The 72,089-nt window shown below is 39.6% G+C and overlaps 1 protein-coding gene across 1 annotated transcript; it reads right to left on the reverse strand.

Moving 5' to 3' along the window:
* Nucleotides 1-4,467: 4,467 nt before the first annotated feature.
* On the reverse strand, nucleotides 4,468-25,465 carry LOC138868526 (uncharacterized). The gene is made up of 9 exons (XM_070146081.1): nucleotides 25,190-25,465; nucleotides 23,887-24,128; nucleotides 14,869-15,114; nucleotides 12,471-12,783; nucleotides 11,196-11,594; nucleotides 10,746-11,060; nucleotides 9,906-10,049; nucleotides 7,482-7,678; nucleotides 4,468-4,534 (listed from the first exon to the last, which is right to left on the reverse strand). The coding sequence occupies exons 1-9, from the start codon at nucleotides 25,463-25,465 to the stop codon at nucleotides 4,468-4,470; spliced, it is 2,199 nt and encodes a 732-aa protein (XP_070002182.1).
* Nucleotides 25,466-72,089: the final 46,624 nt, after the last annotated feature.

The raw sequence follows: 72,089 nt of genomic DNA on the forward strand, positions 1-72,089 counted from the left end.
CAAGATCCACTAGTGTGGTTCCCGGCCAGACAGTTTTGTGAATTTGTACAATTAGCAAATAGACAAGTATAGGCTCAAGTAGTAAGGGATTTAGGTTTAAACACATAAGGGTTTGAAAACAATCAAAAGGTGAATTTTGAAAGGGAGCTACATTTTTTAAAAATACTTGAAAATATAAAAGGAGAGATGAGTCCTAGGTTTATTCATAATATGGATAACATCAATGCGATACCCGGTATGACACTCCTCAGGAGAGCGGATACACGTGGTATTAGCACATCGTTCATCATATCTATATCTACCCTTCCCACCCTATTAAGGTATTAAAGCGCGGTTTGGTCTCGACCTCTATTGCATGCTATTACCCGTCCAATTCCTATCAGTCCCGGAGGAATTTAAGACTACTATTCCTATAAGGGGGAGGATTTTAGGCTGACTGTTAGGTTTTCAAAGGGTAAAAAGACTAAGGCGACATTCAAAACATGTAGGACTGTATATTAGAGGAAACATGTAAGCAACTAAGAGGCTCATATATACCTCCTCAAGTAAAGCACATAAATAGCACGACTAAAACACATTTAGGATCTGAATTTAAAATACCAAGGCAAGGGGAATTTTAATTGTTGAAGTTGGCCAGTTTATTACATAACTCAGATAAGAAGTCCAAATCAGGCCTGCCTGCTGGTTGTAGCAGTTACTAATTAACAAAGGCGGATTCAGTTTTTATTGTTATCACCTAAGGCTTGCCTAAGTGTGTTGGTGATATCCTATAAGCATGACGTCTATTACTGATTTAGAATGTAGCAAAGTAGTGACCGTTTTAAAATGAGCGATTTGAGATCCTATAGGCATGCTTTCTAAATAGTATTAATAAAAGGAGAGTGGGTTGTTTAAAACTAGTTAAGAACAGTACGAGTCAAATTGATTTTAAACTAGACTGGTTTCAGATCCTATAGGCATGATCTCTATTATTGCTAATTTTTTAATTCCTATAGACATAATATCTAGTTGAACATGAAACGAAGCAGGCAGGATTTACTTGAAATTCCTATAGGCATGATTTCTATGAGAAATACTGATTTTAACCTTATGAACATGATGTCTGATTATAGTCGTTTAGATCCTATAGGCATGATGTCTAAGTGTAGTAATAAAACATGTAGAATTTAAAACAGGTCCTATAGGCCTGTTATCTAAATGTAGAATTAAAATATGCAGAATTTAAAGAAATGGATCCTATAGGCATGTTCTCTACCCTTCTAATAGCTAAACATGCATAATTACCCATCCCCTTTCCACTAGCCAACCCCTAATATTTGTTACAAATTATTACAGACCAAATACTGAATTACATCAGAAAAAGTGTAAAACAAGAAGTTACAACCATAGGAAGCCTGATTCTTGACTTCCTCTCTGAGTTATGGAATAAACCACCTCAAGCACCACTTTGTTTCAAAGCCTTTCTCAGACCTGGGTGTGTCAAAGTTCCCTAAGGGTCTCAAAAGACCCCGGGCAGTGCTTACACCCAGGTTTGCATAACCAGATAGAGGTGAGTGTAGTGTGAAAGGGCCAGCCCTTATGTGTCCAGGTTCAGAGGGAGCTCATGGTTCCCAAGACAAGGCTCACACAAGAGGGGTAGAACCTAAGTTCTAAGAGTATAGTGGAAGTGCAGAAACAAAAGATTTATTTAAAACTAGGTTGAGAATAGTAAGGGGTAGAGGTAATTTGAAAATAGTAGCAGTAAAACTTAAACTACACAGGATCATCAGTTGCACAAAGGGGCCATAGATTTGGGAATACATTGCATGAAGCATATGTCCCTAGGAGGGGGTCAGGTTTGGACATGCACATCAATAGATGATGCTGATATGCCTACAAACTAGCCAGAGAATACAAACACATAAAGGGATATGGAGTTTGGGATTCATAAGTCAGCAAATCACATAATCAAGTGACTAAGGCAGTAACACAAGGCAGTAACACAAGTAGTAATAGAGAAAAGAGAGAGAGTTTTGAGTGAAGTGTGTGTTCTGAACTTAGATGGTTCGTTCGTGTTTTTAAAAAAAGAGGGGTGCAGGGTATTTATAGTTTTTTGAAAATGAGTGAAGGAGAAGTAATAAGATACAAACATGGAAACAATCACAAGTCAGAATCAATTACACAAGTGATTCCCTTTAATTAAGGAATCACCGTTTAACGGGTAGTAACAGATCCAAATAAAGAAAGAAAATCAATTTGGAAGCAAACTAATTATTGCCATATAAGTGGTAGTAAAAGCATGCCATGAACAATCGAGTCTGAGTACAAAAAATATATGCTTATTTTTGAAAAGAAATCAGCAAGGTAAAACATTATATTAAAGGGAAAAGAAACAATCAATTTTAAACAGGCGAGTGAAATTAGGGCTCATACAAGAAAAGCTCTTGAAATCAGTCCCAAAATCAAGATCAATCAAGGAAGAAACTTCAGCATATAAATAAAGTAAACAGAAACATCAGACATGCTAGGCCAAGCACATTGGCAAAAGAAACAACATACAATAGTAGCAGAAATAAGCATAGGATTTAGTAGTGAACAAAGTTAGATAGTCAGGGCTCACACGTATAGCCAAAGTGAAGAAGAGAGTCAAACAAGCAGAGGTCTCACAGTAACAGGTGAGGAATTCATAGTCGAGTTGAAAGATAGTAAAAGTCAGATAAGTCACATAAAGAAAAGAGAGTCTGAAACAAGAAACTTTCAATCGAATCAAGTGCATACTCAAACAAACAGTTTCAGACCAAAAAGACCTAGGGTTTTTCAATAATAAACGAGTTTAAAAGATGATAAAACAAATAATTCAAATAAGAACAAGAAACTTAATCAAACACGGACACACCTAACAAACAGTTTTAGAACTCGAATAAAACCACAAAAAGAACTAGGGTTTTAACATGCTGAAATAGATAGAAGAACGACATGAGCAAAACTTAGCAAAACCATAAACACATTAAAATCAGAGATCTTTGAAAAGCAAAACTTAAAGGAAAACCCTAATCGATCGGAGAAGATGAAGGGTCGTTTTGAAAGAAAGTTGAAAGACTTTCAATAAAACACTTAAAAAACTCATACCAAGTACAGATCTAAAGTATATCTGAAAGAAAAATCAAAAGATCTTAAAGATTAGGGTTTCGGAAAACCCATAAAAGGTGAGAAAGACCTTAAAAGTTTCCGATCTAACCAGGAAAGTCAAGGATCTGCCTTTAAAGGCCATGAATTGCCGGAGAAAGGTCATGGGTGACCGGAGAAAAGCTATGAACAAAAGTTGAGAAACGATTAGACCAGATTCCTTCGAGGACTGGCCATGAAACCACAGAGACCAACACCAAAGAGCCATGGGAGGCTGCTACATATGTCAAATGACCACGAGGGGCCATGAATTAGGAAGGTATCAGGGTGGGGTAAGAGGGCGGCGGCTAAGGTTCATGAGAGTTTCAGAGAGAGTTGAGAGACAAAGGGGATTCAAGGGCGGTGGTTGGTGAGAAATGAGATAGGTTTAGGGGTCGTTTAGGGTTAAAAAAAAGGTAAGGGGTAATGGGGGGCGTTGATCTAAATGATCAACGACTGGGATTAAAGAGGTTAGGTGGGGGTCTGGGTTTGGGTGGTTTAGTTGAGTTAGGGGTCGGGTTTAAGTGGGAATCGGGCCGGGGAAAATTGGGTCTAATTTGGGGTTCAAATTAGGTTACATTTGAAATGAAATTGGGCTATCATTTAAATAGCCATTTTTCACTTTTAATTTATAAAAAATAGTAAATAAATTTTTGAAAACCAATTGAAAGCACTAAGATGATTTATAATACATAATTAACAATTTAAAAATATAGCATCCCATTTTATAAATATGAGATAAATTTAAACCTAAAAATGACTAATATTGCAATTATATGCAATTAAGATTAAACAATACTAAATAAATTTGTAAAAATATGCAAAAAAATAAATTAGCTATATTTTAGAATAAATATAAATTTTAAACAAATGAATTACCAAAATAATGATTTTGGAAATAATTATTGGGGTTTTTATGGATAAAGGGGGAAATAAATTGATTTAAAAACCTTTAAAAATTATGAAAAAAAATAAAACATTTGGACCTGCTTATATATACATATATATGCTATTTTGAAAGTATTTTGCATAATGAAAAAAGTATATAGGGAAAAATTGGGTATCAACAGCTGTCCCTCTTTACCTGGGAAGGATGAAAGAGTTGTCGGGTAAAGATATGATGACCAATTTTGATCGAACGAAACGGTTCGAAGAAGTTAGGCTGCGCCATGGCTTCTGAGTTTCCTACATATACTTGGTTTTATAGGAATCAGGCCATATGTAGTTCAGAATCTGTCGACGGAGTATGCCGATGGAGACTTTCCAAGAATGGATGCAATATCTAGGACAGGGTGAGTGGGCAGCTTATGAGAATGTTTAAGGTTAGATATGGCTGCGGGAACTGGAGCGGGCTTGCTCCTGCTGGAATGGTCGTCGCTCTCCAGTGTACCTGCAATTAGAAACAATACAAGCGTATACCGTGCATAAATTTAAACATGATATAGATTCCCGCCGGACCATGAATGTTGTCTTCGGATGGTTAGGATGACGTCCTTAGACCATGACGTGCTGGGCCATGAAGTGTACAATAAAGGATTTACAGGCCATGAAATGATGCTCTCGCGCTATGAGGATGGTACCTCAGAACCATGATGCCTTTGAATAATGCCATGCAAAAGATTAAAAGGGATCCTCAGGCCATGACATGGTGTTCTCGGGATATGAAGATGGTGCCTCCGTAAGATGAAGCCTTTGGATAATATAGCGATCTTTTAGCCCATGAGATGCAGTGTGTGGTGATCTTTCAGCCTATGAGATGCAGTATGTGGCGATCTTTCAGCCCATGAGATGCAGTATGTGGCGATCTTTCAGCCATGCAGATGCAATATGTGGCAATCTTTTAGCCATGCAGATGTAGTATGAGGCGATCTTTCAGCCATGCAGATATAGTATGAGGCGATCTTTCAGCCATGCAGACGTATTATGAGGCGATCTTTCATCCATGCAAATGTAGTATGAGGTGATCTTTCAGCCATAAGATGCAGTATGAGGCGATCTTTTAGCCATGCAGATGTAGTATAAGGCGATCTTTCAGCTGTAAGATGCAGTAAGGTAGTGTTTAGCCTTATGCAGGGATGAAGGCAGTGTTTAGCCTTATGCAATGAAAATGCAGGTGAAGGTAGAGCTTAATCTCGAAAGGCAGAATGGTAGCCTTATGCAATGCAAAATGCAGATGGAGATAGCGTTTAGTCTCGGAAGGCAGAATGGTAGCCTTATGCAATGCAAAAATGCAGATGGAGGTAGAGCTTAACCTCGGAAGGCAGAATGGTAGCCTTATGCAATTCAGATGTAGATGGAGACAGAGTTTAGTCTCGGAAGGCAGAATGGTAGCCTTATGCAATGAAAAAATGGAGATGGAGACATCGTTTAGTCTCGGAAGGCAGAATGGTAGCCTTATGCAAGAAATAAAATGGCAAATGGTAGTAAAGCTTTCTTAGCTGATAGTAGATCTCGACATTGTGATTGCTGGGGACATTGTGATATGCGGAATATCACTGGTGTGTGCGGATAACGAATATTGGTAGGTGCAACGATTTTGAGAGTTGTATTACTGAATAATGTTTGTTCCATGGGAGTATAGTATGTTTGATGATTTCACAATCCAAGTGCATGCATCCAAATAAAAATCGTGAGTTTTGTAAAAAGGAGGTTAGTTCGTATCCTCACTGGCTTTGCTTGACCTGCTCGACTCTGATCTGGTGATACTGTATGTATCATTGGGGTAGTGTTTATAAACAAAGCAATTTCAGTAATATGCATGATTTTGTAAAAATATGACATAATAATATTTTAGATGAACCGACGAATGTGACATGGTTCGGGACATTGCAACCTCTCTTGCTACAAAATTTTGAGGGTCCTCCTCAAAATTTTGCACCAATTTAATGGGTTGATGCTCCTGACTGTTGCTTGCGACGATCGGCTGAAATTACTTCGGAATTTTAAGGGTCCTCCTCAAAATTCTGCCCCAGTTTCCAATTGCGGGGGGAAATGAAATTTTATTGAATTGTGACAGAACCCATAGGGCTGCCTATGTATCCCCTCTTAAATGGGAATCAGGCCAGGCGTAGTTCAAATTACATCATATAAGGGAAGCATGAAAATTACACATAGTAGCACTTGACTGCATCCGAATTGATCGATTTTGGCCAGACTTCCCCGTCCATTTCTGCGAGTATGAGGGCTCCTCCAGTCAGAATACGGTGAACCATGTATGGACCCTGCCAGTTAGGATAGAATTTCCCTTTGGCTTCGTCTTGATGCGGAAAAAGTTTCTTTAACACCAGCTGCCCTAGTGTGAACTGTCTCAGCTTGACTCGTTTGTTGAATTTGTTCTGATAGAGTTGACCATGGCAGACTGCATTCATTCTCTTTCTATCTATAAGGGCTAGTTGCACATAATGACTTTTTACCCATTCGGTGTCATCGAGCTCAGCTTCTTGTATGATCCTTAGGGAAGAAATTTCTACCTCAGCGGGAATGACAGCTTCTGTACCATAAACCAACATATAGGGGGTTGCCCCAGTTGATGTGCGGACTGTGGTGCGGTACCCTAATAGAGCAAATGATGACTTTTCATTCCACTGTTTATGCTTCTCTATCATTTTCCTCAATATCTTCTTGATATTCTTGTTGGCAGCTTCTACAGCTCCATTCATTTGAGGCTTGTAGGCTGTGGAATTCTTGTGTTTGATCTTGAAGGTTTCACACATAGCTTTCATGAAGTCACTATTGAGGTTGGAGCCATTACCAGTAATGATCGATTCTGGAATCCCGAATCAATAAACAATATGGTCGCGGACAAAGTCTGCCACGACTTTCTTAGTTACCGCTCTGTAAGATGTTGCTTCGACCCATTTGGTGAAATAGCTGATTTCTACTAGGATAAACCTATGTCTATTGGACATGGTAGGCTCGATTGGTCCAATAATGTCCATTCCCAGGCAGCGAACGACCATGGTGAGCTTGTTGCATTAAGCTCATATGGACGTACCTTTATCATGTCTGCATGTATCTAATAGCGATGGCATTTTTGGACATACTAGATGTAGTCTATTTCCATAGTCATCCAAAAGTAACTGGCCCGAAGTACTTTCTTTGCTAAGACAAAATCGTTCATATGTGAACTGCACGTCCCAGCATGAATTTCTCTTAGTAGCCTGGATGCTTCCTTTGCATTGACACACCTTAATAGTCCCAAATCAGAAGTTCTCCTATACAGTATTCCTCCGTTGTGAAAGAAATTGTTGGACAACCTCCGAAGGGTGCATTTTTTAGTATGATTTGCAAGATCTAGGTATTCTCCTTATGCCAAATATTTCTTGATATCATGAAACCAGGGCTTTCCATCTGCTTCCTCTTCGACATGAGCACAATAAGCTGGCTGATCATGGATCTTTACTTGAATGGGATCAAAGAAATTCTTTTCCGGATATTGTATCATAGATGATAGGGTAGCCAATGCATCGACAAACTCATTCTGAATTCTGGGAATATGTTGGAATTCCGTCTTTGTGAACCTTTTCCTCAGTTCCTGTACTTGATGCAAATATGGGAGTATCTTGGAGTTCTTGGTTGCCCATTCTCTCATACCTGATATATAAGTAGGCTTGAATCTCCAATTACTAACAACTCTTGAAAATTCATGTCAATGGCCATTTTGAGCCCTAGGATGTAGGCTTCATACTTTGCCATGTTGTTGGTGCACGGGAACTTGAGTTTGGCAGACACCGGATAATACTGACCGATTTCTAATACTAGGACTGCTCATATGCCAACTCCTTTAAAGTTTGCCGCTCCATCGAAAAACATTCTACAATCGTCATAGGATTTTGCAATATCTTCTACTATGAATTATAGCTCTTCGTCAGGAAAATACATTTTTCAGGGGTTCGTATTCTCCATCCACGGGATTTTCAGCAAGGTGATCTACTAGTGCTTGTCCCTTGATTGCTTTCTGAGTCACGTAGATAATGTCAAACTCACTCAATAGGCTTTGCCACTTGGCTAGCTTACCAGTGGGCATGGGCTTCTAAAAGATGTACTTCAAAGGATCCATCCTTGATATGAGATATGTAGTATAGGCACAAAAGTAATGCCTCAGCTTCTAAGCTACCCAAGTCAAAGCACAACAGGTGCGCTCCAACAAAGAATATCAGGCCTCGTACGGGGTGAACTTCTTACTGAGATAATAAATGTCTTGCTCCTATCTCCTAGTTTCATCATGCTTCCCTAGAACACAACCAAAAGCTCCATCTAATACTGCAAGGTAGAGTAATAGGGGTCTATCTGGCTCGGGCGAGACCAAGACTAGTGGCGTTGATAGGTACTCCTTGATTCTGTCGAAGGCCTTTTGGCAGTCATCAGCCCATATGGTAGCGGCGTCCTTCTTCAACATCTTAAAGATTGGCTCATAGATAACTGTAGATTGTGCTATGAACCGGCTGATGTAGTTGAGTCTCCCCAAGAAACTGATCACATCCTTCTTATTCCTTGGCGATGGCAATTCTTGAATAGCTTTGACTTTTGATGGATCCAGTTCTATTCTTTAGAGACTCACAATATACCCAAGCAATTTCCCAGCAGGAACTCCAAATGCTTCAGTTTCAGGTTGTACCTTCGCAATCTATTGAAGAACTTCCTCAAATCTTCTATGAGATCCGTGGCCTTCTTGGACTTGATGATGGAATCATCTACATATACCTCAATCTCCTTGTGTATCATATCATGGAAAATGGTGGTCATGGCCCTCATGTAGGTGGCCCCTGGATTCTTTAGACCGAACGACATCATCTTGTAACAATACATTCCCCACGGCGTAATGAAAGCCATTTTCTCAGCATCTTCTTTATCCATCCAAATCTAATGATAACCCGCGAAACAATCTACAAATGACTACAGCTCGTGCTTGGCGCAATTGACAATCAAGATATGTATATTTGGTAAAGGGAAGTCATCTTTCGGACTGGCCCGGTTCAGATCTCGGTAATAGACACAAACTCTGACCTTCCCATCCTTCTTTGGCACTGGCACGATGTTGGCTAGCCATGTCGGGTATTCTACTACCTTGAGAACCTTAGCTTTCACTTGCTTGGTGACTTCTTCCTTGATTTTCAAACTCATGTCAGGCTTGGACATTTTGAGCTTTTGCTCTATTGGAGGACATGTCGGATCGGTTGGCAGTTTGTGAGCCACAATAGATGTACTCAGACCAGTCATGACATCATACGACCATGCAAATATGTCCTCATATCCCTTTAGAAATTATGTATATCTCTTCTTTCCAGACAACGCTAGGTAGATGCTGATTCATGTTTCCTTGACGTTTTCTGCATCTCCCAAGTTAACAATTTATGTCTCATCCAGGTTGGACTTGGGTCTATTCTCAAAGTTCTCAATTTCTTTGACAATATCATATGGTATGTCATCTTCCTCTGAATCAATGTCAGTTTGTTGCATTGTCTCATTGCATGTCACAGTCATTGGTTCATCGAGATAAGTAATAGTAATGCTGTATAAGTAAAGTAATGAGAGAGAAATAATAATGAGTGTTGATTCATAAGAAAAGTCAAAATACTTTGATAAAGTGCATAACTATTTTGAACATTGAAGATCTTATTGCGGGAATTAAAAATGCAAAAAGAAAATCATTTATTAAATAAAAACAGTGCATGGTACTTGTTTTAGCCTTGCTACCCCGAGGCTCGCCGGGCTCTGTTTGTCTTGATAGTCCAGTTATTGAGGCGTGCTCCTCTGCTCACAGCCTGTATGGAAGGGCCTTTATCCCCCTCCTCCTCGAGAATAACACAACAACCCATGTCATTGTCTTCCAGGAACAAGTCCTTCACCGTGGCCAGGGCTTCTTCTTCCTCTGACCCATAAACAATGTCGTCCTGCTGGAAACTCTGCTCCAAATACGGTATTGGTTGCTCTAGTGGGTAGTAAGGACCGCGCCATGGTGACGACAAGTTGTTGAATTCTTCCCAAGTGTACTCATATCCCAGACCGAAAGTGGTTCTATGTTTCTTGAGCTTTATGGGATTAGAGATTCCTTGGAGGTTCTTTCCGAGCCCCTTTCCAGGTTCGTACCCACTCCAGTTCAGAATACTCTCAATTTTGTTATCCAACCATTTATCTTTGTTAGCAACATTTACCCTTTCAATGTGGTGGTAAGTCTCTCCAGCTAACTTCCTTCTTCTTTCGATTGCTGGAATGGTCTGGTGACTGTATATAGGGTTGCTACCATCGTCGTGAATGATCACCTCTTGATGCTTCCATTCGAATTTTACTTCTTGATGTAGTGTTGATGTTGTGGCCCCAGCAGCATGAATCCACGGCCGTCCTTATAGAAGATTGTAAGATGTCGTCACGTCTATCACTTGGAAGTCGACATCGAACCATATTGGTCCCATTTGCAAGCATAGGACAGTCTCACCAATGGTGGACCTCTAAGAACCATCGAAGGCTTTCACATTGATTGTTCCGTCCTTTATCTCGTGTAGTCCTTTACCCAACTTCTTGAGTGTTACCAGTAGACAAATGTTGAGATTGGAACCTCCATCGATCAGGATTCTTGTGATAAAATAGTCCTCGCATTGCACAGTGATATGAAGTGCCTTGTTGTACCCCAAACCTTCAGGTGGCAACTCATCCTCGTGAAAGGTAATCTTATGGCTCTCCAACACTTGTCCTACCATGTTGGCCATCTCCCCATCAGTGATTTTGCTTGGTACGTATGCTTCACTCAGCACCTTTAGGAGAGCATTCTTGTGTGCCTCAGAATTTTGTAGCAAAGCAAGAATGGAGATTTGTGCTGGCATTTTGTTCAATTGGTCGATGACCAAGTATTCCTTGGCATGTATCTTTCTCCCAAGATTGTCTGGACCTGTCCCAATGATGGGTGGCCGGTTGGAGACCTGCTTTTTTGACTCAGCTAGATGTTCAGGGGTATAGACTCTACCAGTTCTTCTCATACCCTATCCTGTAGTAGTCTCTTCGAACCTGACCTTGCCTTTCCTCCTAGCCTCAACTGTATAGTCCTAGGGTACAACCTTTGTGTGGAATGGTGTCATGGTCGACATCTCCATTGGGATTGGTGTGTCTACCCTTACTCCGAATGGAGCATGTGCCTTGGGTGGTAAAACTGCAACTTCAAATGGTGTGGGTACATTCACCAGAGACACGAATTCGACCTCAATTGGTGCTCGTGTCTTTGCAGATGATGTCGCTTCAAACTCGAGTGGTACAAATATATTTACTTCAGCGTCCCCGGATGGTTGGATCTGGACTATGATTGGATTAAGAGTAGCTATTGGCTTCTTTGGGTCATCACCTTCTGCAATCAAACTGATTGACCCCTCGGGATCCCAATCATCCTCTATTTCAATCACGTGGACACCTCCACCTTTGTGGTCTGGTAGAGGGTTGTTGTGGACATTTGGAGCGGGTTTCTTTGCCACAATAATTTTGTTATCAATTAAAGTTTGGATCTTGTCTTTTAAGGAACGACATTCGTCGATGGTGTGCCCTTTCATGCCAGAGTGGTATACACAGGATTTGTTTGGGTTAACCTACTGAGAAGGGTTCTCAGGGGTCGCACAAGGGATAGGGGTGACATAACTAGCAGTTTTGAGTCTCTCGTACAATTGGTCAATGGGTTCAGCAATGGTCGTATATTATTTTGGAGGTCTGCGATCAAAATTAGGTCAGGGTCTAGGGAAGTTTTGGCGTGCAAGAGGTGGTTGATAGTGGGATGGTTGAGCATTATTGGTTTGGTAGACATGAGCGGGTTGGGAGTATCTGGGTGAAGTAGGCTGATATATGGGAGGTAGAGCTTGATATGAGGGTGAAGGTGTTTTGTAATTTGGGGTTGGCTGGTATATGAGTGGAGGTGTTGGGTAAGTTTGGTATTTGAGTGAGGATTTGGTTCTCTGTGCAACCATTACGACCCCTACGTCCTTTTTCTTGGACACACCACCAGACCGCAAGGCCTTATTTGTAGCTTGTAAGGCCTCGATGTTTGTAACTATTCCGCTTTTGATACTCTCTTCAATCCTTTGACCCAGTTTGATAATGTCAGAGAATTTGTGGCTCTCGATCATCATTAGTCATTCATAATATTGTGGGTCCTGAGCCCGGACAAAGAATTTGTTCATCTGTTCTTCCTCTAAGGTAGGTCTTACCTTAGCATCTTCGGACCTCCAGCAAGTAGCATACTCGCAAAACGTTTATGTAGGCTTCTTCTTTAGATTCTGCATATAGAACACATCCGGTGCATTCTCTGTGTTAAACATGAACCTGTCCATAAAGTCGGATGCCATGATTACCCAACTTGACCACTTCTTTGGATCTTGGCTGATGTACCAAGACAATGCATCTCCTATCAGACTCCTCATGGACAGCTTCATGTGGATTCTCTTGTCTTTCCCTACTCCAACCAGCTTGTCGCAGTATGTCCTTAAATGGACTCTTGGATCACCTATGCCGTCAAACATTTCGAACTTCAGAGATTTGTACCACTCGGGCAGTTCGACATCGGGCTGTATGAAAAGATCTTCATAGTTTAGCCCCTCAATTCCCTTTCTTCCTTCAATGCCTTGAATCCGGCTAGTCAACTTCTTAAGTTCCTCAGCCAAGTTCCTGATGAGCAGGTCTTTTTTGTCAAACTTAGGTGTGCTTGAGATAGGTTGGGTGGAATATGGCATGGTCTCCACGTAGATAGGGGTGTTATGGTGGCGTGTGAAATTGGTCATATGTGGAGTTTTGGAGTTCTGGGATGAGTATTAGAGTGTTGTTTGGGGTATGGCAGGTGTTGCATTGGGTCTTTGGTAGAATACTGTGAAGGGCGGGATGATTCTGTTGCTTTGGGATGTTTTGAGGTGGTGTAGGGTTTTAAGTATTGGGAAAGGTGATATATGGGGTGCTGAGGGAAAATGACAGGCTTGCCAGATTCCGAACTTGATCGAGCTCTTCTTGGAATTTCAACAGCTTTTGTTCAAATTGGGATACATTCTCCTTAGGAACATGAGTACCATGGCCATTAGTAGCCTCTACCCATTCAATTGGATTCTCCTTTCTGACGTTGTTCAAATCTTCCATTTTGCCTTTGTTATTATTTTTGACAGGACTAAGAGGAGGAGTGGGTGGAGGCCCCCCGGATCTCGTGGAATAGGATTATGTTGCCAGAGTGCATAAACTAACCTTTGGGGAAGGGAATAATAAAAACAAAACAAAGAATAAAACAAAAAGGTAACAAAGTTAGTGAGGATCATAAAAAGGTATTGCAGTATTTAAACACATAGTGCATGAATGTAAATCATGTCCTAATTTGGGGACCTCTTTGTGCCCGAGGTGGGCCTATCGACAAATTGATTTGGAGAACTTAGGATGCTAAATGCTTCATTTTATTGATAAAAATAATATGAATCCCAAATCGACACTAAACAATCAGGAAAAAGTCACTAATGGCCATTGGCCTTATTACATTTATAAAGAGAAAAGATAAACTCCTATCTATTTGGTCCCAGAAGGACCTTCCCCAGATTCGGCATCCTTGGCTCTGTCGAACAGCTTTCCCGACTCGCGAAGTCCCAGCAATAGGTATGCTCTGGCTAGGTGTCCGTCTTCTGTACCTTCAGAATTTTGACAATCATTGACCCTTTTGAGAAACTTTCTCTCCAATTCCACTATGCCTCGCTCCAAGTATCCTTGTCGCTTGCTGGCACTGACAGCCATGTCCTTCCATTCCTCAATCAGCTTCTGGTTGGACTCTTGTATTTTGCAGTGTTTACTTTCTCACTCACGGATCCTTTTGCGCAGTTAGTTGTAATTGACTTGTGCATCGTCCCTTTCGTCTATAATCCTGTGTCCTCGAGCAAACCCTGGCTGGCCCAGACCATCATGATTGTCTTCCAACCAACCTGAGTAGAAAGGAGTGCAACTAGCATGATACCTGTCTGGCTCGATGGTATCTCTCCCCATTATGATCTTGCAGTGCCATATATGTTGAGCTTGGCACTTGTAAGGGCTATCATCATTCTGGAAGTCAGCCCGGAAATGACTCATCTTGTCGACCCTGGGTATAACCTGCTTCCTACCAGCTTGTCTCATAACTTGGAGAGGGACGTAAGGACAGGTTCCTCTCAAACCAATCAATATCAGGAAAGGTGCATCTCTAGATCGGGCGATGAACTCCTCGGTTGGAAGCCACTCAAATATCCATTGAACCTGTTCTTCGGTCAGATTATCAAATAGCTCCAACCATCCTTTGGCATCCTCAGGCTGAGCGAACATATTGGGGACATAATTCATTCGCTTTGGATGATGGAAAGCGATGTGATCATCCCAGTTCCTACGCTGAATCTCTTGTCGGTATTCGCCCTTTTGGAGGTATTCCATGAGCCAGAGTTGAAGTAATAAATTGCAGCCTTCGAAGTGCTTTGCTCCTTATTGACACTTCTCCAAGGCTCGATATATGTCAGCAATGATCATGGGCACGATGCTGAATGGCTGCACACCGATCCTTTCTATTAAGGTCTTAGTTACCATAGCCAGCCTAGTGTGGATTCTTGCTCCAGCCTAGTGTGGATTCTTGCATTCTCTATCGGAAACACGATCAGCCCCAGAAAACAAAACATGAAGACGAAAAACCTTCGATGGATGTGCCCCAAATATGTGCTGGCAAATTCGTCAGGGTAGGTACGATATGATTTTCTGTGACCGTACCTTTCATACAAATAGTCAAAAGGAATGTAGGATTCCTTCAAACATGTCAATTCTGGATTCTTCTTTAAACCCATCATTTTGAGGAAACCCCTTCCTTTACGATTCTCAGGCATCAGCAGACCTGGAATTTCCCATACTAGACCGGCCAATCCTTCTATCCCCTCTAGCAAGCGTGTCATTTCAGTGTCCCCAAAGCGGAATACAACCCTTTCACAATCCCAAAACAGTGTGGCAGCTTCTATGATCCTGTTATTAGGTTGGATCTCCAGAAGGGATGGTAGATTTCCCATATATTTTCGGACGAGGGTTTAATCACTAGAGTGAAGGTCTTTCCACCAGCTTAGTAGTCTTGGGTGGATGTTGGTCACCATGCCGAATCTAGGGACTTCGTGCGGCATTTTTTTACAAAACAAAAAGGATAGGCCCTAACCCCCTACTAGACTCGACTATTTAATACCAATAATTAGCATGAACCATTTAGTTCTCCAAATAAATGCACAGAACGTGGTGGTGTCCGTTTGGGTTCAGAAAAACCCGGTGGACTTTGGACATAGGCTATCTTAAAGGATCATTATATGGACAACATAACTGACCCGGTTAGGTTTGACCATGATGTATGCACAATTTAAACAGAGTAAGGTTTCTATAGGGTTTTAGACTAGTACCATTGAGCGGACAACTCAAGGGGGAAGGCACGGAACTGTCCACTGCACCGGTGATCGACTGGTTTTATCACAAATATGCCTTTCCGAATTTAGGGGGGTAAAAATATAGGAAGAGTACAACCACTCATTATAAGTGTTGCTATGGTATTTATTTGGCACGAGTGGAGTATGATGTCGAACATGATTATGCAATAATTAAAACATGTTGACACATATTTGCATGTTAACAAAGTGATAAATACAACAGTTTCATAATTTAAAGCAATAATGAAGGAAGTAAACAAAGAAGATATGTCAGTTTTGCATCTTTAAAAAGAAATTAAATGCTTAAAGAAATTCAAACAAGTAACTGCACATAAAGGAGGTACAAATTCACAAGAACAATTTGTCGCGCCCCCTTTTTCTAAGGCGAAATAGGGTTCATGACATTTGGGAGGACAACTCGTTCCCTCTTGGGAATTGGGTTTTTTGGGTTGAAGAGTTGCCACCTAATGATTAAAGTGCATTAGTACACTAAAGAAGAGTTCGAGTTGGAAAATCAGAGTTCGGGTAAGGGCTAGAAATTATCTCGAGGGGAAGGTGTTAGGCACCCCCCAAGATCCACTAGTGTGGTTCTCGGCCATGTTACAATTGTGACTTTGAATAACAAGTAAGCAAATAGAAGTCTCAAGTAGAGGGGGTTTTCACATAATATTGCAAGCAAGTTGAGAGTTTGACAAAAGTAAAAAAAGCAGAAATTTTAAAGAAATAGTTTGAGAATAAAATAAACAAATAAAGGAAAAGGGGTCCTAGATTTACAAATAGTATGGATCAAATCAATGCAATGCCCTGTAATCACTCCTCAAAAGAGGGGCTACATGCGGTATTAGCACACCGGTCATCATGTCCATATCTACCCTTTCCCACCCCGTTAAGGTATTAAAGCGCGGAATAGTATCGTTTCTTATTGCATGCTATTACCCATCCCAATCCTATCAGTCCTAGAGGCATTTGAGATTACTAATCCTAAAGGGGAGGGAGTTGGGGGCTTTTCAGAGTTTTAAAAGGATAAAAAGTCTAGGCGACAAACAAAACACATAAGCAATTAGGGGGAAAACAAATAGCAGTTAAAGCTCAAACAAGCCTCCTCACTCAGAGGAGAAATATATAGCATGACTTCAAATATTGGTTATGGTCTGAATTAAAGCGTTAGGACAGGCTGATTTATCACATATTTCTCAGATGAGGTGTCCGAATTAGACTTGTCAAATTGTAGTTTATCAAAACTGACACAGTTAATTAATCACCTAATGGTTTGCCTAGGTAAGACCAATAGACATGACATCTAACAATACTGATTTTAAAGAAAGGATTACTGGTTTTATAAACAAGGGTTCTGCAGATTGTAAACGGTATTACTACTGATTTTAAAATCATAGATGGAATAGCGAAACGGATTCAATTGGTTACTCCTATAGGCATGCTTTCTAAGCGTTATTGGTTTTTAAATGATTGCAAAAATGCAAGAGTCCTATAGGCATGATATCTAGAATGAAGTTGATTATTATTAAACCTATGATTGTTTGCCCAATGACATGTATATGCAGCAGTGCAGAAAACCTATGATCATGATTTCTATATGCAGAAATGCAGAAATTAGAGACATGATTTCTATATGCAGAAATGCAGAAACCTAGATACATGATTTCTATATGCAGAAATGCAGAAACCTAGATACAGGATTTCTATATGCAGAAATGCAGAAACCTAGATACAGGATTTCAATATGCAGAAACGCAGAACTTATATGCATAATTTCTAAGATGCAGAAATTTATAAGTAACCTATAGGCATGTTGTTTATGTGAATGCAGGAATCAGAAAATCCTATAGGCAAGTTATCTACCCGTTTGCATACATTCATCCCATACCTTTCCACTGGCCATCCCCAATAGTCATTACAAATTATTACAGACCCGAATGACTCAAAAAAAGGTAAAAAAAATTACATCAGAAGTTCCAGCTACAACCAAACAACCTAATTCAGACTCAAAGTCCAACAATATGAGATAAACCAACTTCCAGGATTGGATTTCCAAAAGCCTTTTTCATACTTTGGATATGTCAAAGTTCCTAAGAGTAAGTGTAAGTGCATGGGGGGGATCAAGGAAAGCCATGGTAGGCTGGTGGTCATGCCCTACAATTGGGAGTGCTGGCACACCCATGACCAGCCTGTCAGCCAAAATTGGGAGTTAGGATCTATGGAGGATTAGGTTTGGACCTGAGTAGTAATCTGGATACTGCCAGGCCATGAACCTTAACTCAAACACATATAAGGGAATAGGGGTAGGGATTCATAACAGAAAATAAATGCAAGGAAAGAACACACATAGTTAACATTAATGATGAACAACAAAGTAAACAGGATTACAGAAAACTGTAAATAAACACATAGGGGTGAGGCAGGAAAGCTAAATTAGAACATAGCAGTTTCAGGGAAAACAAACAAGTAAAAGTATTCTTGAAAAGGCCAAGTTGCAAGCAAAAGTTCCAAAAGATCCCAGAAAAGAGCGGAATGTTGTAAGAGTATTGAACTCAAAGCAATAAAGTGTATAAGTAAGTTGAAAGTATTGATCTAAAAGTTTGAGGTATTGAACTGGAAGTGACGTCAAAAGTGCAGAAGGGTAGTCCCTTTTATAGTGCAGAAAACGAGTAAGAAAAGGTAAGGAAATAACTTTGAAATCAGTCTCATATGATCTCCCTTCAGTTAAGCGATTTGATTTCAAACCGGTAGAATACAATTGAGGAAATAAATTTGATTAAACTCTTTTCACAGTAGCATAAAAAGGGTAAATACATAGAGTTTATTTAAGGCAAAAGTCCATTGGTACTTGGTTTGTAAAGAAAAAGGAAAGGGAATCAATCAGATAGTTAGTAAAATCAACATTACAGGCTTAGTTCGAATGAACCAAGTCAGGAATATGTAAAGAGGGTTCAATCGAAGAAAAATCAGTGACAATTCGTCAGCTTTATTAAAAGGATTTCAGAATCAATCAATCAGTTGGTAAAAACATTTTGAAAGAGAAATTTCACATATATAAAGCATACGAATCAAACGAAAGGAATCGTCAGGTTACTCAGAAAAAGAGTCTAACATTGAAAGACTTAGAGTCACAAACAAAAGGGAATCGAGTTTAGTTACAGACTCATAGTGAGTCTGAAAGCCTAGGGTCCCAAAGTGGAACCCTAATATCACTTGCCAAAGAAACCCCCAAATCCTAGGGTTTCGAATTGAGTCAGACATAGAGGTGAGAGAGCAGGTCATTGAAAGAGGCTCAGAAGTCTCTTCCAAAGACTTTATGAGAAACAAACATACATGAGAAAGAACTGATTCAAGGTCATGAGAACATGTTTGAGAAAACTTGGAGTTTAAACAAGTTTAGAAGAAAGAGATGATACGAGCTTAAACAAAATCAGGTGAAATATGCATAGCAAGAACACAAACAGAGCTAAATAAAGTGAACAAAATCAAAGAACTCAACCATAAACACGTATAGCAAAGAATAAGGATTAACAACATGGATTAACATGTGAGTACATGAATAACAATAAAAGTAGAAGAATCTTGCATAATAGAAAGGAAACAAGAGAGCAAACTCAAGCATAGTAGAAAAGAAAGCATATGAGTATAACATAGGTAAACACACATGAAGAAACAATAGAAAGAATCGGAAAGATATTTGAAGAAACTTTTTTAGAAACCCTAAAATTAAAATTGAGCGATTTTTAAGAAGAAATTTGGGGAAAACCTTTTAAAATGTCAAGTAAAGCCCAGATATATCACAGATCTAAGAAAAAATAGGCGAGTACAGAACCTCAGATGGCTTAGAGTTTCATAGAAAACCCTAGAAATGAGAAAGGTCTTGAGGAAATTCAGATCCTGAGTCGAACATACTCATATTGCTTGAACATGCCGAGGTAATGGCCGGAGAAGCCATAGATCTATAGATCCGAGAAGGATCTGAAGAGAGCCATTGAAGTCGGGCTTCAAAACCTTGAATAGTTTAGGTCTGATGGTGAGAAAGGATGAGTACAGACCATCCATGGCCGGAGACGCCATGGATTCCGGTGGAAACATGGTGAGATAAGGTGGGAGACGATTAGGGTTTCGGAGAGGCTCGAGAGGATTTGAGAGACGAAGGGGTTCAAAGGCGGCGTCTCAGGTGAAATGAATTAGGTCAAAGGGGGGTTTAGGAAAAAAAGGAAAGGGTGAATTACGGTCGTTGATCAAAATGATCAACGACCTAGATCAAAGGGGAGCCGGGTGGGTTTTCTTGATCAGGTCAGGGGTCAGGTAATTTGGAGATTGGGCTAGTTTAATTTGGGGGCGGAATTGGGTCAGATTGAGGGCCAAAATTGAAAGGTGAAAGGGCTGTAATTGAAATAGAAATGGGGTAAGTGTTAAATAGCTATTTTCCCTTTTTATTTTATACAAATAGTAATAATAATTTTAAAAGTAAATTAAAAACAATGAGCCAACAAATACTATATAAATATTAATTTAAAAAATACTGGAAATAATTTTATAATTATAAAATGCTACCAATCGTGAAAGAGGCTATAATTGCAATTATATGCAATTTAGCTTAAAAATACCAAATAGATTTGTAAAAAATATGCACTAATCACCTTAATTACATTTTTGTGTAAATATGAGAATAAAATAAGTTATTCACCAAAATGATAATCTTGGGAATAATTATTGGATTTTGTACTACTAAAAATAGACAATAAATTGATTTTAAAATCTTAAAAATTAGGAAAAAATACCAAAACTCTTGGGCATGCTTATATATGTATGTACATAGTATAAAAAACATAGGGTAAAATTGGGTATCAACAGCTGCCTCTCTTTACCCGGGAAGGATGAAAGAGTTGTCGTGTAAAGATATGATGGCCAATTTTGACCGAATGAAATGATTTTGAAGAGTTTTGATCGAGCTCTGGTTTCTGAGCTTCCTACATATCCCTGGTATTACAATAATCATGCCATATGTAGTTCGGGATCCATCGGTGGAGTATGCCGATGGAGATTTTCGAAAAGCGGACGTGATGTTCAGGTTGAGAAAGGATGGTCAGAGTCTGATAGGCTGCGGGAACTGGAGCGGGATCGCTCCTGCAGAGACGGCCATTGCTAGCCGGTGTACCTAAAAATGAACAATACCAACATATATATATATTGTGCATAAATTTAAACGTGATGCAAGTTCCCGTTGGACCGTGGATGCTATCTTTGGACGGTTAGGATGACGTTCTCGGACCATGATGTCCCGGGCCATGAAGTGTATGATAATGGATTCGCAGGCTATGAAATGATGTTCTCGGGCTATGAGGATGATGCCTCCGAACCATGATTCCTTTGAATAATGATATGCAAAAAATAAAATGGGGTCCTCAGGCCATGGCATGGCGTTCTCGGGCTATGAAAATAGTGCCTCCAACAATGACGCCTTTGGACAATTTGGCGATCTTTCAGCCCATGAAAATGCAGAAGGTGGCGATCTTTTAGCCGATGCAAGACGTAAATAAAGAGTGGCGATATTTCAGCCATGCAAGAGAAATAAGGTGGCGGTATTTCAGCCATGCAGATGGAGGTAGAGCTTAACCTCGGAAGGTAGAAAGGTAGCCTTATGCAATGCAGGAGATGCAGATGGAGGTAGAGCTTCACCTCGGAAGGCAGAAAGGTAGCCTTATGCAATGCAAAAAATGTAGATGGAGACAGAGCTTAGTCTGCGAAGGCAGAAAGGTAGCCTTATGCAATGCAGAAGATGCAGATGGAGGTAGAGCTTAACCTCGGAAGGCAGAAATGTAGCCTTATGCAATGCAGAAAATGCAGATGGAGATAGAGCTTAGTCTCGAAAGGCAGAAAGGTAGCCTTATGCAATGCAGAAAATACAGATGGAGACAGAGCTTAGTCTCGGAAGGCAAAAAGGTAGCCTTATGCAATGCAGAAAATGCAGATGGACACAGAGCTTAGTCTCCAAAGGCAAAAAGGTAGCCTTATGCAATGCAGAAAATAGAATGCTAATAGTAATGAAATCTCTTAGCTGATAGATGATAGCTGATAGCTGATTGCTATATTGTGGCTGCTGTGGATGTCGTGTACGGATAGCAACTGTAAATAGGTGATGATTACAAGAGTTGTATTCCTGGGAAGTATGAGTGTATAGATATATCTAATGATTTTACGACTTAGTGCCTGCATCCAAAGAAAAATCGTGAGTTTTGTAAAGGGGGGAAGGTTAGTTCGTTTCCCCATGAGCTTCGCTTGTCCTGCTTGGCGTTGTGTATCGTTGGGGTAGTGTTGCAAAACAAAGCAATTTTGATACTAGACATGCATGATTTAGAAAAAATGTAACATAAATACATAATTTAAAATAGTTTTCTTTCGATGAATCGACGAATGCGATGGCTCAAGACATTGCAACCTCTCTCGCTCTAGAATTTCGAGGGTCCTCCTTAAAATTCTACCCCAGTTTACTAGGCTGGTGCTTCTGACGACTGCGTGCGATAAATGGTTGAAATCATCTTCGGAATTTTGAGGGTCCTCCTTAAAATTCTGTCCCAATTTCCAATAGCGGGGGAAAATGAAAATGTTATTAAATTGTAACCGAACCCATAGGGCTACCTACGTATCCCCTCTTAAACGGGAATCAAGTCAGGCATAGTTCAAATTATCATACAGGAAATCATAAGAGTTACGCATAGTATCGCTTCACTGCATCTGAATTGATCGGCTTCGGCCAAACTTCACCGTCCATTTCTGCAAGTATGAGGGCTCCTCCGGTTAGAACCCGGTGAACCATGTATGGACCCTGCCAGTTGGGAGAGAACTTCTCTTTGGCTTCATTTTGATGCGGGAAAATGTTCTTTAACACCAGTTGCCCCGGTGTAAACTGTCTCGGCTTGACTCTTTTGTTGAAGGCTCTGGACATTCTGTTCTGATAAAGTTGACCATGGCAAACTACATTCATTCTTTTCCCATATATAATAGCTAACTTCTCATAGCGACTCCTTACCCATTCTGCATCGTCAAGTTCTGCTTCTTGTATGATTCTCAAGGAGGGAATTTCTACCTCGGCGGGAATGACTGCTTCTGTACCATAAACAAACATATAGGGAGTTTCCCTGGTTGATGTGCGAACTGTGGTGCGGTATCCCAATAAAGCAAATGATAATTTCTCATGCCACTGGTTATGCTTCTCTATCATCTTCCTTAGTATCTTCTTGATATTCTTATTGGCGGCTTCTACAGCTCCATTCATCTAAGGTCTGTAAGCTGTAGAATTCTTGTGTTTGATCTTGAAGGTTTCACACATGGCTTTCATTAGGTCACTGTTGAGATTGGAACCATTATCAGTGATGATTGACTTCGGAATTTTGAACCAACAAACAATACGGTCGCGGACAAAATCTGCTACCACTTTCTTAGTCACTACTTTGTACGATGCTGCTTCAACCCATTTGGTGAAATAATCAATTGCCACCAGAATGAACCTGTGCCCGTTTGATACGGTAGGCTCGATAGGTCTGATAACATACATTCCCCAAGCGGCGAACGACCATGGCAAGCTTGTTGCAGTAAGCTCGTTTGGAGGCATCTTTATCATGTCTGCATGTATCTGATAGCGATGGCATTTTCGGACATACTGGATGCAGTCCGTTTCCATAGTCATCCAAAAATAACCAACTCGGAGTATTTTATTGGCTAAGACAAAGCCGTTCATATGTGGAATGTAGGTCCCTCCATGAATTTCCTCTAATAGCCTAGATGCTTCCTTTGCGTCGACACACCTTAGTAATCCCAAATCAGGAGTCCTCCTATACAGGATTCCTCCGCTATGAAAGAAGTTAGATAATCTCTGAAGTGTGCGCTTCTGAGTAGGATTTGCGAGTTCTGGATATTCTCCCTTCGTCAAATATTCCTTGATATCATGAAACCAAGGTTTTTCGTCTGCTTCTTCTTCTACATGAGTACAGTAAGATGGCTGATCATAGATCTTTACCGGAATAGGATCAATGAAGTTCTTGTCTGGGTGCTGTACCATGGATGATAGGGTAGCCAATACATCGGCAAATTCATTCTGAACTCTGGGAACATGTTGGAACTCTGTCTTTGTGAACCTCTTCCTCAACTCCTGTACATGATGTAGATGAGGGAGTATCTTGGAGTTCTTGGTTGCCCATTCTTCTCGAACCTGATAAGCAGGTCTGAATCTCCGATCACTAGCAATTCCTAAATGTTCATGTCAATGGCCAGCTTGAGCCCTAAGATGCAGGCTTCGTACACGGCCATGTTGTTGGTGCACGGGAACCTGAGCTTGGTAGACAACGGATAATGCTGGCCAGTTTCTGATACTAGGACTGCTCCTATGCCAACTCCTTTGAAGTTTGTTGCTCCGTCAAAAAACATTCTAAAACCATCATAGGATTCTACAATATCGTCCCCTATGAAAGATACCTCTTCATCAGGAAAATACGTCTTTAGAGGCTCGTATTCTCCATCCACGGGATTTTCAGCAAGATGATCTGCCAGTGCTTGTCCTTTGATTGACTTCTAAGTCACGTAAACAATTTCGAATTCACTCAGTAGGATTTGCCACTTGGCTAGCTTGCCAGTGGGCATGGGCTTCTGAAAGATGTGCTTCAAAGGATCCATTCTTGATATGAGATAAGTAGTATAGGCACAAAAATAGTGCCTCAACTTCTGAGCTACCCAAGTCAGAGCATAACAGGTATGTTCCAATAGAGAATACTGAGCCTCGTACGGGGTGAACTTCTTGCTTAGATAATAGATGGCCTGCTCCATTCTTCCCGTTTCATCATGCTGCCCCAGAACACAATCCAAAGATCCATCCAATACTGCAAGGTAGAGTAATAGAGGTCTACCCTGCTCGGGTAGGACCAAAACTGGCGAGGTTGACAGGTATTCCTTGATTCTGTCAAAGGCTTTCTGACAATCATCAGTCCATTTGGTAGCAGCGTCCTTCTTCAACATCTTAAGGATTGGCTCACAAATGACAGTGGATTGAGCTATGAACTAGCTGATGTAGTTAAGTCTTCCCAAGAAACTCATAACCTCTTTCTTGTTCTTCGGTGGTGGAAATTCTTGGATGGTTTGGATCTTTGACGGATCCAGTTCTATTCCTCGGCGACTCACAATGAACCCAAGTAGTTTTCCGGCAGGAAGCCCGAATGCACACTTGGCGGGATTCAGCTTCAAGTTGTACCTTCTTAGTTTGTTAAAGAACTTCCTCAGATCTTCCATTTGGTTAGTGGCTCTCTTGGATTTGATGATGATGTCATCTACATACACCTCAATCTCTTTGTGTATAATGTCATGGAAAATAGTATTCATGGCCCTCATGTAGGTGGCCCCAACATTCTTTGATCCAAACGGTATCATCTTGTAACAATACATTCCCCACGGTGTAATGAAAGTCCTTTTCTCTGCGTCTTCCTCATCTATCCATATCTGATGATACCCGGCAAAACAATCAACGAACGACTGCAGTTCATGCTTGGCGTAGTTGTCAATTAGAATGTGTATGTTCGGCAAGGGGAAGTCATCTTTCGGACTTAACAATTAAGATCCCGGTAGTCGACACAGACTCTAACCTTCCCGTCTTTCTTCGGCACTGGCACAATATTGGCTAACCATATTGGATACTCTACTACCCTAAGAACATTGGCTTTGACTTTCTTGGTGACTTCTTCCTTGATTTTCAAACTCATGTCAGGTTTGAACATCCTGAGCTTCTGTTTTACTGGTGGACATGTCGGATCGGTTGGCAGTTTGTGAGCTACAATAGATGTACTGAGACCAGTCATGTAATCATACGACCAGACGAATATGTCCTCATATTCCTTTAGAAATTTCGTGTACTCTTTCATTTCTGATGGTGACAGATGAACACTAATGCGCGTTTCTTTGACATTTTCTGCATCTCCCAGGTTGACAATCTCAGTTTCGTCCAGGTTAGACTTAGGTTTGTTCTCAAAATCCTCAACCTCTTTAACAACCTCTTCTAGTATATTATCTTCTTCTTAGTCTATATCCGTCTGTTGTGTTGTCTCATTGCATGTCACAATCGTCGGTTCATCAAGATAAGTAATAGTAATGCTGTGTAAATAAAGTAAACGATAAAAAGAAAGTCAACTAGCAAAAAATAAATATAATGCATGGTGCTTTGTTCAGCCTTGCTACCCCGAAGCTTTCCGGGCCCTGGTGGTTCTAATAAACCAATTGTTGAGGCATGCTCCTCGGCTCACAGCTTGTATAGAAGGGCCTTCCTCCCCTTCCTCCTTGAAAATGACACAACAGTACATATTATCATCTTCCAAAAACAAATTCCTTATCGCTGCTAGTGCTTCCTCTTCTTCCGACCCATATATGACATCGGTTGGCTGGAAGGTCTGCTCTAAGCGAGGTATCGAATACTCTAATGGGTAATAGGGACTGCACCATGGTGGCGACCAGTGGTTGAACTCCTCCCAAGTGTATTCATAACCCAAACCAAAAGTGGTACCGTGTTTCTTCAACTTGATAGGCTTAGAGATTCCTTGGAGATTCTTGCCAAGTCCCTTGCCAGGTTCGTATCCATACCAATTCAGTATACTTTCAATTTTGTTATACCACCATTTATCCTTGTCCACAGCGTTGACTCGCTCAATGTGATGGTAGGTTTCTCCGCCTATCTTCCTTCTTCCTCTGATTGCTGGGAAGGTCTGGCGACTGTATATGGGATTGCTACCATCACCGTGAATAATTACCTCTTGGTGATTCCACTTGAATTTCACTGCTTGATGTAGGGTTGATGCTACAGCCACAACGGCATAGATCCAGGGCCTTCCTAATAGCAAGTTGTAAGATGTTTGGACGTCTACCACTTGAAAATTAATGTCGAACCAAGTCGGTCCCATTTGCAGACACAAACTTATTTCCCCAATAGTGGAACTTTGGGATCCATCGAAAGCTTTGACAGTGATGGCTCCATCCTTGATCTCATCCAGGCTCTTTCCCAATGTTCTGAGAGTCACCAATGGACAATTATGGAGGCTGGACCCTCTGTCAATCAGGATTTTAGTGATGAAATAATCTTCGCACTACATAGTGATGTGCAATGCCTTGTTGTGGCTTAGCCCTTCAGGTGACAGCTCATCTTTGTGGAAAGTGATTTTGTGACTCTCCAATACTTGCCCTACCATGTTTGTCATTTCTTCTCCAGTTATGTTGCTGGCACATATGCCTTGCTCAGCACCTTTAATAAGGCATTCTTATGTGCGTCAGAGCTTTGTAGCAGAGCCAAGATAGTGATCTTGGCTGGAATTTTGTTCAACTGATCAATGATCGAATACTCTTTGGTTTGTATCTTCCTCCAGAGATCATCAGGCCTAGTTTTAGTGATGGTTGGTCGTCCAGAAGCCTCCTTATTGGACTCAGCTAGATGTTCTGGAGTATTAACCCTATCGGTTCTTGTCATACCCTGTGTTGCAATTGCTTTTCCAGATTTAGTTTTCCCTTTCCTTATCATCTCGGCGGTGTAATCCTAAGGTATGGCTTTTGGGTGGAATGGTGTTACGACTGTCATGGCCACTGGAATGGGCACCCTTGCTTTGGGAGGTAATACAACAACCTCAAATAGTACAGGTTCCTTTGGGGACCCAAACTCGACCTCAATCGGCCCTGGCGTCTTTGCAGAAAAAGGTTCTTCGAACTCAAGTGGTATGGACATGTTCACTTCGGCGTCTCCAGAAGGTTGCATCTGGACCACAATCAGGTTAAGGGTGATTGTTGTTTTATTTGGCTCGTCACCTTCAGTGATCAATCCAATCGACCCTTTGGGGTCCCAATCATCTTATATCTTAATCATGTGAACACCTCCACCATTGTGGTCTGGTAGAGGGTTGTTATGGACATTCAGATTAGGATCCTTTTCCACAATGATCTTGTTGTAAATTAAAGCTTGGATCTTATCCTTTAAAGAGCGACACTCATCAATGGTATTCCCTTTCATGTCGTAATGGTATGCACAGGTTTTGTTTGGGTTGACCTATTGGAAGGGGTTTTCGGGGTTTATGGCAGGGATAGGGGTGACGTAACCAGCAACTTTGAGCCTTTCATACAGCTGGTCGATAGGTTTAGCAATGGCGGTATACTGTGTGAGGGGTCTGCGGTCGAAGTTTGGTCGGGGTCTAGGGAAATTTTGGCGAGGGGGAGGTGATCGATAGTGGGCTTGTTGGGTGTTGTAGACTTGGTATACGGGTGTGGGTTGAGAGTATCTGGGTGAAGTGGGCTAATATGTGGGAGGTTAAGATGATTGGTAAGTAGGAGGTGGAGCTTGGTAAGAGGGCAAGAGTGCTTGGTAATTTGGGGTAGGCTGATATGTGAGTGGGGGTAATGGGTAGGTTTGGTATTTGATTGGGGACTTTGTTCTCTGTGAAACCATCACGACACTCACATCCCTTTTCTTGGATGTGCCACCAGACTGTAGAGCCTTGTTGGTGGCCTGTAATGTTTCAAAGTTTGTGACCATGCCACTTTTAATACCTTCCTCGATCATTTCCCCTAGCTTAATGATGTCGGAAAATTTTTGGCCTTCAATCAACATCAACCTCTCATAATATTGTGGGTCTTGAGCCCGGATGAAAAACTTATTCATTTGTTCTTCTTCTAAAGTCGGCCTTACCTTAGCAGCTTCTGATCTCCAACGAGTAGCATACTCACGGAATGTCTTTGTAGGTTTATTTTTTTAAGTTCTGGATGTAGAACACATCTAGCTCATTCTCCGTGTTGAATCTGAATCTGTCCAAGAAATCAGACGCCATACTTACCCAATTCGACCACTTCTTCGGGTCTTGGCTAATGTACCAAGATAGAGCATCCCCTTTCAGGCTTCTCATAAAGAGCTTCATGCGAATCTTTTTATCCTTCCCTACTCTGACCAGCTTGTCGCAGTAGGTCATCAAATGGACTCTGGGATCCCCTGTGCCATCAAACATCTCGAACTTGGGAGGTTTGTACCCCTCGGGCAGTTCGACATCTGGCTGAATGAAAAGGTCTTCGTAATTCAATCCCTCGATCCCCTTGCTTCCTTCAATACCCTGAACTTGGCTAGTCAGCTTCTTGAGTTCTATGACCAGATTCCTGATAAGAGACTCTTTGTCATCAGACTCAGGTGTGCTTGAAATAGGTTGAGTATAGTGTGGTATGGTTTCCACATAGATGGGGGTATTGTGTAGATGATCATTTGTGGAGTTTAGTGGTTCAGGGATGAGCAGTGGGGTGTTGTTTGAAGTGTTGCATGTGTTGTAGTGGTGATGGGGAGCGGGTTGGTTTTGTGGTTTTGGGATGTTTTGTGGAGGTGTGGGGTTTTGAGTGTTGGGAAAGTTGACATATGGGGTGGTGATGGAAAACGACAAGCTTGACAAGTTCCGAACTTTGTCCAGTTTTTCCTGAAATTTCAATAACTTTTGCTCGAGCTGGGAGGCACTTTCCTTGGAAACCTAAATACCCTGAGGAACCTCTACCCTTTCAACTGAGTTCTACTTTCTGATGTTGCTCAACTCTTCCATTTTTCTCTTGTTCTTGTTTCTGATAGGACTCGGAGGAGGAAGAGGCGGAGGCCCTTAGATCTTGTAGAGTATGATGACGATGCCAGAGTGCACGAACTAACCTTTGGGGAGTGGAATAAAACAAAAAGAAAATAAAAACAAAGGTAGCAAGTTAGTGCGGGATGTAAGAAAAAGAAGTTGCAATATTTAAACTCATAGTGCGAGAATATAATTCGTGTCCTAATTTGGGAGCCTCATTGTTCCCGAGGTAGGCCTAGCGACAAGTTGATTTGGAGAACTTATAATGCTAAATTCCTCATTTTATTGATAAGAATAAGACGAATCCCAAAACGACACTAAAAATAGCAGAAAATAAAATGTCACTAATGGCCATTGGCCTTATTACATTCTTAAAGCAAAAGAAAAGAATCCTAGCTACTTGGTCCCAGAAGGACCTTCTTCGGGTTGAATATTTTCGTTGATCAGATCCTCCAGCTCGCGCAGATTTTCTAGTAAAAATGCCTTCGCCAGGCATTCTCCTTTGCCTTCCTCAGCATTTTAACAGTCGGTGACTCTTTTCCTCACTTTCCCTTCCAACTCCAGCAGACTGTATTCCAGATATTCCAGCTTCTCACTAGCCCTGGTGACTCTCTCTTTCCATTAGTTGATTTAGTTACTTGATAGGAGTTTCCTCCACCAAGTCAGCAAGAGCGAGGGTATGTTGACCATACCAAAGTCGGGAACTTTGTCATTCATTTCTGCAAAACAAAAGGGTGAGGGCATACTTGTGACAGATTCGGCTATTAAATATCAACAATTAGCATGAGTAGCATTTAGTTCTCCAAATAAATGCATAGACATGGTAGTGTCCGTTTGGGTTTCAAGGAAACCTAGTGGACTTTGGATAAGGCTATCTTAAAAAGTCATTATGCGGACAACATAACTGACTCGACTAGGTTTGATAGTGATTCATGCACAATTGAACAGAGTAAGGTTTCTATGGATATTAGACCGGTACCCTTGAGCGGACAACTCAAGAGGGAAAGGCACGGAACCATCGACTGCACCGTTGATCGACTGGTTTTACCGCAAATATGCCTTTTTCCAAATTTAGGGGTGATAATATTGGAAGGGCGCAACAACTCATTATAATCGTTGCTATGGTATTTTGTTTGGCACGAGTGGAATATGATGTTGAATATGCAATTACAAGAATGAAACAAGTTGTCACGTATTTTCACAATAATTGCTCATAATTATAATGGCATTGAAGGAAAGCGGTAAAAGAAACCATTAAAGAAAAGAAACAAAGAGCCAAGTCAGTTTCATAGCAGAAAAGAGGTAACGACATTAAATAAAGGTAATAAAGAAGTAGTGAAATCACAAGTAACATAAGATGGTAAAAGCCTAAAGAAGTCCCCAGCGGAGTCGCCATGCTGTCGCGCCCCCTTTTTCTAAGGCGAAATCGGGTTCATGACATTTGGGAGGATAACTCGTTCCTTCTTGGGAATTGGGTTTTTGGGTTGAAGAGTCGACACCTAATGATTAAAGTGCATTAGGACACTAAAGAAGAGTTTGAGTTGGAAAACCAGACTCCGGGTAAGGGCTAGAAATTATCTCGAGGGGAAGGTGTTAGGCACCCCCAAGATCCACTAGTGTGGTTCCCGGCCATGTTACAATTGTGACTTTGAATAACAAGTAAGCAAATAGAAGTCTCAAGTAGAGGGGGGTTTTCACATAATATTGCAAGCAAGTTGAGAGTTTGACGAAAGTAAAGAAAGCAGAAATTTTAAAGAAATAGTTTGAGAATAAAATAAACAAATAAAGGAAATACAAATAGTATGGATCAGATCAATGCAATACCCGGTAATCACTCCTCAAAAGAGAGGCTACACGTGGTATTAGCGCACGGTCATCATATCCATATCTATCCTTCCCACCCCGTTAAGGTATTAAAGCGCAAAATAGTATCGTTTCTTATTGCATGCTATTACTCGTCCCAATCCTATCAGTCCCGGAGGCATTTGAGACTACTAATCCTTAAAGGGAGGGAGTTGGGGCTTTTCATAGTTTTAAAAGGATAAAAAGTCTAGGTGACAAACAAAACACATAAGCAACTAGGGGAAAAACAAATAGCAGTTAAGGCTCAAACAAGCCTCTTCACTCAAAGGAGCAAATATATAGCATGACTTCAAATACTGGTTATGGTCTGAATTAATGCGTTAGGACAGGCTGATTTATCACATATTTCTCAGATAAGGAGTTAGCCTTGTCTGATTGTAGTTTATCAAAACTGACACAGTTAATTAATCACCTAATGGTTTGCCTAGGTGAGACCTATAGGCATGACATCTAACAATACTGATTTTAAAGAAAGGATTACTGGTTTTATAAACAAAAGTTCTGCAGATTGAAAATGATACTACTACTGATTTTAAACTCAGAGATAGAATAGTGAAACTGATTCAATTGATTACCCCTATAGGAATGATTTCTAAGCGTTATTGGTTTTTAAACGATTGCAAAAATGCAAGAGTCCTATGGGCATGATATCTAGAATGAAGTTGATTATTATTAAACCTATGTATATGCAGAAGTGTAGAAAACCTATGATCACGATTTCTATATGCAGAAATGCAGAAACCTAGATACATGATTTCTATATGCAGAAATGCAGAGACCTAGATACAGGATTTCTATAAGGAGAAACGCAGAACTTATAGGCATAATTTCTAAGATGCAGAAATTTATAAGTAACCTATAGGCATGCTGTTTATGTTAATGCAGGAATCAGAAAATCCAATAGGCAAGTTATCTACCCCTTTGCATACATTCATCCCATCCCTTTCCACTAGCCTTCCCCAATAGTCATTACAAATTATTACAGACCCGAATGACTCAAAAAAAAGTAAAAAAATTACATAAGAACTTCCAGCTATAACCAAACAGCCTAATTCAGACTCAAAGTCCAACAATATAAGATAAACCAACTTCCAGGATCACATTTCCAAAAGCCTTTCTCATACTTGGGATGTGTCAAAGTTCCTAAGAGTAAGTGTAAGTGCATAGGGGGGGATCAGGGAAAGCCATGGCAGGATGGCGGTCATGCCCTACAATTGGGAGTACTGGCATACCCCTGACCAGCCTGTCAGCGAAAATTGGGAGTTAGGATCCATTGAGGATCAAGTTTGGACCTGGACAGTAATTTGGATACTGCCAGGCCATGAACCTTAACTCAAACACATAGAAAGAATATGGGTAAGGATTCATAACAGAAAACAGATGCAAGGAAAGAACACACATAGTTAACATTAATCATGAACAACAAAGTAAACAGGATTGCAGAAAACTGTAAATAAACACATAGGGGTGAGGCAGGAAAGCTAAATTAGAACATAGCAGTTTCAGGGAAAACAAACAAGTAAAAGTAGTCTTGAAAAGGCCAAGTTGCAAACAAAAGTTCCAAAAGATCCCAGAAAAGAGCAGAATGTTGTAAGAGTATTGAACTCAAAGTATTAAAGTGGGTAAGTAACTTGAAAGTATTGATCTAAAAGTTCGAGATATTGAACTCTAAGTGGTGTCAAAAGTGCAGAAGGGTAGTCCATTTTATAGTACAGAAAATGAGTAAGAAAAGGTAAGGAAATAACTTTGAAATCAGTCTCATATGATCTCCCTTCAGTTAAGGGATTTGATTTCAAATGGGTAGAATACAATTGAGGAAAGAAATTTGATTAAAATCTTTTCACAGTATCATAAAAAGGGTAAATACATAGAGTTTATTTAAGGCAAAAGTCCATTGGTACTTGGTTTGTAAAGGAAAAGGAAAGGGAATCAATCAGATAGCCAGTAAAATCAACATTACAGGCTTAGTTCGACTGAACCAAGTCAGGAATAGGTAAAGAGGGTTCAATCGAAGAAAAATCAGTGACAATTCGTCAGCTTTATTAAAAGGATTTTAGAATCAATCAATCAGTTGGTGAAAACCTTTTGAAAGAGAAATTTCACATATATAAAACATATCAATCAAACTAAAGAAATCGTCAGGTTACTCAAAAAAGAGTCTAACATTGAAAGCCTTAGAGTCACAAACAAAAGGAAATCGAGTTCAGTTACAGACTCATAGTGAGTCCGAAAGACTAGGGTCGCAAAGTGGAACCCTAATATCACTTGCCAAAGAAACCCCCAAATCCTAGGGTTTCGAATTGAGTCAGACATAGAGGTGAGAGAGCATGTCATTGAAAGAGGCTCAGAAGTGTCTTCCAAAGAGTTTATGAGAAACAAACATACATGATAGAAAGAACTGATTCAAGGTCATGAGAACATGTTTGAGAAAACTCGGAGTTTAAACAAGTTTAGAAGAAAGAGATGATACGAGCTTAAACAAAAACAGGTGAAATATGCTTAGCAAGAACAAAAATAGAGCTAAATAAAGTGAACAAAATTAAAGAACTCGACCATAAATACGTATAGCAAATAATAAGGATTAACAACAGGGATTAACATGTGAGTACAGGAATAACAACAAAAGTAGAAGAATCTTGCATAATAGAAAGGAAACAAGAGAGCAAACTCAAGCATAGTAGAAAAGAAAGCATACGAGTATAACATAGGTAAACACACATGAAGAAAGAACATAAAGCATTAGAAAGATATTTGAAGAAACTTTTTCAGAAACCCTAAATTTGAAATTGAGCGATTTTGAAAAAGAAATTTGGGGAAAACCTTTTAAAATGTCAAGTAAAGCCCAGACATATCACAAATCTAAGAAAAAATAGGCGAGTACAGAACCTCAGACAGCTTAGAGTTGCAGAGAAAACCCTAGAAATGAGAAAGGTCTTGAGGAAAGTCAGATCCTGAGTCGAAAATTATCATATTGCTTGAACATGCCGAGGTAATGGCCGGAGAAGACATAGATCTACAGATCTGAGAAGGATCTGCAGAGAGCCATTGAAGTCGGGCTTCAAAACCTTGAATAGTTTAGGTCTGATGGTGAGAAAGGATGAGTACAAACCATCCATGGCCGGAGACGCCATGGATTCCGGTGGAAACATGGTGAGATAAGGTGTGAGACGATTAGGGTTTCGGAGAGGCTTGAGAGGATTTGAGAGACGAAGGGGTTCAAAGGCGTCGTCTCAGGTGAAATAAATTAGGTCAAAGGGGGGTTTGGGAAAAAAAGGAAAGGGTGAATTACGGTCGTTGATCAAAATGATCAACGACCTGGATCAAAGGGCAGCCGGGTGGGTTTTTTAATCGGGTCAGGGGTCGGGTAATTTGGGGATTGGGATGGTTTAATTTCGGGGCGGAATTGGGTCAAATTGAGGGCCAAAATTGAAAGGTGAAAGGGCTGTAATTGAAATAGAAATGGGCTAAGTGTTAAATAGTCTATTTTCCCTTTTTATTTTATAAATATAGTAATAATAATTTTAAAAGTAAATTAAAAATACTGAGCCAACAAATACTATATAAATATTAATTTAAAAATACTGAAAATAATTTTATAATTATAAAATACTACTAATCGTGAAATAGGCTATAATTGCAATTACATGCAATTTAGCTTTAAAATACCAAATAGATTTGTAAAAAATATACAAAATCACCTTAATTATATTTTGGTGTAAATATGAGAATAAAATAAGTTATTCACCAAAATGATAATCTTGGGAATAATTATTGGATTTTGTACTGCTAAAAATAGACAATAAATTGATTTTAAAATCTTAAAAATTAGGAAAAAATACCAAAACTCTTGGGCATGCTTATATATGTATGTACATGCTATTTTGAAAGTATTTTGTATATAAAAATATATAGGAAAAAATTGGGTATCAACACAATCTGAAATGGTAAAAGTCTAAAGATCCCCAGCGGAGTCGTCATGTTGTCGCGCACCCTTTATTCCCTCTTTGCATCAGAAAATCAGGTTATAACATTTTTTGGGGTGTAGGACAACTCATTCCTTTTGGGAACTGGGTTTTGCATTTGAAGAGTCGCCACCTAATGAGTTAAGGTGCATTAGGACACCTATAACATTCATTTCTAAGTTTGTTTGATAACCAGAGATAGGGTAAGGGCTTGAAATTATCCTAAGGGGAAGGTGTTAGGCACTCCTCAGGATCCACTAGTGTGGTTCTCGGCCAGACAGTTTTGTGAATTTGTACAATTAGCAAATAGACAAGTATAGGCTCAAGTAGTAAGGTATTTAGGTTTAAACATATAAGGGTTTGAAAACAATCAAAAGGCGAATTTTGAAAGGGAGCTGCATTTTTTATAAATACTTGAAAATATAAAAGAGAGAGGAGTCCTAGGTTTATTTATAATATGGATCACATCAATGTGATACCCGATATGACACTCCTCAGGAGAGGGGATACACGTGGTATTAGCGCACCGATCATCATATCCATATCTACCTTTCCCACCCCGTTAAGGTATTAAAGCGCGGATTGTTCTCCACCTCTATTGCATGCTATTACCCGTCCCATTCCAATCAGTCCCGGAGGAATTTAGGACTACTATTCCTATAAGGGGAGGATTTCAGGCTGACTCTTAGGTTTTTAAAGGGTAAAAAGACTAAGGTGACATTCAAAACACGTAGGACTGCATATTAGGAGAAACATGTAAGCAACTAAGAGGCTCATATATACCTCCTCAAGTAAAGCACATTAATAGCACAACTCAAACACATTTAGGGTCTGAATTTAAAGTACTAAGGCAAGGGGAATTTTAATTGTTGAAGCAGACCAGTTAATTACATAACTCAGATAAGAAGTCCGAATCAGGTCTGCTTGATAGTTGTAGCAGTTACTAACTAACAAAGGCGGATTCAGTTTTTATTGTTATCATCTAAGGCTTGCCTAAGTGTGTTGGTGATATCCTATAAGAATGATGTCTATTACTGATTCAGAATGTAGAAAAGTAGTGACAGTTTTAAAACGAGCGATTTGAGATCCTATAGGAATGCTTTCTAAATAGTATTAATAAAAGGAGAACGAGTTGTTTAAAACTAGTTCACAACAGTATGAGTCAAACTGATTTTAAATTAGACTGGTTTCAGATCCTATAGGCATGATCTCTATTATTGCAGATTTTTTAATTCCTATAGACATGATATCTAGTAGAACATGAAACGAAGCAAGCAGGATTTACTTGAAATTCCTACAGGCATGATTTTTATGAGAAATACTGATTTTAACCTTATGAACATGATGTCTAATTATAGTCGTTTAGATACTATAGGCATGGTGTCTAAGTGTGGTATTAAAACATGCAGAATTTAAAACAGGTCCTATAGGCATGTTATCTAAATGCAGAATTAAAACATGCAGAATTTAAATAAACGGATCCTATAGGCATGTTCTCTACACTTCTAATAGTTAAACATGCATAATTACCCATCTACTTTCCACTAGACAACCCCAATATTTGTAACAAATTATTACAGACCAAATACTGAATTACATCAAAAAAAGTGTAAAATAAGAAGTTACAACTATAGGAATGAGGAACTTAATCAAACACGTACACACCAAACAAACAGTTTCAGAACTCGAATGAGACCACAAAAGGAACTAGGGTTTTAACATGCTGAAACAGATAGAAGAACGACATGAGCAAAACTTAGCAAAATCACAAACACGTTAAAATCATAGATCTTTGAAAAGCAAAATTTAAAGGAAAACCCTAATCGGAGAAGATGAAGGGTCATTTTTGTCGCACCTCCTTTTTTCCGCGCCCGCGGGGGCGCGTAGGGAGTTTTCTCCAATTAAAGGATAGTCGAAACGGGATTTGTTTCAGACTCGCCACCTGGGAATTTTAAGGCGTCCCAAGTCACCGGTTTTAATCCCTGAATCGAGGAGAATATGACTCTGTTTGTTATTCTGCGAACCAGAAATCCTGAGTAAGGAATTCTGTTAATTCGGGAGAAGGTGTTAGGCATTCCCAAATTCCGTGGTTCTAGCACGGTCGCTTAACCATTTTTATATTTGGCTTAATTATCTTGATTTACTAAATACCCTTTTTCTTGTTACCTGATTTTATTACCGCTTTTGTTTAGATTGTTTACAATTATATAAACGAATCACGCGTACGTATATTCGTATTATATACCTTTTATAATTGTAGAGAATCGTGCCACGCATACGTGTACACAAAAAGGTTGATAATATTTTTTATATTTTTATTATAAAAAAACCATACGTTCAAAATTTAAAATAAAATTAAGAACATCGTCGCCCTTGTATGATTAAACAATGAACTGCACATCTCGGGTTTTTAGGAAATTAATTTGCTATTCTCCGAAAAATCCCTTTTATTAAATATTCGCTCGAAGTTGCGCGAACGCATAATCCGAATTGCTTTTAGAAATATAATCAGGTTACGCGAACGTATCCCTAATCACAAAAATATTCTTGATGGTAGTATAAATTTGTTTACAAATTGTTTATTACATCCATATTATTTTTATGTGAAAATCATGAGAAATCCCCATTTGAGATGCCCTTAAATTCTTTGAAAAGAATTCACAATTTATTAAATGTTGACCGCTGATTATATTTTTACGTGTGAATTATATTCTTCCGAGCCATTCAAATTTTAGGAGTAAAAATAAACAAAGTGTGATTAATACTACCATTTTTCTCGTAAATCCAATATATGTATACCCAAAAAGTGAATTGCATATGAAACTAAAAAATTGATTTATGAAAGGAAGAGATGTTTTCGAAGAATTTTCATTATTTTATTTATAACGAATGCTATATTACATTCTTAAAATTGTTACAATTTATAAGCCTAATCTCCTTCCACATCACTTGTTCTTAATCCGATATGCATGATTATTTTAGTTAATTCTACTTATGATTGAGTTTGGGATATACCTAATCGAAACGATTTTATTCTCAACCTATGCGAACTATTAGCAAACACTAACTTTACAGGTAAAAAAAATTGTTGACTTATTGTTTACATTATTTTTTAAAGAAATGAGGTGATTGCATTCAAATAACTAGGTCATTTGTTATTAAGAAAAGAACTAATCTACCTGTTGTCTTTAATAAGACGATATCATATATAACATGAATATAACCCTACACCATTCACCATATTCCAACATTGTGAACCTAACGGATTTTATAAATGCATCTTTCGATTATTGATTATAAACATAACCATTATTACGCCATATATGAACAAAATGCAACCAACATCATCTAGTCTTAAACCACAACCAAATAATTAACAGAATATGCTAACAATGTATTTTCTTGACATTTCCATACTATTCTGTACCTAACTAACAATGTCACAAGACTTAATTAATGGCCAACTTTATGCCATGTTCCCTATCTTGACAATTCAGATATAACTATACTAATGAGATTTCGAAATGGATAACATTATTACAAAGCTTTTATACGAATTTCAAATTAAGATAATTAACTTATAGCCATCGTGTCGAACTCACTACTAGTTAACCAACATGAAACAAAGCTGAAATCTAAACTAACGAACTTAAATGTATAGAAGACAGAATTACAATTCGAGCTTCATTTATTTGTCATGTTGGAAGCTTTGCATGACATGAGTTTACAGATATGTACCTGGAAATGAAGGTAGAAGAAGTAAATTTCAGCAGTGACAGCAGTAACAAAATCAGCAGAAAATGCCAGTATTTCCACAGATTTGAGCAACAATACAGAACCCGAGAACCCAGACACAACGTAGAATGACTCTTTAAGAAATTTCAGACTTTAAACTCAACAATGGGATTTGAACAAATTCAGACAGATAAAACACAGTATTTCTGATTTTTCAAGACTTAGGTGAAGGCAAACTGACAATTTCAATCTCAGAAATTCAACCTTAACACTAGCTTCTATTGTAGAAATCTATTTTTTCCTGCTTCTGATTTTTCTTTCTTTATTTCTGTTTTCTTTCTTTTTCTTGAATCAGATTTCTATTTCTGCTTCTGTGTGTTTTTTCCTCTCTTAATTTCTGTCCAGATTTTCTCTCTGTCTCTCTCTGTGTATATGTATTTCTGTGTGTATTAAAATCTCAGTGCCTTTTTTTCAGTCCCAATCCCCTCTATCTTATACAGGTCTGCCCCTTTTTCCTTTCAGTGCTGCCTGGACCCCCTTCTTCTTTTAAAAACCAGAAAATCATATCCAAAATCTGCTTTTAACTACTTTAAATCCCATTAAGTAAACTTTTCCTGATTTCCAGCATTCCTATTAACCTTTGTTTCCCATTACTTCATTAAATAATAGCCATTATCAAACCACTATCAGTACACTACTATTATCACATTACCCTACTGTTTCTATCCCAGAAATACCCTTGAAAACCTACTATTATTACTGCCCTTAAAACAAAAAAAATCAGAATCTGATACAAAACAGATTTTATAATCTGTTCAGGCTTAATTATCTTTCTGATTTAACCAGCTATAACCAATCCTATTAACAAACAATTCTGTCTTTACAGATTATGCTAAACAGAGAAATGCAATAGCTAATGTACAAAGGCTAAATTCAGATTGAACACTGAACTTGCATACAAACATATTAACACTTTCAACAGAACAAAATTTGAATCGAAATTGAAGTTGGCATGAAAGCAGGGGCATTGTCAGTTTTGAAACTAACTGCCCAGAAATCAATACACAAATGATTGACAAACTTTCTGACTTATTAAACAAGAAGCAACTAATTGGGAAGAACTAATTAACTGACTTCAACAAAATGACAATAATCAATCCAAAAAAGATAAATAGGGTATTACAATCAGCATTAATGGCAATAAGAATTTACAAAACAACTAATCGACGAACTTAATCGAGTCGATTACACATATTATAAACAATCATAACCAACAGAAACAATGATATAATTCTGATCAACTAATCGGGTATGAGGCAGAATCACAGAATTAATCTAAACAAATATGAAAAATTACACAGACAAAATAGGCAATAATATATGTAGTAAACAAAAAGAAAAATAGGAAAAATACCTCGGAATCTTTAAATTATATGGACCCAAGCTTGACTTGGATTTGGACCCTTTTGAAATCAAACAGACCTTAGTCAAAGTATTTTCAACTGAAAATACTTTGACTAAGGTCGATTAGACCCCAATCTCCTATTTAATTTGGACAGAAGCCAAAAATTTGGTGTTTCTAGGGTTCTTAAAGGTTCGATTTGGGTCTCAACCATTTCTGGTCAGATTCGAGGGGAACCAAAGATGACACAAGGGTTAGGGAGGCCTAGGGGTCATTTGGTGTCAGTTTAGAACGAAACTGGGTGAGTTCATGTTTGGCTCGAACCTTCAAAAGACGATTCGAAGAGCTCTGAGGTGATTCAAGCCAAACAAACACCAGATCCATAGCTATGGTAGTTAGGGGAAGTTACGGTGTTAATTTGGAAGTCATCGGAAAGGGTCGAGTTTTCAGACCAACCATCGATTTAAGATTCGAAGAGTTGGGGCCTGATTCGAAGGAAACTAATACTAGATCTGTGAAGAGGGGGTTGTGAGGAGTCGAGGGTGTTCAGGTGGTGACCGGCGGCGTTGTTGCCGCCGGGTTTCAGGCGATGGAGAGTTAAGGCGGCTAGGGTTAGGGGTGTGATTCGGAGAGGATGATGAACAGTGGAGAGGGGGGTGTTTAGTTAGGGGGCCGGGGTAGGGATTTGGATTTATATAGGGATGGGGTGGATTGATATTGACCGTTAGATCAGGCAGAATGGATGGCCAGGATCTATCTACTTACATGAAAGGCGTTGTTTTGGTTTAGTTGGGGAATGGGTCGGCCCGGGTAATGGATCGGGTAGGGATTACGGGTAAGAGATGTGGGATCTCAGCCGTTGGAGGGATATGATCAAACGGTCCTTGATGAAATGTGACCAAACGTTGTCGTTTGGATTTATTCCTGAGTTGGACCGACCTGGGTTGTTTGGATTGGGCTGTGGGGAGGGGGGGTAAATTTGTTTGGGCCTGGATTTCAGTCCAGGTCCGATTTTTTTAGTTTTTTTTTAAAACTTATTTTACATTTCCTAATTTTAATCCTAAGTATAAAAATCCTAATAAAAAATTATAAAACAATTTTAACCTTACAAAAATATTAATTACTTTTTAACAACTATTTAACAAATAGACAAAGCGTTAATCACACAGTAAAACATTAAAACTAGAACAGATGCATATTTTTGTGATTTTATTTCAATTATCTTTTAAATGCATAATTAAATCCTAGATATGCATGGAACATGTATTTTTATTTTAGTTTCGTTTAATTATAACAAAGCAAACATTTACGGACAAACACAAACAATTAATAAATACCGCATAAATTCTAAAAATTGCATACTAAGAGAATTTTGTTTTATTTTTTGATTTATTTTAGAGTATTTTTCGTGAGGCAAAAATCACGTGCTCACAGCTGCCCCTCTTTGTGTGGAAACTCGAAGAGTTTGCGTGCAAAAATAAAGTGAGCAGATACGAGCGATTTTTGCCTGTTCGAATACTCTGTGAGAAGCATTTTTTGAAAGATTTGACCAAACCTTTGCTTCAAAGATTTCCTACATATCCTTGGCTATAAAGGAATCAGGTCAATGTAGTTCGGGAAGTTTTGGGTAGCTGGGACTACCATGGGACTGTGATGTTACTGCTGTTTTGTGTTGCTTTTACTGCTTACTGACCTCCTTATTACACCTTGCTTCAAAGGTAAAACAAAAGCTAAACTAGGCTATGGTATATGAATTACAGATCTTATCTAGATCATGCCCTTGCGTTTCTTGTTGTCTTGATGTCTTGGTGACTTTTGGGCATCTTTTGCTTCTGACTTGTTCCGCATTTCCTTTCATTATGCATCGTATTTCTTTTATTTGTTTGTGACTCTTGTTGTTTCTTGCTGGGTTTTGGTTGGACTCCTCTGCTTTATTGACTTTACGTGTGCTCCTTTCTCACATGGGCGGGCTTTTGACTTCAACCCGTAATGTCAAACTACATTGCCATTCTGTTCTTCAGGTGGGCGCCTGACTGCTGATCCTTCAATTGTATTCCCTTATTCTCTAGGTGGACGCCTGATTGCCTCTTCGATTCTTCATCCTCATTCTCCAGGTGGACGCCTGTTTTCTTCTTCAATTCTTCATCCTCATTCTCCAGGTGGACGCCTGATTTCTTCTTCAATTCTTCATCCTCATTCTCCAGGTGGACGCCTGATTTCTTCTTTAATTCTTCATCCCCATTCTCCAGGTGGACGCCTGATTTCTTCTTCAATTCTTCATCCTCATTCTCCAGGTGGACGCCTGACTTCTTCTTAAATTCTTCATCCTCATTCTCCAGGTGGACGCCTGACTTCTTCTTAAATTCTTCATCCTCATTCTCCAGGTGGACGCCTGATTTCTTCTTCAATTCTTCATCCTCATTCTCCAGGTGGACGCCTGACTTCTTCTTAAATTCTTCATCCTCATTCTCCAGGTGGACGCCTGACTTCTTCTTAAATTCTTCATCCTCATTCTCCAGGTGGACGCCTGATTTCTTCTTTAATTCTTCATCCTCATTCTTCAGGTGGATGCATGACTTCTTCTTAAATTCTTCATTATCATTCTCCAGGTGGTCGCCTTCTTCAATTCTTCATCCTCATTCTCCAGGTGGACGCCTGACTTCTTCTTCAGTTCTTCATCCTCATTCTCCAGGTGGACGCCTGATTTCTTCTTTAATTCTTCATCCTCATTCTCCAGGTGGACGCCTGACTTCTTCTTTAATTCTTCATCCTCATTCTCCAGGTGGACGCCTGACTTCTTCTTAAATTCTTCATCCTCATTCTCCAGGTGGACGCCTGATTTCTTCTGAAATTTTTTCATCCTCATTCTCCAGGTGGACGTCTGATTTCTTCTTTAATTCTTCATCCTCATTCTTCAAGTGGACGCCTGACTTCTTCTTAAATTCTTCATTCTCATTCTCTAGGTGGACGCCTTCTTCAATTCTTCATCCTCATTCTCCAGGTGGACGCCTGACTTCTTCTTCAATTCTTCATCCTCATTCTCCAGGTGGACGCCTGATTTCTTCTTTAATTCTTCATCCTCATTCTCCAGGTGGACGCCTGACTTCTTCTTTAATTCTTCATCCTCATTCTCCAGGTGGACGCCTGACTTCTTCTTAAATTCTTCATCCTCATTCTCCAGGTGGACGCCTGATTTCTTCTTAAATTTTTTCATCCTCATTCTCCAGGTGGACGCCTGATTTCTTCTTTAATTCTTCATCCTCATTCTCCAGGTGGACGCCTGATTTCTTCTTCTATTCTTCATCCTTATTCTCCAGGTGGACGCCTGATTTCTTTTTTAATTCTTCACCGGGTGTTTCCTGACACAAATGTTGTTTTTGCCCCTGTTTTAAATAAAAGAAAACTTCGTTAGTTTAAAGCAGGGTGGTTAACTGGGGCATTCTTGCCGATGGTGGGGCTTCTCTTCTTCTTGTTTTATTGCCTTGGAATGGTTGAAAAGACTGTTTTGTCCTTGTAATTGATCCTTGACTATAGAATCCCCAACTGTATGTTTTCCTTCAAACCCTTTTAACCGTAATTATATGTCTCTCCTGACATTGCTGATCCACTTTTGATTCCACTTTTCTTCCACCCATATCTTATTTTTTATCCTATTACCTCCTGCCCATCATGGCCGTATTTTTGTCCTATGCAACCCTGAATTTTGGTAGTATACCTTGACATTCCTTCTTATTTGTTTGGAATAAAACTCATCTCAAAAGCTTTAGAAGTAAGATTATTAGTGACGAAAACATGACGATTTCGAAAATCTAGAATGAAAAGAAAAATCCAAATTTGGATGACTGTTGGAGAAAAAATAAAGGACTTATCTGATTGGAGTCACTGGCACCAATGACCATGGTATGCATTTTGGATTAATCAACCCAGTCTTTTTAACCAACCTCTTTTCAATTGTTTCATTTTGTTTTCCCAAATTTTCCATAACCCAATTTTCTTTTGCCAATTTACAAACCTTATTTGGGTCGCTGTATCTAAAAGAGTTTTCACCGGCAAACCTTCATCATTTGTTCATTTTTTTTAATTCCTTTTCGCCTTATGGTGTCTGCGAAGGTTTTCACCAATAAGACTCTCTCATTTTACTTTCTCTCAACTTTCGTCGTCTCATGGTGCCCGCGTGGGTTTTCACCTATAAGACTCTCTCATTTTTACTTTCTTTTCTTGTTTGGACCAGAGTGTTATGAACCATCTTCATTTGCTTGACGCGGCATTTTTCTAAGATTGGTCGAAAGGTCTTTTTGGTATAGGGTTGGAATGGAAAGGTATCAAAAGTTAAACAGTTTTGATATGGGTTTAAAATTACAACTCTTGGAATCTTTTTCTTATTTCCAATACAATTCCTGCCCCAGTTTCTTGATTGGGGTCTCTTGATGTTTCTTTTTGTGCACATTATGCATATCGTATACCCTATGACCGAGCCGTGAGGCACCTACGTATCCTTCTTTGAGGAATCGGGTCAAACGTAGTTCATTACAATAATAGTGATTTTCTAATTTTATCCCTTTTATTTTTCATATTTGATTTTCATTGATTCCAAGAGAGGGTAGGAAAAAAAAACAAATGTGGCTCAAAGGGGAAGAAAAGGGTATAGTGTTTGGATAGCAGAACAAATTGCCTTTGTCATTCCAATCTTCGAAATAATGCCAAATACAAACATTCAAAAAGTTATGCATAATATCTCTTTACCGCATCAGAATTGATAGCCATGTCTATGCATTTTCCTTCGATATCTGTTAAACATAGTGCACCATTCGATAATACTCTGGTCACAATGAATGGTCCTTGCCAATTCAGGGCAAATTTGCCTTTTGCCTCAACCTGATGTGGAAGAATACGTTTCAGTACATGTTGACCCGCTTCAAACTTTCGGGGACACACCTTTTTGTTGTATGCTCTCATGTATCTGGCATTGATGACACTTGCGCACAAAACTGATACAATCTCGCTCCATGGTAAGCCAATAGTAACCAGCTCGGAGGATTTTCTTTGCCAACACATATCCACTCATGTGGGGTCCGCAAACTCCTGAATGTACTTCAGACATGACAGCTGTAGCTTGTCTGGCATCTATGCATCTTAATAATCCAAGATCTGGTGTTCTTTTATACAAAACTCCTCCGCTTAAGAAGAATCCATTTGCCAATCGCCTAATGGTCCTCTTTTGATCTCCTGTGGCTTGTGCGGGATATATCCCCATCCTGATATACTCCTTGATGTCGTGGAACCATGGTTCACCATCAAATTCTTCTTCAACCATATTGCAATAAGCGTGCTGATCGTGGACTTGAATATGTATTGGATCTACATAAGCTTTGTCCGGATGGTGCAACATTGATGCCAGGGTAGCCAATGCATCGGCAACCTCATTATGGATTCTTGGAATATGTTGGAATTCCACTGATCGAAACCGCTGACAAAGATCATTTAGACATTGTCGGTATGGTATGAGCTTCAAGTCGCGTGTTTCCCATTCTCCTTGAATTTTGATGTACCAGAAGATCCGAATCTCCCATGACTAAGATTTCCGGGATACCCATGTCTGTGGCTAGCCTTAATCCCAAAATACAAGCTTCATATTCAACCATATTATTGGTGCAATAAAATCGTAGTTGAGCCGTAACAGGACAGTGATGCCCTGTTTCAGAAATGATTACAGCTCCTATCCCGACTCCTTTCATGTTAGCGGCCCCATCAAAGAAAAGTTTCCAGCCAGGTTTTTCAATTTGCTCCATCTCATCGATATGCATTATTTCTTCATCGGGAAAATAGGTTTTCAATGGTTCGTACTCCTCGTCGACCGGGTTTTCAGCAAAATGATCAGCCAGTGCTTTGGCTTTCATTGCAGTTCGAGTCACATAGATGATGTCAAATTCTGTGAGCAATATTTTCCACTTTGCAAGTCTCCCTGTTGGCATAGGCTTTTGAAAAATATATTTCAACGGATCCAGACGCGAAATGAGGTAAGTAGTGTAGGATGACAAATAGTGTTTCAATTTCTGAGCTACCCAAGTTAGGGCGCAACATGTCTTCTCCAGATGAGTATACTTAACCTCATAAGCTGTGAATTTCTTGCTAAGGTAGTAGATGGCCTGTTCTTTTCTGCCGGTGAGGTCATGTTGCCCCAATACACAACCAAATGAATTTTCCAAGACCGTCAAGTAAAGAATCAGAGGTCTTCCTGGCTCTGGCGGGACCAACACGGGTGGGTTCGACAGGTATCCTTTTATCTTATCAAACGCCTCTTGACACTCATCGGTCCATTTGACCGCAACATCCTTTTTCAACAATTTGAAAATAGGCTCATAGGTTGTCGTAATCTGAGCAATAAACCTGCTGATGTAATTCAACCTTCCCAACAAACTCATTACTTCAGTTTTGATCCTTGGAGGTGGCAATTCTTGGATGGCTTTGATTTTTGATGGGTCTAGCTCGATGCCTCGCCGACTGACTATGAATCCTAGCAACTTTCCAGATGGAACTCCAAATGCGCATTTGGCAGGGTTAAGCTTGAGGTTGTACCTGCGAAGTCTTAAGAAGAATTTCCTCAAATCCCCAACGTGGTTGTCCTGATGCTTTGATTTTATGATCACATCGTCCACGTATACCTCAATCTCCTTGTGTATCATATCATGAAATACTGTGGTCATTGCTCTCATGTAAGTTGCCCCGGCATTCTTCAAACCGAATGGCATTACCCGGTAGCAATAAGTTCCCCATGGTGTGATGAATGCTGTCTTTTCTGCATCTTCTTCGTCCATTAGAATTTGATGATACCCGGCATAACAATCCACGAAAGATCTTATCTCATGCTTGGCACAATTATCGATCAAAATATGGATATTGGGTAATGGGAAATTATCCTTTGGACTTGCTTTGTTGAGATTGCGGTAGTCGACGCATACTCTGATCTTGCCGTCTTTCTTTGGTATAGGAACGATATTAGCTAACCAAACAGGATATTGAGTGACTCGAATGACCTTTGCTTCCAACTGTTTGGTGATTTCTTCCTTAATTCTCACACTCATATCAGGCTTGAATTTTCTTAGCCTCTGTTTGACAGGAGGCACCATTGGATCGGTGGGCAATTTGTGAACCACTAAATCAGTGCTCAAGCCCGGCATGTCGTCATATGACCATGCAAAAACATCTTTGAATTCTTTAAGTGCTTTAATTAACTCTTCTCGGATCCTTGGTTCGAGATGGACACTCATTTTAGTTTCTCGAATATTATTCGTGTCCCCTATGTTGATGTCTTCGGTATCACTCAGGTTAGGTTTGGTTTTTTCCTCAAAGTGAATTAACTCTTTACTAATCTCTTCAAAAGCCTCATCTTCATCATATTCTGATTCATAATCACAATATATTTCTTGAATTATTATTTCGGAACCAGATTGATTTTTAAGACTGGGCTGAGGATTCCTCATGCATGCCATATCACTAGAGCCAGCGTAAAAAGAACTGTACAGAAAAAGAAGAAAAGGAAAAGAAAACTATCAGGAATGATAATGAAAAAGGAAACTGTATTTTATTGGATGATGAAAGATAACAAGGTTTGCACACTTCAAACAAACTGTAAGATAAGCATTGGGATTACAACCCTGAGGTAACCCAAACAAACTGAAGGAAAATCACAAAATAAACTACCAAGACTCCTTTCGAATGGGGAGAGGAGTGGCTTTCCAATTATTAAGCTTTGTTTCTGGCCCAACGAATTGAACTTCTGCGTTGCTACAACCTTCCCCGCTTTCCACCATATTCACATCGTCAAACAATTTCTCGAATCTTTCAATTAATTCCTCCTCAGGATTGACCAGGGATTTAGGAATTGTTGTTATCGGGCGATTTTTAGCACCGGTCTTGACAAAAGACTTTGATAGATGTGGGACTGGTTTTGGAAGAACCCATGCCTTTTGTTTCAGCTTTCTGGCCTTTCTCACGTCGGTGACCGTGGGTATGAATCCCAAACCAAATGTTCCCCAGTTCTCGGGGAGAGATACTGGTTGTATAATTCCTTGCAAAGATGAGCCCAGACCTTTGCCGGGTATAAAACCATTTTTTAACATTTCATAGGCTACCATGACTGATGCAGAGGTTATCTTTGGATTCGGAAGGTACTTCCCCTCTGGAATTTTCTCTACCGACACTGTATCGGACACTTGGTATACCCATGGTCCCTGGTCATTTTCTATTCCCTCGACCGGTACAATGGCACTGCTGTGAGCATTTAAACTTTCTTCCCCATGCACAACTATTTCTTGATGATCCCATTCAAACTTGACCGCCTGGTGTAGTGTTGACGGGACTGCTTTAGCAGCATGGATCCATGGTCGACCCTACAACAGATTATAAGAAACAGTTATGTCCAGTACTTGAAACTCCATCGTGAATTCAACTGGCCCTATTGTCAGTTCCAACACTATGTCGCCAAATGAATCTCTGCTTCCACCGTCAAACCCCCGTACGCAAATGCTTATTCTTCTGGATCCTCTCCTCTTTGATTTTTAATTTGCTTAAAGTGGAGAGAGGGCAGATGTTTGCACTTGACCCGTTGTCAACCAATACCCGGGTTACTACGGAGTTTTCACATTTCACGGTGAGGTAAAGAGCTCTGTTGTGCTCAGTCCCTTCCACAGGCAATTCATCATCAGAAAATGTAATTCTGTTCGCCTCAAAGATTCTGTTGGCTATTCTTCCCAAATGATTTACAGAGATTTTATCGGGAACGTGAGCCTCATTCAGGATTTTCATCAAAGCCAGACGGTGCTCCTCTGAATGGATCAGTAATGACAATAATGAAATTTGAGCGGGCGTCTTCTTCAGTTGATCCACAACAGAATAGTCATGGAGCTTCATTTTTCTTAAAAACTCTTCCGCTTCTTCTTCCGTCACATCTCTCTTTATTGGTGTTGGATTATTTTTAGTCTTTCTTAACTCTTCGGGAGTAAAACATTTTCCCGAACGAGTCAAGCCTTGCACCTCACAGACTTCTTCCTTGACTTCTTTTCCCTTGTACATTACAGTCACCCATTCATAGTTCCATGGAATGGCCTTGTTGTTGTTCACTGGTAGCTGGGTTACAGGTTTGATAATAACCCGATCTATACGGGCTCCTTCCACGACTACAATGGGTTTGCTGGCAACCCCTGGTACTATCACTTTCGACCTTTCTTGCTTTGTGGCAACTTTTCTCGAAGATCCCTTCTCGACTACCACAGATGGTTCATCACCATTTCTGTTCTGCTTAGGTACCGACTTCTCCTCTGTTAACTGCTTATCCGGCTTGGCTTCATGAGACCTGATCATCATGACGGTTTGTGACGGATTCTTTGTCTCCCCATCAACCTGTACTATTTCTATCATATTAGCCTCCTGATGGGCTGGCATTGGATTTCTATTGATATTGGGAGCTTCGGGGGTTTGAACCTCGATTTTATTAGTATCAATCAGCTCTTGTATTGCATTTTTTAAATGCCAGCATTTTTCCGTATCATGGCCTGGTGTACCGGAACAATACTCACAGCTAATGGTGTAGTCCAGATTCTTTGGAGGAGGATTGGGTAGCTTGGATTGTATTGGTCTTAGCATGTCCAGCTGTCTCAGCCTGTGGAACAGACTAGTGTAGGACTCTCCCAATGGAGTGTAGGTTTTCTTTTTCTGTTCCCTTTCTCCCCTGAATGCTGGCCTAGGCCTGAAACCTGGTCCGGGATAGGCTCGTGGGTAAGTACCTGGTATGACAGGAGCACGCCAGTTAGCGTGTGCCGGTGGATGATTGTATGCTTGTGTATGGTTGATGGAAAAATGAGGTTCCGAAGGGTGATAGTAGTGTTGAGATGAATTGTGGTGGTGAGTTGATTGGTGAGGTCGATGTTGATTATAGTAAGGAGGTGAACCTCTCGATCCCAACCAAGTTCCTGAATCAACTACCGCTGCTTCTTCCCTTTTCTTTCTTTCGATTCCTCCTACCCCGCCTTGAATAGCTTGAGTAGTCGCTTTGATGGCCGAATAGCTCATGATTTTATTTGTCTTGAGGCCTTCTTCCATCATACCTCCTATCTTTACTACTTCGTTGAATGATTTACCTACCGCTGAAACCAAATGGGCATAGTAAGTTGGTTCCAAGGCTTGAAGGAAGTAGTCTACCATTTCACTCTCCTTCATAGGAGGATCCACTCTTGCTGCCTGTTCTCTCCACCGGAAGCCATACTCTCTGAAACTTTCATTGTGTTTTTTCTCAAATTTTGTCAAAGATAGTCGATCTGTGATGATTTCTAGATTGTATTGGAAATGGTATGCAAATGCCTGTGCCAAGTCATCCCAGGTGTACCATCTCCCATGGTCCTGGCGTGTATACCACTCCAAAGCTGATCCGCTTAAACTTTGACTGAAGTAAGCCATCAATAATTCGTCCTTTCCTCCAGCTCCTCGCATCTTGCTGCAGAAACCCCTTAAGTGGTCTACTGGGTCGTCGTGCCCATTGTATAGGTCAAATTTAGGCATCTTGAAGCCAACTGGTAATTGTACATTTGGGAACAAGCATAAATCCTTGTATGCTACACTGACTTGCCCACCTAACCCTCGCATGTCTCGGAACGATTGTTCTAGGCTTTTGACCTTCCTGAACATCTCTTCTTGTTCAGCATTTTTGGCTGGCTTGTCAATTTCGGTTGGGAGGTCAAAACAATGAGTAGTTGAATGGATTTCGGAGGCTTTGAGGGTGGGTTCCGGGGGTAGTATTGATTGTCCTGAGCCTGGAATATGGGCTCACTAGGAGATTTGTGGAATGTAGCCGGGGGAGGTGCTACGAAAACAGGAGTCACTGGTGGAGGAAAGTATGGAACTGGTTTCGAAGGTAGAGACTGCGGTGTCTGAGAGGTGGTGCCTCGGTAGTGTTGGTAGATGGGGAAATTTGGGGATAATTCAGTGGTAAGATTATCCTGAGTTTGGGCCATTGATGGAGCAGGGTTAGTTGGGTAAGATGGGGGTAACTGCCCTGTAGACCAGGCCTGGTACATCTCAGCCATTTGCTGCTTGAGTTTAAACATCTCTTCTTTCATTTTCCCGACATCCATCTCCTCTAGCTCAATACCTGTGTCAACATCTGGGATAGACATACTTTCGGGTATTGGTCCTTTTGATCTCGTGTGATAATGATAATATGCCAGTATACTCTTTAGAGAAACTAACTGCTTGAATTCTGGAAATGAGCAAACTTGTTAGTTTTGAGAGTTTAACACATATATAATTACACGTTGAGATGCAATGCTCCTAGACAAATAACCCATTTCTATTATGCATTTGCTTGGCTGCTTGTGTCATCCCAGCTTTTCTTGGTCTTTTATTGTTGTTCACTCTTATTTTATTTTATTTTCTTATATATATATATTATTATTTTTTTATTGTGGTTGAATCTTATAGAGATTGCCTACGTATCATGCCCCCGCATGAATCAGACCTTATGTAGTTCGGACGTAAGGCAATTGTCAATACTTTTATTTATTTTACAAAGATGGAACAGTCATTACATTTGAAAAACATTATAAAAATGGTTTAAAACTCGAGACAAACCCAAATCAAACAAAAGACATAATCAGGACTCATTTTGAAAAATGACACTCATAAATAAAAAGATCATTTTTTTATTTATTTAACACTTCTTTTTTTCAAGATTTAAAACTATTTTTGGGAATTTTCTAAAACAACCCATTTTATTCCTCGGCTCTCACAATGATTTCAATTAAGCTGGTCAACAAGCAAATCCGAGGCAAATGAATGCACAGGTAGCAAGTAGGATGCATCAGGATAGTCTTTTCATCTTGGGTTCACCTGTCCTAGACAGACCCAACCCCTGTGTTGAGTCTCCAAGGCCAAATGCACATGATGCAAATATACGTTCCTACTAGGGATCCGATACATGGTTTAGTTATTATAAGTGAAAAACCTGAGGCTGATTATTCTAAACATGGCTTACCCAAACGGACAGTTTGAGCCGAAGTGGGGGCAACGTACCGGGAGCACGAAAGTCTGCCCGGCCTAGTTACTTGTCCCAACTTCGTCTTATTTGGTATGACTTCTAAGAGAAAGGTGGGCCACGCGCACGTGTACACCATAAATTCAGAAGACTCAGAAAGAAGAAGGGTTTCGTAGCAGTTTTAAATACACAATTCAGATAATATTAAAGCGGTAAAAGCATCATTTAGCAAATTAGGCATATATCCTGTAAAAATCAGATAATAAATAAAGCCAACTATAACAATTATTTTAAGCTCGAATTCTTGAACCCTGAACCAGTGGTTCTGATAACAAAGTCCCCAGCAGAGTCGCCAGAGCTGTCGCACCTCCTTTTTTCCGCGTCCGCGGGGGCGCGTAGGGAGTTTTCTCCAATTAAAGGACAGTCGAAACGGGATTTGTTTATTTGTTTCAGAGTCGCCACCTGGGAATTTTAAGGCGTCCTAAGTCACCGGTTTTAATCCCTGAATCGAGGAGAATATGACTCTGTTTGTTATTCTGCGAACCAGAAATCCTGAGTAAGGAATTCTGTTAATTCAGGAGAAGGTGTTAGGCATTCCCAAATTCCGTGGTTCTAGCACGGTCGCTTAACCATTTTTATATTTGGCTTAATTATCTTGATTTACTAAATACCCTTTTTCTTGTTACCTTATTTTATTACCGCTTTTGTTTAGATTGTTTACAATTATATAAACGAATCACGCGTACGTATATTCGTATTATATACCTTTTATAGTTGTAGAGAATCGTGCCACGCATACGTGTACACAAAAAGGTTGATAATATTTTTTATATTTTTATTATAAAAAAAAACATACGTTCAAAATTAAAAATAAAATTAAGAACATCGTCGCCCTTGTATGATTAAACAATGAACTGCACATCTCGGGTTTTTAGGAAATTAATTTGCTATTCTCCGAAAAATCCCTTTTATTAAATATTCGCTCGAAGTTGCGCGAACGCATAATCCGAATTGCTTTTAGAAATATAATCAGGTTACGCGAACGTATCCCTAATCACAAAAATATTCTTGATGGTAGTATAAATTTGTTTACAAATTGTTTATTACATCCATATTATTTTTATGTGAAAATCATGAGAAATCCCCATTTGAGATGCCCTTAAATTCTTTGAAAAGAATTCACAATTTATTAAATGTTGACCGCTGATTATATTTTTACGTGTGAATTATATTCTTCCGAGCCATTCAAATTTTAGGAGTAAAAATAAACAAAGTGTGATTAATACTACCATTTTTCTCGTAAATCCAATATATGTATACCCAAAAAGTGAATTGCATATGAAACTAAAAAATTGATTTATGAAAGGAAGAGATGTTTTCGAAGAATTTTCATTATTTTATTTATAACGAATGCTATATTACATTCTTAAAATTGTTACAATTTATAAGCCTAATCTCCTTCCACATCACTTGTTCTTAATCCGATATGCATGATTATTTTAGTTAATTCTGCTTATGATTGAGTTTGGGATATACCTAATCGAAACGATTTTATTCTCAACCTATGCGAACTATTAGCAAACACTAACTTTACACGTAAAAAAAATTGTTGACTTATTGTTTACATTATTTTTTAAAGAAATGAGGTGATTGCATTCAAATAACTAGGCCATTTGTTATTAAGAAAAGAACTAATCTACCTGTTGTCTTTAATAAGACGATATCATATATAACATGAATATACCCCTACACCATTCACCATATTCCAACATTGTGAACCTAACGGATTTTATCAATGCATCTTTCGACTATTGATTATAAACATAACCATTATTACGCCATATATGAACAAAATGCAACCAACATCATCTAGCCTTAAACCACAACCAAATAATTAACAGAATATGCTAACAATGTATTTTCTTGACATTTCCATACTATTCTGTACCTAACTAACAATGTCACAAGACTTAATTAATGGCCAACTTTATGTCATGTTCCCTATCTTGACAATTCAGATATAACTATACTAATGAGATTTCGAAATGGATAACATTATTACAAAGCTTTTATACGAATTTCAAATTAAGATAATTAACTTATAGCCACCGTGTCGAACTCACTACTAGTTAACCAACATGAAACGAAGCTGAAATTTAAACTAACGAACTTAAATGTATAGAAGACAGAATTACAATTCGAGCTTCATTTATTTGTCATGTTGGAAGCTTTGCATGACATGAGTTTACAGATATGTACCTGGAAATGAAGGTAGAAGAAGTAAATTTCAGCAGTGACAGCAGTAACAAAATCAGCAGAAAATGCTAGTATTTCCACAGATTTGAGCAACAATACAGAACCCGAGAACCCAGACACAACGTAGAATGACTCTTTAAGAAATTTCAGACTTTAAACTCAACAATGGGATTTGAACAAATCCAGACATATAAAACACAGTATTTCTGATTTTTCAAGACTTAGGAGAAGGCAAACTGACAATTTCAATCTCAGAAATTCAACCTTAACACTAGCTTCTATTGTAGAAATCTATTTTTTCCTACTTCTGATTTTTCTTTCTTTATTTCTATTTTCTTTCTTTTTCTTGAATCAGATTTCTATTTCTGCTTCTGTGTGTTTTTTCCTCTCTTAATTTATGTCCTGATTTTCTCTCTGTCTCTCTCTGTGTATATGTATTTCTGTGTGTATTAAAATCTCAGTGCCTTTTTTTTCAGTCCCAATCCCCTCTATCTTATACAGGTCTGCCCCTTTTCCTTTCAGTGCTTCCTGGACCCCCTTCTTCTTTTAAAAACCAGAAAATCGTATCCAAAATCTGCTTTTAACTACTTTAAATCCCATTAAGTAAACTTTTCCTGATTTCCAGCATTCCCATTAACCTTTGTTTCCCATTACTTCATTAAATAATAGCCATTATCAAACCACTATCAGTACACTACTATTATCACATTACCCTACTATTTTTATCCCAGAAATACCCTTGAAAACCTACTATTATTACTGCCCTTAAAACAAAAAAAATCAGAATCTGATACAAATAAGATTTTATAATCTGTTCAGGCTTAATTATCTTTCTGATTTAAACAGCTATAACCAATCCTATTAACAAACAATTCTGTCTTTACAGATTATGCTAAACAGGGAAATGCAATAGCTAATGTACAAAAGCTAAATTCAGATTGAACACTGAACTTGCATACAAACATATTAACAATTTCAACAGAACAAAATTTGAATCGAAATTGAAGTTGGCATGAAAGCAGGGGCATTGTCAGTTTTGAAACTAACTGCCCAGAAATCAATACACAAATGATTGACAAACTTTCTGACTTATTAAACAAGAAGCAACTAATTGGGAAGAACTAATTAACTGACTTCAACAAAATGACAATAATCAATCCAAAACAGATAAATAGGGTATTACAATCAGCATTAATGGCAATAAGAATTTACAAAACAACTAATCGACGAACTTAATCGAGTCGATTACACATATTATAAACAATCATAACCAACAGAAACAATGATATAATTCTGATCAACTAATCGGGTATGAGGCAGAATCACAGAATTAATCTAAACAAATATAAAAAATTACACAGACAAAATAGGCAATAATATATGTAGTAAACAAAAAGAAAAATAGGAAAAATACCTCGGAATCTTTAAATTATACGGACCCAAGCTTGACTTGGATTTGGACCCTTTTAAAATCAAACAGACCTTAGTCGAAGTATTTTTAACTGAAAATACTTTGACTAAGGTCGATTAGACCCCAATCTCCTATTTAATTTGGACAGAATCCAAAAATTTGGTGTTTCTAGGGTTCTTAAAGGTTCGATTTGGGTCTCAACCATTTCTGGTCAGATTCGAGGGGAACCAAAGATGACACAAGGGTGAGGGAGGCCTAGGGGTCATTTGGTGTCAGTTTGGAACGAAACTGGGTGAGTTCATGTTTGGCTCCAACCTTCAAAAGAATATTCGAAGAGCTCTGAGGTGATTCGAGCCAAACAAACACCAGATCCATAGCTAGGGTAGTTAGGGGAAGCTATGGTGTTAATTTGGAAGTCATCGGAAAGGGTCGAGTTTTTAGACCAACCTTCGATTTAAGATTCGAAGAGTTGGGGCCTGATTCGAAGGAAACTACTACTAGATCTGTGAAGAGGGGGTTGTGAGGAGTCGAGGGTGTTCAGGTGGTGACCGGCGGCGTTGTTGCCGCCGGGTTTCAGGCGATGGAGAGTTAAGGCGGCTAGGGTTAGGGGTGTGATTCGGAGAGGATGATGAATAGTGGAGAGGGGGGTGTTTAGTTAGGGGGCCGGGGTAGGGATTTGGATTTATATAGGGATGGGGTGGATTGATACTGACCGTTAGACCAGGCAGAATGGATGGCCAAGATCTATCTACTTACATGAACGACATCATTTTGGTTTAGTTGGGGAATGGGTCGGCCCGGGTAATGGATCGGGTAGGGATTACGAGTAAGGGATGTGGGATCTCAGCCGTTGGATGGATATGATCCAACGGTCCTTGATGAAATGTGACCAAACGTCGTTGTTTGGATTTATTCCTGAGTTGGACCGACCTGGGTTGTTTTGATTGGGCTGTGGGGGGGGGGGTAAATTTGTTTGGGCCTGGATTTCAGTCCAGGTCCGATTTTTTTAGTTTTTTTTTTAAAACTTATTTTACATTTCCTAATTTTAATCCTAAGTATAAAAATCCTAATAAAAAATTATAAAACAATTTTAACCTTACAAAAATATTAATTACTTTTTTAACAACTATTTAACACATAGACAAAACGTTAATCACACAATGAAACATTAAAACTAGAACAAATGCATATTTTTGTGATTTTATTTCAATTATCTTTTAAATGCATAATTAAATCCTAGATATGCATGCAACATGTATTTTTATTTTAGTTTCGTTTAATTATAACAAAGCAAACATTTACGGACAAACACAAACAATTAATAAACGCCGCATAAATTCTAAAAATTGCATACTAAGAGAATTTTGTTTTATTTTTTGATTTATTTTAGAGTATTTTTCGTGAGGCAAAAATCACGTGCTCACAGTTTTAAAAGAAAGTTGAAAGACTTTCGAGAAAACACTTAAAAACTCATAACAAGTATAGATCTAAACTAGATCTGAAAGAAAAATCAAAAGATCTTAAAGATTAGGGTTTCGAAAAACCCAAAAAAGGTGAGAAAGACTTTGAAAGTTTCCGATCTAACCAGGAAAGTCAAGGATCTGCCTTGAAAGGCCATGAATGGTGGGAGAAAGGTCGTGGATGGTCGGAAAAAAGCCATAAACTAAAGTCAAGCAAGGACTGGACCAGATTCCTTCGAGTACTGGCCATGAAACCACAGAGACCAATACCCAAGAGCCATGGGAGGCTGCTACATGTCTCAAATGACCACGAGGGGCCATGGATTAGGAAGGTATTAGGTAGGGTGAGAGGGCGGCGGCTAGGGTTCATGAGAGTTTCAGAGAGAGTTGAGAGAGAAGGGGGATTCAAGGGCGGTGGTAGGTGAGAAATGAGATAGGTTTAGGGGTCGTTCAGGGTTAAAAAAAGGTAAGGGCTAATGGGGGTCGTTGATCTTAATGATCAACGGCTGAGATTAAAGTGGTTAAGTGGGGATCCAGGTTTGGGTAGGTTTAGTTGGGTTAGGGTCGGGTTTAAGTGGGAATTGATCTGGGGAAAATTGGGTCTAATTTGGGTTTCAAAGTAGGCTACATTTGAAATGAAATTGGGCTATCATTTAAATAGCTATTTTCTCTTTTAATTTATAAAAATAGTAAATAAATTTGTGAAAACCAATTGAAAGCACTAAGATGATTTATAATACATAATTAAAAAATTTCAAATAAACATGAAACAAATTTAAACCTAAAAATGGCTAATATTGCATTTATATGCAATTTAGCTTAAAAATACTAAATAAATTTGTAAAAATATACAAAAATTACCTTAGCTATATTTTAGCATAAATAGAGAAGTCCAACAAATGAATTACCAAAATAATGATTTTGGAAATAATTATTGTGGTTTTTTATGGATAAAGGGGGAAATAAATTGATTTAAAAACTTTTAAAAATTATGAAAAAATAATAAAATATTTGGACTGGCTTATATATACATATATATTCTATTTTAAAAGTATTTTGCATATCGAGAAAACTAAATAGGAAAAAATTGGGTATCAACAGGCATAAATGGCAGGAGTACTTCCACAAACTCTTAAACGAGGAAGGGGATAAGAGCATCATGCTACAACTCAGAGAGTCGGAGATATTTTGGATTTTGTGGGCATATTAAGTGTGAGGAGGTTGATGTGGCAATACAAAAGATGAGTAGGGGTAATGTAACGACCCGACCGGTCATTTTGAGCTTTTGCACTATGATCTCCAGTTCTTGGACATGACTTGCCCCGTATGATGAATTATGACTGATGTGAATCGTTGATTTTGGTTTTCACGAAAATCGGTATGAATTTGAAAGAACAGTCTCAGTTGAAAGCTTTGAATTTGAAAGGTTTGACCAAGAGTTGACTTATTTGTATATGAGCTCGGAACGGAATTTTTATGATTTGGTTAGCTTCGTTGGGTGATTTTTGACTTAGGAGCGTGATCGTAAGTGGTTTTGGAGGTCCGGTGTAGAATTAGGCTTGAATTGGCGAAGTTTGTATTTTGGCGATTTCCGGTTGATAGGTGAGATATTGATCCGAGGGTCGGAATGGAATTCCGAGAGTTACTGTAGCTTTGTTATGTCATTTGGGATGTGTGTGCAAAATTTCAGGTTATTCGGACGTGTTTTGGTTAGGTTTTTGATCGAAAGCGTATTTCGGATGTTTTAGAAAAACTTAGGCTTGAATTCGATGTGAATTGGTGGATTTGGTGTTTTGATGATTGGAACAAGTTTGAACGAGGTTTTAAGATGTGTTGGTGCTTTTGGTTGAGGTCCCGGGGGCCTCGGGTGAGTTTCAGAAGGCTAATCGGACCATTTTTGGCTTTGAGAGTTGCAGAAATTGTTGTTCAGCTGTTGCAGAAGAATTTTCTCTTCAGGTTCGCGGGGGGAGCATCGCGTTTGTGTAGAAGGATTTTAGGAAGGCCAAAATTAAGCCTTCGCGTTCACGAGACGTGCCTCACGTTCGCGAAAGGATCGGAAGCAGTGCATCGCGTTCGCGAGAATGCACTCGCGATCGCGTAGAGCAAATTGGGGTCCAAGGCATTTTGTTCATCGCGTTCGCGTAAGGTTTTCGCGTTCGCGAAGGTGTAAGAGGCAGAAGCATCGCGTTCGCGATAGAGTGACACGTTTGTGTAGGGCAAAATTTGGTCAACGTAAGTTTGTGCTTTGCGAAAACGAGGCATTGACCGCGTTCGCGAAGAAGGAAGGGTCAGACCTGTGAGTACGTGTTTTTTGCCCTATATGAATTAATCCCACAAATTCAAAAAAAAAAAAATTTCCATTGTTTGCAATTTTGTGGATTTTCATAGCATTTTTGTTATTGTTTGTATTTGTCTGCGCATGTTTAATTTTTTTAAAATTATGAAAAATACAAAAATATGTTGCATTTGCATTTAGGATTTAATTTTGCATTTTTAAATCAATTAGTAATTTAGTTGCTTTACAAAAATGGAAAATCACATAAAAATGGTTTATTTTGCATGGTTCAATTTTTAGATTTGAATTTTGTTGGTTTTCCTTTAATTTGGTATTTAATTAGTTGAAATAATTATGAGGGTTAATTAATTTAATTTTCTAGGATAATTTGGTTTAGGAATTAAGTTGGGTTTTGTTTTATTGTCATTTGGTTTAGGAATTAAGTTGGGTTTCTAGGAAAAAAGAAAAGGAATTAAAAAGAGAATTGAAAAGAGAAGGAAAGAATTAAGAAGGATCAAATTTTGGGCCAAATTAATTAAATTCCCCGGCCCAAATCATTTTTCTTCCCAAACCCATGTAAACACAGCCCAAACCCGCGCCCCAACCCGGTCCAGCCCCACTTCCCAACCAAACGACGTCGTTTGCCTCCCCCGAATCCCAGCCGTTAATCTCCATTGATCCGACGGTTGGGAAGTAGCCTCCCCAGGCTATTTAAATGTCCGAACAAACTCCACCTCCCTCAGAACCCCCCCCCCACACCTCGTATCTCTCTCTCACCTTCGTCTCTTCAAAGTCCAAACCTAAACCCTAACCCGCCGCCCCTAATTCCCATCGCCTTAACCCGGCGGCGCCACCTCCGTTCACCTCCATTTTTACACCCTAAGACCTCCTTCATCTCATCTTCCAAAATTCCTCACCCATATCTTTCAAATCCCCCTGGTTCGCCTCGAATCTTAAATCAAAGACTAGACAAAAACCTAACATTTCCCAAATCACCCCAAATCAACACCCCAGAATCCCCGTAGTCCTCTCTTTCCCAATCTCAAACTTTGGACTCTCGAATCACCTTCAAGCTCGTCGAATGTTGAATCGGAAGCTCGAGCTTTCGAAGCCAAATCCAAGCCCGTGCATGCAGAGTTCTTCTTTGATAAAGAACAAATACTTGACGTCATTTAAGAGTGCCAAGCCCCAGGTTCGAGTTTTAATCAGTGAGTCCTTCCTGCGTTTCTTGGTTCATCTACCCTCCTCTTTCTGGTTGATTCAATTGAAACTCGGCTAATTGTGCCATCTGAGAGTTGGTCATGTTCTTGTGTTCTTCGTTAAGTTTTATTTTCCCCAAATTGGTTTCTTTAATTGTTTTAATCCATTAAGCACGACATTGTTAGTACCTCGGTTTAATTATTCCAAACCTGCTTAGGGTTGATTTTGCTATGTCAACTTTGTTATTGTTGATCTTGTCTCCTTTTAATTCATAATTGTCAAGGTAATAGTCAGTACAGAGTCAAATTGATTATTCGTGTTACTGTCACTTAGTTTTGTTGGGGTTTTTGGGTCAGAGCTCGAGTTTCTGAATGTTCATTTTGGACTGATTTGGAACCAGCCTTGGGCTTTTCGAGTCATTTATGACCCAACTCAAGGTGCCCGATTGTTCTGAGCCCAAGTTTGTTTGGTTAGCAAGGTAAATAACAGGGGCATGAGGGATAGTTTGGGTATTTGGTTGAGGGAATCTTTCTGATAATAGAAATAGGAAGCTTCTTAGAAGCTGACTTGGGGATTGTTTTGAAACTTTAAAAACTAAATAGGGATATCTAGGCAAAAATGAAAACATGAAAAGGGTCTAATTGCAAATCTGATTTTCTTTAAGCTGCCCTACTTCTTTGACTATAAAGGCATGGTTTTCTTGCCTTTCAAGGCAGGGATTGAAGAGAAAAATCAGAAAAAAGGGAAAACTACTGAAAATTAAAATAGCTGAGCTTTTCTTAAAAAAATTCAGAAATTCTGCATTTTGTTGAAAACTAAAATTTCTGCTTCTGGTTTTGGAGTTTTGATTCTTCGGTGGTGTAGAATTCTTGGAAATTTTGTGATCCTATTGCTGAAGTGCGAAATGGTTTGAGTAGTAGAATTGGTTAAAGTTTGGTTTGAGAGTTTTCTATTGTTCCATTAGTTTTTATAAGTTGGCTTCACTGTCTGATTGACTGCATCTGGGCCCTTCCTGTTGCTATTCTGCTGATCCTTCACTCTTACTGTTTCTCTTTCGATTTCCAGGTATTTTTCAAAATCATTGTCAACAAATGACGTGCTACGAGCTGGAACCTGATTGAATCTGAATCGTAATTGAATTTCATTTCACTGGCTCTATTTTTATCTTTAGTATTGTGCAATAATTTTTGATTCACTCATGTATCTTAATTGTTCCATGGCTTTAATATGCTATAAGTGAATGTATGCTCTTAAAGGTCCAAGTGCTGATTGTTTTCTCTAGATTTTGTCACTGTTTGGTGTAGAGAAGGAGTTAGTTGGTTTGAAGTATTTACGTTATTTTTAAGATCTAGCTCAAGTTTAAATCCCTGCATGAATGTTTAGTATTATGAAGTCAAGCATGTATTCTTAATGGTATTCGGAGTTTCCTAGTGCATTAATTATTGGATGGTGTTGAGTTTAATCTAGGCGTGTTTGGATGAATAGGGTTGTTTGCTTAATATAAGTTTGATGATGGGTTTAGGATCCTCAGCTTTATGCCTTATAGGGTTTGGGCTTGTTTCTTGAAGCCCAGCATTTTACTTCTTTAGTTGCTGGCCCATTTTGGTAGCAGGATGGACTTAAAGATGTCTAAATGTCAACACTAGAAAGTTTAGTTGGTTGATTTATTTTAATTAATAAAGCGTAGAATCGGTTTGATTAGTTCGATTTCTTATTTCTAAATAGTTTAAATGATTGGTTTTTACTTGGTTGTGCAACGTTTAGGTTCTGAGAATTAGGCCTAATGTTGGCCCAACCGGGGGAAGACCAAGGCAAATTAGGCAGCCCTCCCCATTCCTCTAGGCATTTTCTTTCACTAAGCTATTGGGGTCACTTTGAGCCCAAGCTTGGGGGAACTGCAATTGGAACTTGGATCGACATCATTTTTGACAAACTCAGTTTTCTTGTTAAATGCTGTTATTAGCTCAAGTCGATTCTTTTAAATAATTGGGCCTTCATCCGCTTTAAGGAAATTCTCTTTGGGTTAGTTGAACATTAGCGTAAGGTGGAATTCAGTTTCTTTCAGTGTTTAGTGGACTAATGTCTTCCAAATAGTTGAGGTGAGCCACTTTAAGTAGGATATAGTTCTGACCCTCAATAGTTTAGTTTGAATTCCCTTTTAAAATTAGAGTCGAGGAGTGCTGTGCCGAACAAAATCTCAATTGCATGTCCCTCATTTAATTAATTTCGTTTATCCTTAGAAATCGAAGTGTGTCATTTAGCGAATTTTATGGCCCTCGCAAAGTTGCAAATTCGTAATTGCTTTAGGCACATTAGTTTAATAGTATTACTTTCCTAAATTCGGGTGCGAGTTTATGTTACCCAAATCCAAATCACAACGATGTTAAAATATGTCAAAGATCACGGGTGCATTTATGTGACGTGGTTTGAGATGTGTTTTAATGACGTTGCAATTTTCTCTAAAAAATGAATAAAAGCGGATAAAAAGTTAAAATTTGCGTAGGTTCATAGTTGTTTAAAATCAGATAATTAAGCCGAATATAACAGTTGAGCGACCGTGCTAGAACCATGGACCTCGGGAATGCCTAACACCTTCTCCCAGGTTAACATAATTCTTTACCCGGATTTTTGGTTCGCGGACTGTTAAATAGAGTCAATCTTTTCCTCGATTCGGGATTCAACCGATGACTTGGGACACCATAAATCTCCCAAGTGGTGACTCTGAATTTTTAATAAAAATAATCCCGTTTCGATTGCCACTTCAATTGGAAAAAACTCCCTTATATGCCCATTTCGGGGTGTAGGAAAAGGAGGTGTGACAGCTCTGGCGACTTTGCTGGGGATCGAACCCAGAATCTCTGGTTCAGGGTTCAGAATTCGAGCTCAGATGAATTGTTATATTTGGTTTTATCTATTATCTGATTTTATTACATGTTTTGGCCTAATGTGCTAAATGTTGCTTTTACCGCTTTGATATTATCTGAACTGTACATAAACTGTTACAAAACCCTTCTCTTCTCATCTTCGGGGATGTGCTCGCTGGTCGAGACTCCCTATTCTGTTAGTGTCATACCTTGAAATAAGAAAGAGGCTCGGACAAGTTACTAAGCCGGATGGCCTTTTGGTTCCCGATGCATATCCTCTCCTTGTCTCAATTTGTCCGCTCGAGTACACAGTCTAGAACACATACCCAGGTTTTGACCTAGAATAACTCAGCTTCATGCCGGATCCCTAGTAGGAACGTTTGTTTGCATCAAGTGCATTTGACTTTGGAGACTCAACACAGAGGTTGGGTCTATCTAGGACAGGTGTACCCGAAATGTAAAGACCATTATGATTCATCTTACTTGCTACATGTGCATTCATTTGCTTCGGTTTGCATGTTGACTGGTTTATAGAGAAATTCAGAAAAAAGTAATGAGGTGGTTGAGAGGGATAAAGGCCTGTTGTGAAAAATCGATGTCCCAAAACATACTGAAACTCTGCCGAAATTCTGAAAAAAAAGAAGAAATTTTGTGGGTTTTAAATAAAGGAAAAAAAGGGAAAATATTTGTGTTTTTAGAAAACAAAATAATTGGTTTTATTTTGTCAAATTGCCCGAACTATGCCAGTTTGATTCTCACAGGGTGTGAGATACGTAGGCAACCCCCATCAAGTCCAACTTCCTTTTTGCAAAAATAGCCCAAAAATCAAAAAAATTATTTTTATTATAATGGTTAAGGTGATGCCATTTTTGAGAAAAATAGCCGATTGTCCCCAAAAGGACGCCGGAAGGCTGTTTTTACAAGAACAACCGCCTTCGGTCTCTTTTTCAAATTTTTAGCCGGTTAGCGAGCACAACCTTAAAATCTTTCCCCGGAAGTGCTAACAGGTCGTATTTTCAAAGCTGGGTTTTTACTTTTGAAATAAAAATTTGAAAAAGTGTCAGCTTTGTTTTTGAGTCAACTAAATCGTGATTTTTGCTTAACCGCCCTAATAAATGTGCAGAATGAGCACAAGTCAGAATTTGCCAATAACAATCGTGAACAAGATCCCTTTGGAGTTGCATATGTGGTGGGACGATCTGGGTAAATCGGGACAAGACACGGTCAATCTATACCTGGGAGGCCTCACTAGGTTGCTGAAGATCAATCCTAGGGGAGACATCATAAAGGCGTTGGTTACATTCTGGGACCCGGCCCACAACGTATTTCATTTCTCAGATTTTGAACTTACCCCAACATTGGAAGAAATAACCGGATATATTGAGGGTCCCAAAGTTCCTATGAGACACCAGTACCTAATTGCTCCAAGGGCCGTAGCCGTACACAGGTTCCTAGACTCTTTGAAAATAAGCATGAGGGTCCACAACCCAGACTTGGCAGCTGGTTTTCGTACTTTGCAGTTTATATACAATAGATATGGTCATATAGGGGGGTTCAACAAGCCAGAGAACAAAATCTGCAGCAAAGGAAATCGCCTTAAGTGGGAAGAACACAGGTGTTTCACATTTATAGTGTTCTTTTTGGGAGTTTTGGTGTTTCCTAGAAAAGATGTGAATATTGACATACGAGTAGCTGGAGTTGTCAGCACTTTGCTCACTCAGGCCAACAACACCCTCGCGCCCATGATAGTAGCCGAAATCTTCCACGCTCTCACAACCTGCAAAGCCGAAGGAGACTTTTTTGAGGGGTGCAACGTATTGCTGCAGATGTGGATGATCGAATACCTATACCGTCGTCCTCAATTTATGAGTTATGGGTCGACAGAGAAAACATGCATAAAAGAATTTTATACGGGATCAACTTGCCAGAGGGGGTCACAGAGTGGGTAGCACGCCTTCGCTCCATCACTGCAAACCAAATAGAGTGGACATTTGGATGGCTACCTGTGGATGAGATCATATACATGCCAGCCACCGGGCCTCATTTCCTCTTGATGGGACTCAGGAGTATCCAGCCTTATGCCCCATATCGGGTTTTGAGGCAGCTAGGGAGATGCCAAATAGTTCCGAGAGATGAAGATCTTAGTGCCCAAGTAGTCGAGATCGGACCTAATGGTTAGTTTTATGAAGCAGTAGTCCGCCAAATTTGGAGCGAATGTCAATACTTAACAACAAATACATGTGTACGTGATCGATCCGAAGGTGAGGTTTCACCAGGGTACCTGGCTTGGTATAAAAGAGAAATTGAGTTTGGGAGGCAGGCCAAAAGACCCCACCTTCAGGAATTCGTCGAGGCGTCACAAGAACAATAGGCTTGGTTGGCCAAGGAGAATGAGTACAGAGCCACAATAGGAAAGTTTGAAAAACATGCTAAAGAACTTCAATTCGAAAATAGCTTGCAAGCCGCAGCAGATGAAGGGGAAAATAAAAGGCTGACCAAAGAAAATGAGGCCCTTCGAGCCCAGATTCAGAAAATGAAAATAGCGGCAAAAGATACCGTCAGAAGTGCCAAAGATGAAAAATTCATAGATAACTTGAGGCAGAAAGTGAGTGACTATAGTTTTGATTTGAATAAAGCAGAAAGTGAACTAGCCTAGGCTCGAAAGTAATTGGCTAAAAACGTAGATGAACGAGCATGCCTGGTTGAGCAGTTGAAAGAAAAGTACGACAATGAGGTCACGGGATTAAAGAAAAGGGTCGTTGCCGCAGAGAACAAAGTGATCAAGTAGGCAAAATACTTTAAGGCAGAAAGGGAACATTGTTATACAACATTGGCACAATTAGAAATAGATTTACAACAACTTCAGGAGCAGAATCATGTGGCCGAGCAAACTGGAAGCCAGGGCCCAGCAGATCGGGCGTTTGTTGCAAGAAAAAGGAGTCATAAGAGAGAGAATTAGAACCATAGTCGATTACATTGTTGTGAAGTGCCAAGCCTGTGAGGATATGACTTGCACCACCTTCTTCGCGGCAGTGAGGACATTTGTTAAACAGATAATGAGTGACTTGGATAGACTTCAAAGGGATCTTTCATATAGGCCCGCGGCGAGATCGAATGATATCCCGCGGGGACCAGGAGCATTAATGTATTCATGATTTTTCATTTGAGTCTGTATTTCCTTTTCTGTTAGAGTCTGTCAGTTGTTTTAAGTCTGTATTTTCTTTCTGCTGGAGTCTGTCGGTTGTTTTCGAGTCTATATTTTCTTTTGTGGGAGTATGATAGTTTATATTTGGAGTCTGTGTTTCGTCTTTGCATCAGAGTCTGTTAGTGTCTTTTGGAGTCTGTTGGTTTTGAGTCTTTGTAATCAAAGCATTTGTTTTTATGAAAATTAAAAATCCCAAAATGTTTTATTATTTACTTTAACACTTATCTCCTAGAACTACGCTCGATCTGATTCATGCGGGGTTATGATACATAGGCAATCTCCATAGGATTCGACCATAACCCAAAAAAAAGAGGAAAAATAAGAGAAAAACAAGAAAAGAAAAGAGAGAAAAACAAGAAACCATGGGGAGGAAACCATGAGAGATCGGGCAAGGAAAGGTAAGAAAAAAAAAGAGAAAAGAGAAGTTGCAAACGAAAATAAGGAAAATCCAAGATGACGCAAGTAGCCGATCAAATGCATAAAAGAACTGGTTAACTGCTTAGGTGCATTCATTCCCCAAAATGTGCGGTTACTAATTTGTTAAAGCCCTAATCGCTAACAAGGTTGTTGTTGATGTATTGAGTTCAGGCAGGTGGTTAGTTGATTGGCATTCTGGCAACTCACTCCTAAAACACCCGATCAAAAGACAAGCTGAACATGTCCAACCAAGAACCGGAGGCAAGTATCGTCGATCCATCAAAAGAGGTGGAAGAATTGGATGTTAATGCAATGAAGGAAGAGATGTATAAGTTAAGCAACAAATGGCTGAAATGTACCAGGCCTGGGCAAAGGGGCATCCACCACCAGTTTATCCCACCAACCCTGCTTATATCCATTGGCTCAACCTCAGGAACCTCTCACTGTGAATTCGTCTTCGGCCTTTACCCTCTACCAACAATGCTATGGAACCACTTCCCATACATCGCAAGCTCCACCACCCAAACAAGTCCCGCACCCTCCTCTACCAGTCGCGCCTGTTTTTGTGGCATCTCCACCTGCTGTATTACACCGATCTTCTAGTGAGCCTCTGTTCCAGACACACAAAAACCAGTATTATCCCCCTAAGCCCACCTTCAAGGTTCCTGAACCATATTCTTACACCCCCCATATTGATCTCTCGGTAGAGACAGAGAAGCCACCCAAAAATCCCGAACATGAGGAGATGATCAGAAAGGTCAAAAGCTTAGAACAATCGTTCAGAGATATGAGGGGGTTGGGAGGTCAAGTAAGTGTGGCCTATAAGGATTTATGTCTATTCCCAGATGTTCAGTTACCAGCAGGATTCAAGATGCCCAAGTTTGATCTGTATGACGGGCATGGTGACCCAGTAGCACACTTAAGAGGATTTTGTAGCAAGATGAGAGGAGAAGGCGGAAGAGATGAATTACTGATGGCCTATTTCAGCCAAAGTCTGAGTGGATCGGCATTTGAATGGTATACCAGACAAGATCACAGGAGCTGATACACATGGGATGATTTGGCCCAAGCCTTTGCCTGCCATTTTCAGTACAATCTTGAAATCATTTCGGACCGCCTGTCTTTAACAATACTTGAGAAAAGTCACAATGAAAGTTTCAGCGAATATGGTTTTAAGTGGAGAGAGCAGGCAGCAAGGGTTGACCCTCCAATGAAAGAAAGTGAAATGGTGGACTATTTTCTGCAGGCTTTATAACCTACTTATTACGGTCATCTGGTATCATCGGTAGGCAAGTCTTTCAATGAAGTGGTAAAGATGGGCAGTATGGTAGAAGAAGGGCTCAAGACAAACAAAATCATGAGTTACTTGGCTATCAAGGCAACCACTCAGGTTATTCAAAGCAAAACTGGGGGAGTAATTGGAAAGAAGAAGAAAGAGGATGTAGCAACGATTGATTCAGGAGCTTGGTTCGGACCCAGGGGTCCATCACATTACTATAGCCAACCACAACCCCACCACCAAACCTATCCTCATACCCCATATAGTCCACCACAACACTACTACCCACCGCCAGGTCCCCATTTTTCTGTCCATCATGCACAAACATACACTTAACCTCCTGCTCACACACAATGGCGTGCGCCAGCTCCACAAAGTATCTACCCAGCTCTAAAAAATGCCTATCCACCCCAAAGAGCCCACCGAAATCCCCCTGGAACAGGTTTCCGGCCCAATCAGGCCACAAAGAATGAGAGGTTTCAGAAGAAGAAGACTTTCACTCCATTGGGAGAATCCTATATCAGTTTGTTCCGCAGGTTGAGACAATTGGGTATGCTGAGTCTGATTGAACTAAAATTGCCAAATCCTCCCCTGAGGAATCTTGATCACTCCGCGAGTTGTGAATATTGTTCTGGTGCCCCGGGGCACGACACAGAGAAGTGCTGGCAATTGAAAACAGCTATTCAAAAGCTCATATATACTAATCGGATTAAGGTCCAAGCTCCGGAGACACCTAATATCAACCAGAACCCATTGCCAGCTCATCAAGAGATGAATATGATTGATATAGTGAATAAGGAAGGGGAGCCTAAGAAGCCTTCACAAACTGTCATGATGATTAGGTCCAGTGAAGACAGGCCGTTCGAAAAGTCAACAAGGGAGAAGTCTGTGATCAAGTTGAATGGGGCAAATACTGAACCATCTGTGGTGGTCAAGAAGCGGTCCTCAAGTAACGTTGTAGGGAAACATAAAAAAGCGAAAGTGGTTGTGCCAGGAGTGGTGAACAAGCCTGTTGTAATTGTGGAAGGGGCCCACATAGACCCTATTATTATCAAGTCGGTAACTCAATTACCAATAGTCAATGGCAGGGCGGTACCGTGGAATTATGAACGAGTGACAGTGACTTACAAGGGGAAAGAAGTTAAAGAAGAAGTATGTGAGACCCATGGCTTGACTCAATCGGGGAGATGCTTTGCCCCCAAAGAGTTGACAAAAGCTAAAAGCTGGAAAGACAACCCATTGCTAGTGAAGAAAACTGTGACTGAGGAAGAAGCAGAGGAGTTCTTGTTGAGGAAGACACTGACTCAGATTTCATTATTGTCATTATTGATCCATTCCGACGAGCACCGTCGGGCTTTGATGAAGATCCTGATGAGGCCCACGTTCCTGACAAAATCTCAGTAAACCACTTGGAAAAGATAGCTAACAAGATATTTAAGGTGAACAGAGTCACTTTTTTTGATGATGAGTTGCCCATGGAGGGTATCGAGCACAATAGAGCCCTCTATCTGACAGTGAAATACGAAGATTCCGTGGTTACTTGGGTACTGGTTGACAATGGTTCCAGCGCGAACATTTGCCCTCTCTCCACTCTGAACAAGTTGAAGGTGGATGATGAAAGAATTCACAAGAACAATATCTGTGTTCGGGATTCGACGACGGGGAGAAAGATTCAGTCAGAGACATAGTGCTTGAGCTTACAATAGGGCCAGTTGAATTTACCATGGAGTTCCAGGTGCTCGATATGGTTGTTTCTTACAATCTATTGTTAGGTAGACCCTGGATTCATGCTGCCAAAGCGGTTCCATCTACTCTGCATCAAATGGTCAAGTTTGAATGGGATAGACAGGAAATCGTTGTGCACGACGAAGATAATTGGTGTTTCCCAGCAATGCCATTGTACTTAATTATACAGGATCTGAGGCAGGTGCATCTAGTTACCCGTTCGGCGTGCATAGTTGATCCCTACTTTGAGACTTCATGGTGAGCTACCTTCTGAGTCGTTCTGCAGCAGCTAGAGTCTTCTTTATGGTTTACTTTTTTGTCTATTTCCTCCCAAATAGTAGGCTAGTAGTATTCTTTTGTATATTCTACTAGATAGCACACACACTTGTGACACCAGGTCTTGGCACACTCACTAGTAGACTTAGATTTTGGGTTTGCTTATATGATTCTGATTAGTACTTATTGCTTCTACTTATTTATTAATTCGGGATGTTAATGGGTATAAGATTTGGTATTTGAGGGGTGTTGGTGGCAAGAATGTGGTAGGTATTTTAGTTGATAGGGATCTAAGGGAGTTAGTGGTAGATGTCAGAAGGGTGAGTGATAGGCTGTTGATATTAAGCTAGTGGTTAATGGGTTTACTCTTAATGTGATTAGTGCTTACACGCCTCAAGTGGGACTAAGCGAGGAAGTCAAGAGGCGCTTCTGGGATGATTTAGATGAGGTCATGTGTAGTATCCCACAGTCCGAGAAGATTTTCATAGGGGGTGACTTTTATGGTCATGTTGGGAGACGACTAGGGGTTATGATGAGGTGCATGGCGGGTTCGATTTTGTGGTTAGAAATGAGGGTGGTACTTTGTTGTTGGAGTTTTATAAGCTTTTGACTTGGTGCTAGTTAACATGGGTTTTAAGAAGAAGGAGGAAAACTTGGTCACTTTTCGGAGTAGTGCGGCCAAGACTCAGATTTATTTTCTTCTCATCTGGAGAGGTGATAAGAGCCTTTGTACGAATTGCAAGGTTATCATGAGTGAGTATTTGTCGATGCAGCATAGGCTCTTGATGATGGACTTGGAGGTCAAGGTAGCTAGGAAGATGAGAGTGGTGTTCTGCCAAACCTAACATCAAGTGGGGAGCATTGACTAAGGGAAAGGTTTAGGAGTTGGGGGAGAAGTTGTTGGCTATGGGGGCCTATAGGAATAGTAGGGACGCAAGTAGTATGTGGAACATGACAACAAATTGCATTAGGGAAGCAGCTTGGGAGGTATTAGGGGTCTCAAAGGGTTACTCTGGTGGCCACAAGGGGGACTGGTGATGGAATGGGGAGATCCAAGGTAAATTGGAATCTAAGAAAGCGGCGTATTTAAAGCTAATGGGGAGCACGGACGAGGAAAAGCGGAGGTCGTATAGGGAGTATTATAAGAAGGCAAGGAGAGAGGCGAAGTTCGCTGTCACGACGGCTAAGTTTGTAGTTTTTGAAAGATTGTATGAGGATCTTGGGGGGAAAAGGAGGGGAGAGGAAGCTATACAAGTTAGCCAAGATTAGGGAGAGGAAGGCTCGGGACCTGGATCAAGTGAGGTGCATCAAAGACAAAGATGGTAAGATATTGGTGGGAGAGGCATGTATCAGGCATTATCGCGCCCCCTTTTCCTTCTTTGCATAGGAAAATCGGGTTTATGACATTTTTTGGGGTATAGGACAATTCATTCCTTTTGGGAACTAGGTTTTCCATTTGAAGAGTCGCCACCTAATGAGTTAAGGTGCATTAGGACACCTATAAAGTTCATTTCTAAGTTTGTTTGATAACCAGAGATAAGGTAAGGGCTTGAAATTATCTTAAGGGTAA

The sequence above is a fragment of the Nicotiana sylvestris genome, chromosome 5, assembly GCF_000393655.2.
Source record: "Nicotiana sylvestris chromosome 5, ASM39365v2, whole genome shotgun sequence".
In the NCBI taxonomy this organism is placed as follows: domain Eukaryota; kingdom Viridiplantae; phylum Streptophyta; class Magnoliopsida; order Solanales; family Solanaceae; genus Nicotiana; species Nicotiana sylvestris.

Bases quoted from the DNA above. Each gene is read 5' to 3' on its own strand.
- LOC138868526 (XM_070146081.1), bottom strand. From the start codon at position 25,465: ATGAAAGAGTACACGAAATTTCTAAAGGAATATGAGGACATATTCGTC. The intron at 24,129-25,189 runs GTTAGAGTCTGT...TACGTGACTTAG, and splicing joins TGCCGAAGAAAGACGGGAAG to AAGTCAATCAAAGGACAAGC. The intron at 4,535-7,481 runs GTTTCATGATAT...TTCTAATTGCAG, and splicing joins GAAGCAGATGGAAAGCCCTG to GTACACTGGAGAGCGACGAC.